Below are 72,089 nucleotides of genomic sequence, written 5' to 3'. Positions count from 1 at the left end.
CGTAATCTCTTCCACACGCGAAAACTCTCAATTACCTTTAATTTTCTCAATCCAAACGATCATCACTATCTGTAACCTACTCCTGTCAACAAAACCTCCCGCTGTCAGTAAAATACTGCATCCCGTCAACACTCTATTAGCTTCGGCAGCACCTACAACCCTCCCTTTCGACATAACCTCTTCCAGTCCCTACTTCACTATCAGTCTGAGAATACCCTACAATTGCCCCTATCTGTGTAATCCTCTAAGGTCCCTGCAGCACTCTCGATCTGACGATCCCAATCAAATGTTTGTAACTCTCTTGATCCAGTTCTTACAAGTCTCACTATCGAAAAAACATCCTCCTGTTGCTATCACTAACATAGTAAATGTAATATCCTCCAGTCTCTCCATCCATCTCCTCATCTCCATAATCTTCTCCAGCTCTTATACCCCTATCTGTGTAAACATCACCTCTTCTCCCAAAACCCTCCCTTCTGCAGGAACCTCCTCCAGTTTGTACAATGTTTCCTTATCTGTAAAACAGTCTCAACCAAAGCTGCTGTTCCTATCTCTGCTAAACTGTTCCATTCCACACCCTCCATATTTAAGTAACGTGCAGAACCTAAATAACTTGCATGAACCGTAAAAAAAACCACTACATTTGACAAACATCAACTAACCACAGAAATGCATGACGCAATCTCATGAGTTTCCTCACTACGGATGAAGAAGTACACCACTATAACTGGAAGAACACATCCATGCAAGGTCAAGGCAAATAGAGATACGCACAATAATTCCGGGAAGCATGGTATTCCAACCAAAACTCTATCAACACACACATTGACTTGAATCCCAATTACCACCCTCAGAGAAAACAATAACAGGAAATGACTCTCCATGGGGAATAACGTCATCAACCCAAGGAAACCTAAACACAGAAAATGAAAGCAGATCAATAAAACCAGTGCTTCACTGGAGTCTCATTGATGTTACCATGTATGACGACGAAACGTCTGAAAACGAACCTTCCAGCTCATCGAGTACAACCTACATCTTTTGTGTATAAGAGTTGGGCGGCCATGTTGCAGCTGTGCAGGACATTGGCTAGACCACTTTGGAATATGAAAATCTGATCTCATTCCTTTCGGAAGGATGTTGTGAAACTTGACAAGGTTCATAAAAGATGATTAAAGATGTTGCCAGGGTTGGAGGATTTGAGGTTTAGGGAGAGGTTGAATAGGCTGGAGGTGTGCCCTCTGGAGCGTCGGAGGCTGAAGGTGACCTTATAGAGGTTTATAATTTCATCATAGGCATGGATAGGATGAACAGACAACGTCGTTCCCTTGGGTTTGGGTGAGTCCAGAACTAGAGGGCATAGGCTCAGGTTGAGAGGGCAAAGATATTAAATGGACCTGAGGCACAATCTTTTCACACACAGGATGGTGAGAACAAAGAACAAAGAATATTCCAGCACAGAAACAGGCCCTTTATTCCTCCAAGCCTGGGCCAATCAAAATCCTCTGTATAAACCTGATGCCTATTTTCTAAGGATCTGTATACCTTTGCTCCCTGTCCATTCACGTATCTGTCTGCATACATTTTAAACAACACTATAGTTCCCATTCCACCCCCCTCCTCCGCTGGCAATGCGGGACAGGCACGCACCAGCCTCTGTGTGATGAACTTCCCAAGTATAACTCCACAAAACATTTCTTCTCTCACTTTGAAATCATAACCACGAGTAATTGAGTCTTCCACCCTGTCTCCGGCTTTCGTGATTTTCTGTGCCTCAATCAAGTCCCCCTCAATTGCCTTATTTCCAATGAAAATAATCCAAATTTACCGAACTTTGCACCCCGTCCATACCAGACAATATCCTAGAGAACCTTTTGTGCACCCTCTCCAAAACATCCATATTGTCACAAAGATCGTCCTTTTTACCTAAACGCTGTTCCTTTTCTCAAGGATATCGTGTCCTTGTTTTCTTTTCCAGAGGGGTTATGAACAGGCCGGGCTCCAAGATGGCTGAGTATGGGACAGAGATGAAAGGCTTTTTTGTTTGTACATGAACCGATAGACTTTAGGCCAAAGCATTTATGTTTTTCGAAGTTACCTGTATAAGTCAAGGTGGAGTGGCTAGCTCTCTAGCGGAACAGAGCAAACAGAATACAGGGCATTTTAAGGGCTTGAAATATCGGCCACAAGACATGACACAGAAACAGTGCTGAAGGGGAAACATAGAGCATGAAGTTCACGGGCTCAATCCCCACCCTCTTGTGGGAGGATTATTTTCAACTCTGCTGTACTGAGCCAGCATGAAACATCAAAGGGAGTGTCACAGTTATCAGTCCAGGCCTGTGCTCATCTGCGCCAGTGCCTTCAATTCCTCTAACTCTGAGAACAGTTCCTATCTCTGCAAACTCCTCCAGTTCCTACAATCCCCTATATATTTGAAACCTAGTCCAATTCTGACTACAGTCCCAACCTCTGTAAATTGCTCCAATATGGATGACATGGCCAATCTCAGCCATCTCCACCTTCAGTCAATGTCATGATGCTCATTTCTGCCATCTTGCAAAGTACTAAGAGTCCACCTTGTTTCTGTAACATCTTCCAGTCCTTACCAAACTCCCTATCTGCGTACCTTCTTTCACCCCCATCTCACATGATATCACTCTAACCTTCTCCTGACCCAAAACACTCCTGCCTTACGTCCTATAGCGCCAGACCACCTTTGTAACCATCTCATATCCCTATAGATGTCCCTATCTGGATGAACTACTGCAGTCACTATAGACATTATGGCATTTGTAATCTGCTCCAATCCTTACAGGCCTTCCTGTATAGAGCCGTCAGAAGCGACTTTAACCCTCCCCATGCCTTCAACCGCTTCCAGTGTCTGCAATCTCGTCTATCGCTGTGAACTTCTCCAATCACCACAATGATCCTTACCTCTACCTACTCACATCACTACTAACCTTACTATGTTTGTTACCACCTGAAGCCACTAAAACCATCCAAGTATCTAAAACGTCCTCTTTATTGCTGTATCCAATCCAATCTGTCACTTTCTGAAATATCCTTCAGTCTGAAGAACCATCCAGTGTCTACATCCCTCTGTATTACAACCTTTATCTAATCACGACAATCATCACCACAAACCTCACTATCGCAGTAACCTCTTCCAGCTCCTTCCTATCCCTGTATACCATCCTGTCCCTACTACACTCGTATTGCATCATTTTCTCTCGACAACCCTCACGAGTACAATGAGCATTTTTTCTATCTCTACAACCCAGACCACCCCTCGGTAAACTCTTCCTCTTTCTACTCCCCTCCTTGTGCAAGCAAACCTAAAGAGTCATTAGAAACGTTTGTGTATTACCTCCTCCAGAAACAAAGACGATTTTATTTCGACAACCAACAGCACCTCCTATAATTTTCCCTGTCACAATAATCTTCTCCAACCCATGTATATCTGTATCACCCTTTTAAGTCATTTATTTTAACGTCCAAATCCCGGCCTATTTCCATCATCTTCTCCAGACTGAATGATCTTCCCCAGGTCATTAATCTCGATCAGAATCCACGGGCCTCCTCCAATCAATACCACCCTCCCTAACAATGTCATCACCTCCGCTAAATCTAACCCTCGCTAACTAGGTTATCTGCCCCAGTTCTGACAATCTTTGTATGGGGGTGACAACAGGAGCAGGGCACCGAGTTAGATGGCCAACCATGATCATATTGAATCGTGGGGTAAGATGTTCGGGCTGAATGGCTTACACATGCCCTTGTTTCTATGTTACAATCCCTGTCTCAGTACCTTCTTCACTCACTACAACTCTCAATATCTATGTCACACTCCCTGGCTCACTACCTCCCTCAGGCCCTACTAGCCTGCCTATCTGTGTAGGACTCCCTATCTCCATATTTCCTCCATTCTCTACTACCCTCACTACCTGTGTAACACTCCCTGTCTCTCTACCTCCTTCAGGCCGCATAACCTCCTTATCTGTGCAACACTCCCTGTCTCCGTATCTCCTTCAGTCCCTAATAACCTCCCTATCTGTGCAAAACCCCCTCTCTCTGTATGTCCTTCAGTCCCGACTTTCCCAATCTTGTTACCCTGCCTGTCTCCGTATCTCTTTCAGTCCCTAACAGCCTCCCTATCTGGATAACACTCCCTGTCTCCGTATCTCCTTCAGTCCCCTACAACCTTCCCTATTGTGTAAACTTTTCTGTCTGAATATCTCCTCCAGTCGCCAATACCCTCACTAACTGTGTAACATTCCCTGTCTCCGAATCTCCATTAGTCTCTCCTCGCCTCCCAATCTGTGTAAAACTCATGTTCCCGTATCTCCTTCAATCCCTGCTACCCCCATCTGTGTAAACCTTTTTGTCTCCCTATCTCCGTATCTCACTCTGTTCCTACTACCCTCACTTTCTGTGTAACACTCCCTGTCTCTACATCTCCTTCGTTCCCTGCTGCCCTCCCTATCTATGTCATGCTCCCTGTCTCGGAATCACCTTCAGTCTTGACCTTCCCAATCTGTGTAACACTCCCTGTCTCCGTATCTCCTTCAGTTCCAACCACCCTCACTATCTGTGTAACTCTCCCTGTCTCTGTATCTCCGTCAGTCCCTGCTACCCTCCCTATGTGTGTAACTTTCCCTATCTCGGTATGTCCTTCAGTATCGACCTTCCCTCTCTGTGTTACACTCCCTGTCTCCGTATCTCCTTCAGTCTCTACTAGCGTCCCTACCTGTGTAATACTCCCTGTCTCCTTAGCTCCTTCAGTCCCTACAACCCTCCCCATCTGTGTACACTCACTGTCTCCGTATCTCCTTCAGTCCCTACAACCCTCCCCATCTGTGTACACTCACTGTCTCCGTATCTCCTTCAGTCCCTGCTACCCTCCCTATCTGTGTAACACTCCCTGTCTCCGTATCTACTTCGGTCCTGACCTTCCCTGTCTGTGTAACACTCGCTGTGTCTGTATCTCCTTCAGTACCTACTGCCCTCACTATCTGTGTAACACTCCCTGATCTCTGTATCTCCTTCAATTCATGCTACTCTCACTCTCTTTGTAACACTCAATGTCTCCGTATCGCCTTCAATCCCGACCTTCCCTATTTGCGTAACACTCCCTGTCTCCATATCTCCTTCAGTCCCGGTTCCCCTACTTACATGCTCCAGCAACTACAATGCTCACCTTTTGTCAGGCCTACTCTGTTATTGCTTCAGCAGCTTTAACACTCCCCATCTCTCAGGCCAACTCTTTAACTGCTCCAGCTTCTGTTTTACTCCCCATCTATCAGCCCGAATCCGTAACTGTTCCGACAGCTATATCACTCCCCTTCTAGCAGGCCTACTCTGTAACTGATGCAATAGCTATTCACGCCCCATCAATCTGGCCTTTTTTCCAACTGTTCCAGTAGCTACATCACTCTCCATCTGCCAGGCGTACTCGTAACTGCTCCAGCATGTGTAACACTCCCCTACTATCAGGCAGAATCAGTAACTATCCAGCCACTATATCACTTCCAATCCAGCAGACCGACTCTGCAACTGTTCCATCAACGATGCCATTCCCTGTCTGTCAGGCCTCCTCTGAAACTGTTCCGGCAGCTTTATCAGTTCCCATCTGCCATGCCACCTCTGTAACTGTTCGAGCTGCTACATCGCTCCCCATCTGTCAGGCCGACTCTGTATCTGCTGCAGCAGCAATATCACTCACCACTTGTCAGGCCAACTCTATAACTGCTCCATCAGTTGTATATGTGTTGCTGGAAAAGAATAGCAGGTGAGGCACCATCCAAGGAGCAGGATAATCGACGTTTCGGGCATAAACCCTTCTTCAGGAATGAGGAAGGTGTGCCAAGCAGGCTACGATAAAAGGTAGGGAGGAGGGACTTGGGGGAGGGGAAAGCGATAGGTGGAAGGAGGTGAATGTGAGGGTGATAGGCCAGAGACTGGGTGGGGTGGAGAGGTCGGGAAGAAGATTGCAGGTCAAGAGGCGGTGTTGAGTCCAAGGGTAGGGACTGAGATAAGGTGGGGGTAGGTAAAATGTGGAAGCTAGAGAAATCTGATTAATCCCTTGTGGTTGGAGGGTTCCTAGGCGGAAGATGAGGCGCTCATCCTCCAGGCGTCGTGTTGCCATGGTCTAGCGATGGAGGAGGTCAAGGACCTGCATGTGCTTGTCGGAGTGGGAGGGGGAGTTATAGTGTTCAGCCACGGGGCGGTTGGGTTGATTGGTTGGTGCGACTTTCTTAGAGGTGTTCTCTGAAACATTCCACAAGTAGGTGGCCTGTCTTCCCAATGTAGAGGAGGCCACATCGTGTGCAGCGGATGCAGTAAATGATGTGTGTGGAGGTTCAGGTGAATTTGAGATGGATATGGTTGAATCTCTTGGGGGCTTGGAGGGAAGTGAGGGGGGAGGTGTGGGCGCAAGTTTTGCATTGCTTGCGGTTGCAGGGGAAGGTGCCGGGAGTGTAGGTTGGGTTGGTGGGGATGTGGACCTGACGAGGGAGTCGTGGAGGGAGTGGTCTTTCCGGAAAGCTGATAGGAGTGGGGAGGGAAATATATCCTTGATGGTGTCTGTTTGGAGGTGGCGGAAATGACGAAGGATGATACGATGTATCTAGAGGTTGCTGGGGTAGTAGTGAGGACCAGTGGTGTTCTGTCCTGGTGGCGAATGGAGGGGCGTGGTTCAAGGGCGGAGGAGCGGGAAGTGGAGGAGATGCGGTGGAGAGCATCGTCAACCACTTCTGAGGGGATATTGCGGTCTTTGAAGAAGGAGGCCATCTGGGTTGTTCGGTATTGGAATTGGTCCACCTGGGAGCAGATTCGGCGGAAGCGAAGAAATCGGGAATATGGGATGGCGTTTTTGCAGGGGCAGGGTGGGAGGAGGTGTAATCTAGGTAGCTGTGGGAGTCGGTCGGTTTATAGTAAATGTCCTTGTTGAGTCGGTGGCCTTCCAACCACAAGGGATGAATGCAGCTCACTCATTCCCCCTCCCCCACCTTATCTCAGTCCCAAGCCTTGGACGCAGCACCGCCTTCTTGACCTGAAATTTTCTTCTTGAACTCTCCGCCCCACCGACTGTCCGGCCTAACACCCTCATCTTAATCTCCTTCCACCTATCGTATTCCCAACGCCCCTCTCCCAAGTCTCTCCTCCCTACGTTTTATCTTAGCCTGCTTGGCACACCTTCCTCAGTCCTGAAGAAGGGCTTATGCCCGAAACGTCGATTCTCCTGCTGCTTGTATGCTGCCTGACCTGCTACGCTTTTCCAGCAGCACATTTTTCAGCTCTGATCTCCAACATCTGCGGTCCTCACTTTCTCCTAGTTGCCTAGATCACACCCAGTCTAGCAGACCGACTCTGGAACTGTTCCATCACCTATATCATTCCCTGTCTGTCAGGACTACTCCGTAACTGCTCCAGCAGCTATATCACTCCCCAAATGTCAGGCCGACTCTGTAATATCACCAGCGGGTTTATCACTGTGCAAATGTCAGGCCTACTCTGTAAATCTTCCGGCGGGTTTGTCACTCCCCATTTGTCAGGCCTATTCTGTATCTGCTCCAACAACACTGTTACTCCCCAGCTGTCAGGCCTTCCCCGTAACTGTTCTCGAAGCTACATCACTCCCCATCCAACAGGCCAACTCTGCGATTGCTCCAGCAGCTGTATTTCTGTCCATCTCTCAGACCTACTATATAACTGCTCCACCAGCGATTTAACTCAACATCGGTCACGCCTACTCTGTAAATGCTCTGGCAGCTATATCACTCCAGATGTCTGTGGCCTACTTTGTAACTGCTCCAGCAGCTGTATACTCCCCGGTGGTCGGCATACTGTGCAACTGCTCCTGCAGCTACATCACTCCCCATCAGTCAGGTCTACTATCTAACTGTTCCTGCATGAGTATCACTCCCCATCTATCAGGCCTAATCTGTAACTGCTTCAGCATATATCCCTCTCCCCATCTCGCAGGCCTGCTCTCTAACTGTTCCAACATGTCTATACCCCCATCTGTCAGGCCTACTCTGTAACTGCTCCAGCAGCTCTACAACTCCCCATTTGTCATCCCTTCTCACTAACTGCTCCAGCAGCTAGATCACTCCACATCTGTCAGGCCGACAATGTAATTGCTCCAGCAGCTATATATCTCCCCATCTGTCAGATCTTTTGTGTAACTGCTCTCGCACTTTTCTCACTGCCCATCTGTCAGGCGTACTATGTAATTGCTCCAGCAGCGATATCACTCCCTATCTGGCAGGCCAACTCCGTAAATGCACCAGCAAATGTATCACTCCACAAATGTCAGGCCTACTCTGTAACTGCTCCAGCACATGCATCACTCCTCATTTGTCTGGCCTCCTCTGTAACTGCTCCAGCAGCTATATTAATCCCCATCTGCCAGGCCGACTGTGGAACCGCTCCAACAGGTAAATGAATCCCTATCTGTGGTGCCTATTCTGTGACTGCTCTACCAGATATTTCACTCCTCCTTTATATGTCCTACACTGTAACTGCTCCAGCAGTAATATCACTCCGCTTCTCCTCAGCATAGTAAATAAATGCCACTGCAGCAATATCACTCCCCATCAGTCAGGCCTACTCTGTAACTGCTCAAACAGCGATATCATTCCCCATCGCTCAGGCCTACTCTGTAGCATCTCCAGAAGCTCAGTCACTCCCCATCACTCAGGCCTTCTCTGTAAGTGCTTCAGCAGCTGTATCACACCCTCTCTGTCAGGCCTACTCTGGAAATACTCCAGCTGCTAGATCAATCCCATCTGTCAGGCCTATCATCCTAACACCCACAAACGAAGCTGCATCAAAACATTATATCAACGAGCCAACATACACTGCAATGCACAGCAACTACGCAGAGGAGAGGAAAATTACCTATACCATGGATTCAAAAAGAATGGGCACCCAATGAACACAGTCCCCCGATTGCTCAGCAACAAACCCAAACAAGCAGACAAATCACATCGAGAAACCCGAGCCACTCTCCCCAACATCAAAGACATCTCAGAAATGACTGCCAGACTACTCAGCCCTCTGGGCATCATGGTAGAACACAAACCCACTAATACACAAAAACAGCAGCTAATGAACTTGAAAGACCATATACGGAAAATAAGCAAAATGAACAAAATACCGTGTAAGGACTTGAACAAAAACTATATTGGACAAACAGGCAGAAAGCAAGCCACCAGGATACACGAACACCAATTATCCACAAAAATACATGACCTCACTAGTATCCTCACATACGGATGAAGAAGAAAACCACTTCGACTGGAACAATACATCCATCCGAGGACAAGCCAAACAAAGACATGCACGAGAATTCCTAAAAGCATGGCATTCCAACCAGAACTCTATCAACAAACACATCGAGTTAGACCCCCTCTACTTGACCGTGAGAAAAGGATCAGGACGTGACTTCACCACAGGAAATAACATCACTACCGGAAATGACGTCACCAACATAAAGAAACACAAGCATATAAATAAAAAGCAGGAATGTTCAGCATTGCTTCGCGTGAGGGCCACTGAAGATGTTACCTAGTAGGGTAACGAAACGTCCGTAAATTAACCTTTCAGCTCAGCGAGCAAATCTATAACAAAAACCTCAACCTGAGCGACACATCTTCTCAAAACCCGCTATCTGTAAGTGTATCAGCAGCTATATCACTTCCCAAATGTCCAGCCTACTCTGTAACTATTCCAGCAGCTATATCATTCCCCATCTATCAGGCATACTCTGCAACTGTTCAAGCAGCCATATCACTCCCCATCTCTCAGGCCTACTCTAAATGTTCCAACAGCTATATCAATCCACATCAGCCAGGTCTACTCAGTTACTGCTCCAGTAGCTAATACACTCCCCTTCTGTCAGACCTACTCTGTAACTGCTCCAGGGGCTATATCACTCCCCATCCCGCAATGCTACTCTGTGACTGCTCCAGCAGCTATATCACTCCCCATCCTGCAGGGCTACTCTGTGACTGCTCCAGCAGCGATATCACTCCCCATTTGTCAGGCCTGCTCTCTCCCTGCTGCAGCTGCTTTATCACTCACCATCTGTCAGGCCTCCTCCGTAACTGCTTCTGCAGCTTCAATACTCCCCATCTTTCAGGCCGATTCTGTGACTGCTCCAGCAGCAATATCACTCTCCGTCAATCAGGGGAATTCTGTTCCTCCTCCAGCAGTGATATCACTCTCCATATGTCCGGCCTTTTCTGTAACTGATCCAGCAGGTATATGACTCCCCATCTCTCATGCCTACACTATTGACACTCAACCGTCCGCATCACTCCCCATCTGTCAGGCCTACTGCTCCAGCAGCTATATCAGTCACGATCTGTCAGGCCATCTCTACCACTGCTTCAGCAGCTATAACACTCTCCATCTGTCAGACCTACTGCGTAATTGCTCCAGCAGCTATATCGCTCCCCTTCTGTATTACCTACCCTTTAACTACTCCTGCAGCGACATCACTTCCATCAGTGTAGCCTGCTCTGTAACTGGTTCAGCAGTTATATCATTCCCCATCTGTCAGGCCTAATTTTTAACTGCTCCAGAAGCGATATCACTCACCATCTGTGTGTCCTACCGTGTAACCAGTCCAGCAGGTGTATGATTCCCCATTTGTTAGGCCTACTCTGTAACTCCTCCCACAGCAATAGCTCTGCCCATCTGTCTTTCCTTCTCTGTATTTGCTCCAGCAGCCATATCACTCCGATTCTGTCACACCTACTCTGTAATTGCTCCAGCAGCTATATTACTCTCCATTTGTTTCTCCGACTCTGTAACTGCTATTGCAGCTAAATCACTGCCCATCAGACCGGCCTATTCTGTAACAGCTTTAGCAAATGTATCACGCCACATCTGTCGCGCCTATTCTGTAACAGCTCAGCGGCTAGATCACTCCCCATCTGTCAGACCTACTCTGTAACTGCTCCAGCAAATATATCAGTACACATCTGTCATGGTTACTCTCTAACTGCTCCAGCGGCGACATCACTCCCAATCTGTCAGGCTTACTCTGGAAATGCTCCAGCAGCTATATCACTTTACATTTGTCAGGCCTATTAACCTGCTCCAGCAGCTATGTCAAACCCCATACCTGACGTCTTCTCGATAACTGCTCCCACAGCTATATCACACCACATCTGTCAGGCCTACTGTTGAACTGCTCCAGCAGAGACATCACTCCCCAGCTGTCATGCCTTCTCTGTACCTGCTCCAGCAGCTCGATCATTACGCATCAGTCCGGCCTACACTGTAACTGCTCCGGCACATACATCACTCCACATTTGTCTGGCCGACTCTGTAACTGATCCATTAGCTACATCTATCCCCATCTGTTAGGCCTACTCTGGAATTGCTCCAGCAGGTATATGACTCCCCATCAGTGACGTCTACACTGTAATTGCTCCACTAGATATGCTACTCTCCCTTTTTTTGTCCTACACTGTAACTACTCCAGCAGCTATATCACTCCCCTACTCTTTGGCATAGCGTATAAATGCAACTGCAGCGATCTCACTCCCTATCTGTCACTCCTACTATGTAACTTCTCCAGCAGCTATGCCACTTCCCATCTGTCAGACTTTCTATGTAACTGCTCCTGCACCTATCTCACTCCCCATCTCTCAGTCCTAATATGTAACTGCTCCAGCAGCGATATCACTCCCCATCTGTCAGGCCTGCTCGGTTACTCTTCCTGCAGCGATATCGCTACCTATCTGGCAGGCCTAATCTGTAACTGCTCCAGACACTAGATCACTCCTCATCACTCATGCCTACTCTCTATGTAACTGCTTCATCAGCTATATCACTCGTTATCTCTCAGGCCTACTCTGTAACTGGTCCAGCAGTTAAATCACTCCCCATCTGTCAGGCCTACTCATCAACTGCTCCAGCATAGACTCCACTCTCAATCGGTCTAACCTACTTTGCAACTGCTCCAGCAACTATTACACTTCACATCTGTCAGGCCTACTGTGTAAATGCTCTAGCAGCAATATCACTCCCCTACTCACTGACTCCAGCAGCTATTACACTCCACATCTGTCGGGCCTACTGTGCAACTGGTCCAGCATCGACCTCACTCCCAATCTATCAGACCAACTCTGTAACTGTTCCAGCAGCACTATCACTCCCCATCTGTCCAACATAGTATGGGAATGCCCCTGCAGCGATACCACTCCTCATCAGTCAGGCCGACTCGTTAACTCCTCCAGCAGCTATATCAATCCCTGTCTATAAAGCCTACTCTGTAACAGATCCAGCAACGATATCACTCCCAATCTGTCAGGCCGACTCAGTAAATGCTCCAGGAGCGATATCACTCTCCATAAGACACGCTTACTCTGTAACTGTTCTAGCAGCTGTATCAATCCTCGTCTGTCACGCCTACGCTGTATCTGTTCCAGAAAATACATCATTCCCCATTTGTCATGCTGATTCTGTAACTACTCCGGTAGGTGTATTACTCCCCATTTATCACGGCTACACTGTAACAGCTCAGCAGATTTATCACTCCACTTCTAGCAGGCCGAATGTGTAAATGCTCCAGCATCGACATCACTCCCAATCTGTTAGATCGACTCTTTAACTGTTCCAGTAGCAATTTCACTCCCCATCTGTCCAGCATATTTTGTGAATACCACTGCAGCAATATCACTCCCCATCCGTCAGGCCTACTCGGTTACTCCTCTAGCAGCTGGATCAGTTCCCATCTGCCAGGCCTACTCTGTAACTGCTCCAGCAGCTGTATCACTCCCCATCTGTCACGCCTACTCTGTAACCGCTCCAGCAAATACATCATTTCCCATTTGTCATGCTGACTCTGTAACTACTACAGTACGTGTATCACTCTCCATCTGTCACGTTGACTCTGTAACAGCTCCAGCAGTGATATCACTCCCAATTTGTCTGGCCTAATCTGCAATTGCTCCAGCAGCGATATCATTCACCATCTGTCAGGCCATCCCTGCCACAGCTACAGCAGCGATATCACTCCCCATCCGTCACAGTGACCCTGTAACAGCTCCAGCAGTGGTATTTAATCGCATTTGTCAGGCCTACTCTGCAATTGCTCCAGCGCAGCTATCTCATTCCCCATCTGTCAGGCCTAGTATGTAACTGATCCAGCAACGATATCAATCCCTATCTGTCAGTTGTACTCTGGAACTGCCCCTGCAGCTATATCACTCCCCATCATTAAGGCCTACTCTTTAACTTCTCAGCAGCGACATCACAGTTACACAGTAGGACTGACAGATGGGGAATGATATAGCTGGAGGAGTTAACGAGTCAGACTGACTGATGAGGAGTGGTATCGCTGCAGGGGCATTCCCATGCTATGTTGGACAGATGGGGAGTGATAGTGCTGCTGGAACAGTTACAGAGTTGGTCTGATAGATTGGGAGTGATGTCGGTGCTGGACCAGTTGCACAGTAGGCCCGACAGATGTGTAGTGTAATAGCTGCTGGAGTCAGTAAGTAGGGGATTGATATTGCTGCTAGGGCATTTACACAGTAGGCCTGACAGATGTGAAGTGTAATAGTTGCTGGAGCAGTTGCAAAGTAGGTTAGACCGATTGAGAGTGGTGTCTTTGCTGGAGCAGTTGATGAGTAGGCCTGACAGATGGGGAGTGATTTAACTGCTGGAGCAGTTACAGATGAGCAATGAAATGCTGTTAGGTGGCTACAACTGTTCTGCTGCTTGTGTCCTTGGCAAGTAGTATGCAGAAGTTACATTCAGGCTGACTCTATTTCATGATGTGAGGTCAAAGGCTTTCTTGTTAATGCCTTTGTTACCCATTACTGTCAGCGTTACCCAACCCTGTTTTCCTATTCTGCCTTAGATGCCACAGGATTGTGTCCCATTGCATATTAATGTCCCACCTCTTTTTCGCCCTGTAACCATTTCTCTCTGGTGTCTAAACTCCATTTATGTCTGTATCACAAATCCAGTTACCTTACGGAGATACTTTGTCCATTCCAAAAAAAATACATAATTTAACTTTTCCCACATTTTCCGGTCACAAACCGATTCCCTGATGTCCAGTTTTAGTTAAACTCCGTTCATTCATGTTTCTTTCTGATTGTCTTCAGTCCCATTCCTGTGCTGTTCCAATGCTTCACCTTTTCTGTTTGGATTTGGAAAGCATCTTTCACCTGAACACTGTCCGTATATCCTCCATGTCAGCTTTAAACCCTGTCCTTAAACCTACTGACACGATTGGCCAAGGTACCGAACCAAACACCGTTCCATTAGTCCTAGTCCAACGGTATTATTATTATTTAATCATGGGTTGTGTGTGTCTCTGGCTGACCTGATTTCTTGCCCAGTCCTAGCTGCGCTTGAATGAGTGCCTTGCTCTGCCATCTGAGAGGGCAATTAAAAGGCAAACACTTTGCTGTTGACATGTCATGCAGACCACATGAGAATGGCAGATGTCTTTCTCTGAAGGACAAGTGTTTTATTGATGTACAAAGGACTTTTTTGTCCATCTGCAATGGTTTCGTACTTACTTATGGATTGTTGATTGCATTTTTTAAAATTATTGATTTCAAATTCCACCATTTCAAATCTGTCTCCCCTGAACATGAGCTGAGGTTTTGGATATATGGTCTCGCAGTGATACCATGAGGCCATCACCTCGCATGCTCTCAGGTTGCTCATTCCTGACCAGTTATACAAATGTAGCATGAAGCAAATCTCTCTCTCTCTCTCTCTCTCTCTCTCTCTCGCTGAAGCACAGAAACGGTTCCTTCGATCCAACTAGACCATGCTGACCAGAGTCCCTGAACAACTCGCATTCACCTGAATTTGATCCCATCTTTCTTCAAACCTTCTCCACTCCATGTACCTGCACAAATGTCTTTTTCATGTTGTTATTGTGCTTTTCTCAACCACTTCCCCGAGATGTTCATTCCATACATGCACTACACAAAATGTGAAAAATGTTCTCCTACAATCCCTTTTAAGTCTTTCCTCTCCCACCTCATATTCATGCCGTCTAGAACACAGAATATGACAGCGCAGTTCCGGCCCTTCTGCCATCAATGTTGCGCCAACCTATGGAAACAGCCTGAAGCCCATCTAATCAACACTATTCTTTTCTCGTCCATATGCTTATCCAATGATCACTTAAATGCCTATAAATTAGGCGAGTCCACTACTGTTGCAGGCAATCGATTCTACGCCCCTACAACCATGAGTAAAGAAACTACCTCTGCTATCTGTTCTATATCTATTACCCCTCAGGCACGGCATCGCTATCCGAAGGAAAAAGGTCTCACTGTAGAAATGATCTAAACCTTTGAACACCTTATTTGTCTCAATTAATTAGCCAGCTAACTTCCTGAACTATGGCGATATCACTCAATATCTCTCCATGAGGTATCCATCATTGCTTGGGTCTATTTGTTGCCTCTGTCTGCGCCTCTCGCTCTTGTAGCTACTCCACATCCTGAGCCAACAGAAATCTCTCCTCCAGAGAGACGAGGCAGTACACGGAAGGGATGGAGACTGGGATTTTCCAGATCTCTGTTGGACTCAGTGCAACTGTACATGAGTCATCCTCACTGCGTCAGTCCATTTTCCTATTCTGACTATTTCTCCATCTCCTGCAGGTAATCAGGATGTTCCTGACTCACCTGAATTCCTAACTCCTGTATCGTCCATAGCCACATCAGAGACAGTTGGTCACCCAGAGAGTGATGGAGATGGAAATCTGGAACCTTCAGTAAATCCTGCAACCCACGAAAGAAACATCACAGTAAACAGCATAGGGAGGATTTAGTTGACTTCAATATTCGTATCAGGAAGGTAAGATGTTGACACACTGCTGGGCAAGGAACAGCTACATTCTAGGAATCATTCCCACTATCTTGTCAGGGTCCTGCACTCACCTCTGCTGTACGCTCCATCCCGACATACCTCAGTCTCTTTGAAAAGCCCTTCTTATTCTTAAAACTCTCCCTAAGTATGTTACCTGATCCATACTCCAGAACTCCCCCTATCTCTGTAGGAACTAGACAGTCAAAGTGGCTCCAATAACTTCAAATCTTCGTGATCTTTCTAACTCCCTTCCGTTGTGAAACTGTCACCATCTCTGTAAAGTAATATCCTACAGGGTCGAAAGCCCTACCTATCTTGTATGCTCATCCAATCCCTACAACTGTCCTTATTTTTGCAACATTGTCCTGAGTCTTGAAACCTGTTTGTTAACTCTCTTCAGGCACTGCACTTTCTATGTTTCTGCTACTTTCCCCTGCTCTTAAATCTCCCTATCCCTATGATCCCCTGCAGTGTCTGCAGCCCTCCCTATCTCGAACTACCAACTGCCTCACAACCCTCCCTACATAATTCGCCTCTTCCAGCCCCTTCAGCACATTCTATATCTGCAAACTTCGCATTTTCCAAGCTACTCCAGCTCCCACAATGTTGGTCAGAATCTGAAGCTCATACTCTGTCTAATCTGCAGCTCTCTCTATAATCCGTGAACATCTGCAGCCACCACGACTGTCCCTGCCTTCTTTCGGTCATCCAGTCCCATTAAGCTTCTATGGAGCCCCTTTAATATTCCTTTGTTGGGTAATCCCTTGAAATACCTACCAATTTCCCGATCTTAGCAGCAACCCCAATCTTTGTGACTCTCCAGTTCCTATCAGACTCACATTCAATGCTAGCTCATGTAATCTCTAAATCCACTTGTTATCGCCGTATTCTTCTCTAATTCTTAGAAACTAACCTATTTCAAATTCACCCCCCTAACCTCCTCACAACAGGAAGCTCTCTCAATTTGTCCAACGCTCCCGTTTTTCGAACTGTCTCCAAACCAGCAACATGGCATCCTCCATTGCCTTTCTATCTAAACAGCCTCCAGAACCGAGAAGCCTTCTTGTATCAGTGAACATCTTCAGTCACTACAATCTTCCATATCTCAATGGTATGTACAATACTCTTCTCCCTGAAGCACCCCTGTATGTGCCACTTAGTTTGCCTGCCTCTCTCTATGTCCATCCCTATCCCTATGTTTAGAATTTAATCCAGCTCCCTCTACTTCTGTAAATTCCTCTAGTCCCCAAACTCCTTTGTCCACTGACATTCTTGACTAGATGTAAGTCTGCTAAATGATAGCGTCCTTGAGCCCCTGTAAGCCTCCCTATCCCTGTAACCTTTACCCACCGTTCATTTCCACTCCCCCAACTGAGGAATGACTCCCGACATTTGCCAAAAGATGGTTTTCTCATTCATATCAAGAAGCCATGAGGGTTCAGGCCATGAGACGTAGGGGTAGAATTACGCCATTTTGCCCATTGTGTATGCTCTGCCTTTCAATGGGATCCTGGCTGATCTGATGATCCTCAACTCTACATTCCTGCCTTTTCCACAAAACTATTGATCCGCTGATTTATTAAAATCTGACCATCTCTGCTGTAAATATTTTCAATGACCCTGCCTTGACAGCCGTCTGTCATAATGAATTCCTACATGGTAATTACCCTCTGAGTGAAGACAATCCTCCTCTTCTCCAACTTAACTCGGTGACCACTTGCTGGGATTTCATGTCCTCTGGTTACAGATTCTCCCAAACGTGAAATAAAAAGCAGTGACAAAGATAATTATTGCAGATGACATGAAAATTGGTGGAGTTTGGGTGAATGTGCAAGGATATCAAGGTTGCAGGAGGTTACAGATTAGTTGGAAAGATGTGCAGAGAAATGACGAATTGACTTTAATCTGGACATGTGTCAGATGATGGAGTTTAGGATGACAAATTCAAGAAAAGATAGGATACTGAGGGACATTGATGTACAGAATTATCTTGGTGCAAGTCAGTAATTCCTTGAAAATGGCAACAGAAGTGTTCCAGATGGGAAAGAAAGAAAATGGAACACTCCCCTTCGCCGGTCACAACTATGGGTATAGTGGTTTGCACTTGATGTTATAATTGTATAAAATGTTTGTTTGGGCACATTTGGGGTACTGTGTGCAGTTCTCATCTCCAAACAATAGGAAGGATGTCGAGTGTTGGAGAAGATGAAAAAAGGGGTTGATCAGCATTGTACGTATGTTCGGTTTTTTTAAGTGTATGTTAGGTGTAAGAGGATATTCAACAACGTTGGATTGCTTTGCAAGAGTATCAGAGGTTTAGAGGTGACCAGGTACAGGGATACAACATTAGGACATGGACAGGTATCGTGGATAGTCAGGATCTGTTTTCCATTGTGAATGCTTCAAATACTAGAGCATATCGTTTTAAGGTAAGAAAGAGAAATTTTAAACGAGATATGTGAGGCAAGTTTTTTTTTAACAGAGACAGTGAAATTTACTGAGAGAGGTCAGAGAAGCAGAAATGTGAGTAACGTTTTGAAGTGACATTCAGACAGAAACATGAGCAGGCAGAGAATAGAGGGATATGGATCATGTACAGGCAGATGGTATCAGTTGAGTCATGGTCATGGTCGGTACAGTCATAGTGAGCCAAAGGGCCGATTGCTGTGCTGTAGTGTTCGGTTTTCTAACTTCCCAGCATTTACCCTGAATCGTGGATGCTTCATTCAATTTCTCTCTCATTTTATCTAAAATTTAATGCGTTCAACCTCAATCTACACCACCTCTTCTCATTTAAAGAATCCCTCCATTCCCAGGATCAGCCGAATGAACCTTCTCTGGCCTATTTCCAATGCGACAATGTCTTTCCTGATGGTACTCATAAAGTTTATAACATTCTGGGTGTGGTCTGACTCGGACCTTGCACAGTTGTGGCAAGACCTCCTTCTGCTTGAATTCCATTCCATTTGTAATTATCTGCTGACTTTGAAAGCTACCTTTTTCAGATTGATAAACAAGAACTCCCACAAGCCTTTCTTCTGCAAGTCTGAAATCAAATAGTGTTAGCCTGACAGTAAGTCGGGAGCTGAAATGTGTTAGAAAGGATATGTCAATAAACAATAACTAGAAACTTAGGAAGACTTTTTTTTATAAACGAGAATTTGCTATTGAGCCTGTTGGATTTTGTTTGTTGGTGTGAGTATAAATGGCATAGTACATAAGGCTGAAGAGAGGTGTGGTGGTATGGGGCATATATTTTATTTGGATTTTCAGAAGCCTTTATTCATGTTTCAAGAATGCCTAAAGAGTAAATTGGTCAAGAATTGGTCGACTCCTTCATTATCAGTAATTTCCTCTATGCGTGGAAGCAGAGGAGGTGGGTGCGATATTAAACAAGAAAAGACATGGAAGCTCGGGAACTTGGGGAAATAAATAGTGATGTCTTGGAAAGAATTCTCGACATAAAAGAGAAAGCGCTGGAATCTTAAAACAAATAAAGGCAGATCAATCCTCCGGAACTCATTAGGTCTATCCTAGAATATTGTGGGAAGCTAGGGAAGAGATTGCAGTGTCCCTAACAAGAAATATTTATGCTATCAACAGACACAGTGAGGTGCCGGAGGACTGGAGGGCGGCTAATGATATTCCATCACTTAAGGGCTGCAGGGAAAAACCAGGAAATTACAGACCAACGAGACTGGTTCCAGGACCTCTGCTCTTTGCGATTTTTAGAAATGACCTGGATATAGGTGTGGAAGAGTGGGTTAGTAAGTTTGCAAATGAAAGAAGGTTGGTGGAGCGGTGGCCAGTGTGGAGATCCGTTGCAGTTTGCAACGGGATATTGACAGAATGCGGAACTGGGCTGAGAAGTGGCAGATGGAGTTCAAATTGGAAAAGTGTGATACGATTCATTATGGAATGTTGAACTTGAATTCAGAGTACAGTGTAGTGTAGCTTAACAGAGGGACCTTGGGGTCCATATCCATAGATACCTCAAATTTGCCACGCAAGCTGACATGGTTGTTGAGAAAGACTATGTTGTTCTGGCTTTCATTAGCTGGGAAATTGAGTTTTAAAGTCGTGAGGTCATGCTGCAACTCTATCGAGTTCTGGTTATACCACACCTAGATACTTTTTTCATTTCTGGTCCTCTCATTACAGGACGGATGTGGAAGCTTTAGATGGGGTACAGAGGAGATTTAGAGAGCTGCTGTGAAGAAAAGTTGTAGAGGCTAGGCTTTTCTGATTGGAGACAAGAAGGGTGAGGGGCGACTTGGTTGAGGTGAACAAGACAATGTGATGATTCGGAGATCATGTGAGGCATAGACAGAATGAATAGTGAGAGACTTTTTTTTTCCCATGACATAAATGGCTATTATGAGGGGGCACAATGTTAAGGTGATTGGACGATGGTTAAGGGGAGCTATCAGTGGTAGGTTCTTTACGCAGAGCGTGCCAGGTGCGTGCAATGCACTGTCAGTGGTGGTAGGAGATTCAAATACATGTGGGACATTTACTGCACTCTTGGATAGGCACATGGATGATAGTAAAATGAAGGAAATATCGATTAGTTTGATCGTACAGTCGGATGTGAGGGGCTGAAGGGTCTTGTGCTGTACTGTTCTGTGTTCTACGTTCCTAATGGTCAACTGGATAATGAGTTCTGATCAACATAAAAAGATATGGCATTCAGGTGGAGCGAGTGAACTGCATTCAAAATGCAACATGAGCTGAGGTTTTGGAAACATGCTCTGGCAATCCACCACTAGATCATCACTTCGCCTGCACACTGTTTGCTCATCCCCAAGCGCTGATATCAGTGCACCAAAAAGCAAAACCCGTTCTTCATACCCAATTGCTTGATTGTGAAATCATGCTGAAATCTGGTACTGTAACTCAGTATCTCTCCATGTGGTATCCCTCACTGTGAGGGTCTAATTGCCGCCTCTGTCAGCGCCTCTCGCTCTTGCAGCTACTCCAGATCCTGAGCCAACAGGATTCTCCACTCCAGAGAGATGAGGCAGCACAGGTTAGGGATGGGGACTGGGATTTTCTAGAACTCCGTCGAACACAGTACCATTATTCATGTGCAACTCTCACTTCATCAGACTAATTTGGCATTCTGTCTATTTCTCTGTCTCCTGTAGGTACTCAGGAAGTGCGTGACTGAATAAACTTCCAAACTGCTTGGTGTCTTGTACATCGCCAAATTGAAGATGTTTGGTCAGCCAGGGAGACAAATGGCAGGGGGATCTGGAGCCTTTAATAAATCCTGGAGCGAATTACGATCGCTCACATTGATCAGAGCAGAAAGCAATGAAAGGGTTCCAAACATCAGCTAACAAGATATGACTTAGATACAGTGCTGGAGGGGAAGCACAGTACAAACCCACCCGAGGGTAAATCACCACCACTACTGTAAGTTATTGCAGCACTGGGACACCATAGGGAGTGCCACACTTATCAATCCAAGCCTGTTCTGTCTTCGTGAACAGAGGGGAAAGCAGGCATCCCACGAGAGGGTTGGAATGCTGCCTCGGATCTTTCTGTTCCGTGTTCCCCCTTCAACACTGTGTCTATGGCATGTCTTGCAGACCAGTGTCTTCATTTTCTTTTAATTTCCTCTAACAGTTCCTGTCCCTGTAATGACCTTTATTCCCGTAGGGCCTCCACATCTTTTTAAAGAAAATCTTTACAGTGTGAAAACCGGCCCTTCAACCCAACTATTCCACATGACACTCGGAAGACTAACCCACCAAGACACATTCCGCCGAACTTATATTTACCCCTGAATAATGCACCTCACTTACATATCTTGTGCAACCTACCAATTCACAGCCAATTCATCGAACCTGAACATCTTTGGGCTGTGGGAGAAAACCGGAGCAATGCCACACAGACCCAGGGAGAAAATGCAAACTCTACAGAGGCAGTCACCCGAGGCTGGTATCAAACCCGGGTCCCTAGCACTGTTAGGCCACCGTGCCGCCCCCACGAAACGTACCGCAAACCAGATTACCATCTCTATTGCTGTAACTTGCTTCACTGTCTACACTCCTCCAATGAGTAACGACAGAGTCATACAGCACAGAAACAACGCATCCAACTTCTCCGTGCCAACCACTGTTCCTCAACTGAACGAGTCGCATTTGGCTGCATCTGGCCCGTATCCCTTAAACTTTCTCCTTTCCATGTGTCTGCCCTAATGTCTTTTACTGTTGGCACAGTAGCTTTCGCTACCAATTCCCCTGGCAGCTCATTAAGTACGTGCACCATTCTCTGTGTGGAAAATGTTCTCCTCCAATCCCTTTTACCAATCTCCTCGCTCACTTCATATTCATACCCACCAGCTATGGTCTCCCCAAATTGGGGTAAAGTCTTTGGTTGTTCACCTCACGCTTTCCCCTCATGGTATTATAAACCTTTATAAGGACAACCCTCGGCTATCTATGCCCAATGCAAATAGGAAGACAACCATATAAATATCTCTGCTCTGGTCCCCGCCACGACTTTGCCACAATGTTCTTTGATACACTTGTTCAATACCATGGGCTTTCTCTACCTTTGTGTTGTAAAACCTGCAGCGCCACCTCTTGCGTAATGGGGACCCTTTTTTAAGACATCGCTGTTTCTTCCCCTTTGTTTCCAATTCTTGGTCCACAGGACGTTCTGACATAAAATATTTATTTAGGCTTTCGCCCATCTCCTGTCGTTGCACACATGGATGGCGTCATTGATCGTCGAGGGGCCTGTTGTCTCTCTAGCTACTTGTTTGTACATGCATGCCGTAGAATCTCTTTGGATTTTTCTTAACCTTATCTGCCAAAGCTGTCTCATCCCCCCGTTTTGCTTTCCAGTTTTTTCCAGCCGCTCCTTGATAGTCACAACCTCCTGTATCAGTAACATCTTTGTCAATATTTGCTTCATTTACAGTTTCCGAAAAAAAGCTTCCTAATTCAGGATGATCGGAAGTCGACACAGTACTCCGAATTGAGACCCAACAATGTCTTGCACAGCCGTAGCATGATTTACCAACTCATGTACTCAAATGTCTGACCCGTGAGGGCAGGTGTACCAAATGCTTCATTCACCATCCTGTCCACTTCTGATGCCACTTCAAAGGAACAATATAACTGCACTCCTTGGTCTCTCTCTGTTCAACAACACTGCCCAGGGCCCAACCATTAACTGTGTTAGTCCTCCCTGGTTTGTCTTAACAAAATCCAAGAACTGAATTCAACTCCTTTATTCATTGCTTATCCCACTGGTCCCTCTCAATAACTGCATTCAATGGTCACTATAATACTAATTCTGTTATCCACAATATGATTAACAATGAATCATTTGTTTAAATGATACACAACAGTGGACATAGCACTGCTCCTTATGGCACACCGCTGGACACAGGCCTCCACAACCTGCTCTCACCAACCTCTGTCTCCTGTTCTCAAGCCAATTTTGTACACACTACTAACGATTCTACCCAACAACACCCTGTCAAAGGATTAGATGTAACCAGTATAGGCAACGTTTACTGCTCTGTCTTCATCAATCGTTTTGGTCATCACCTCAACAAAATCAGTCAAGTCAGAGAGATACCATTTTTACGCACAAAGTTGTGCTGACTCTCCCTGATCAATCGTTGCCTTTCCAAATGCAAGCAACTTCTGTACCTCAGAATCGCTTCCAACAACATTCACACCACTGAAATCAAGCTAACTGGTGTTTCTGTCGTCGCTTTCCCTCACAGCCTTTCTTAAATACTGGCACATTAGTCACCCTCCAGGCTTCCAGGTCACCTCCCGTGGCGTTAACTGATTCCCGAGCTTCAAACAATGTCCTTGAACACACTTGATAAGTTCCCAGGTGTTCGTCTATTTTGAATGCGTTTTAAAACATCCAGCACCTCCTGTCCTCCAATGTAAACTGCTTTGAATACATCACTGTTTATATACACTTTCACCAGTCTTTCGCCACAGTAAGTTCTGACGTGAAATATTCTTTTAGGATCTTACCCATTAATAGTCGTTCCCATTGGTCTTTCAGGGGTCACATTCGGTGCCAAGTTCATCTTCTGTTGTTCATATTCATGCAGAATCCCTTTGGATTTTGCTTAGGCTTATCTGCCAAAGCTCTCTCAGGTCCCCTTTGGGCCCTCCTGATTTCCGTGTATTACTACACCAGTAAAGATCTTCAAGGGATTGACTTAACCCAGCTGGCAATATATGACATTTGCCCCTTTTTTTCTTGGCCGGAGCCTCGATATCACTATTCATTCAGTGTTTCCTACTTGTTTCAGCATTGTCCTTATCACTAACAGGAATATGCTGGCCCTGAACTCTCATTTTATCTCTCTTCTGAAAGCATCCCACTTGCCAGGCGTCCTTTACCTGCTAATAGCCTCCATGAATCAATGTTTCAATGTCTTGTCTAATACCTTCTGGATTGAAGCAAGGCAAATTTTCATCTTTCACTTGTGGAACACACCAGTCCCTTTCCATAGCTATTTTCCCCACTAACACTTCAGACCCTTTCCCTACCTTGTTACTTGAATACGCTGAACAAATCCAACCCATCCAAGCTCTGAACACGCTGGCAGTGCCAGTGGAGGAATGGAAAGTTACAATCCCCGACCATTACAATCCTATCATACTTACACATATCTGAGATCTCAAGACATATTTGCTGCTCAATTTCCCGCTGACTGTTGCAGGCCTGTAGTACAGTCATATCAGAGTGATGACTCATGCTTATTTCTCCGTTTCATTAATATAGCTTCACTGGATGGTCCACAGGAATATCCCCTCGAAGTGCTGCAGTGATGTTTTCACTGATCAAAAACTCCACTCCAGCACCTCTCTTATCTTCTCTTCTTATCCTTCAGGTAGTAGATTTATTCCGGAACATTGAGCTGCTTGGCTGTCCCTACCTCAGCTGTAGTTCTGTAATTCCTTTGATATTCCAGTCCCATGTTCCCATCAATGTGGTGACTTCATCTGCCTGAATTGCAGGCATTTTACATCTAAGTAATTGCAGTTTAATTGATGAGTTTTCCTCGTTTTCTCCTGTGTTCTTGCCTGCCTTGTCTATTTAAATTATTCCCTTGAAGTTCTGTCCCAGCCTCAACAATCAGGCTATATCCTGACAGCATCCGCTTCACTGTGAACAACATCTCACTTTTTATGTCATCTGCAAACCTGCTAACGATACCTTGTGGTTAGCATCCAATTTATTAATGCATGTAATAAACAGCAATGGTTCCTGAATAGATGCCAGATGAACAGCAATTGGTGAAAGAATTTCAACACATAAACATCCCTCCACCAATTTTGGATCCAATTTACCAACTTGACTTGTATCCCATCCGCTCTTTCCTTTTGGACCAGCCTTCCAAGTGGGGCATTGTCAAAGGCCTTACTGGAGTCGCTGTCCTCGTCAATATTTTCAATTGTAATTTCAAAGACGTCTCAGCTGAATTTATCAGACAGGACCTTCCTCTGTCAAATTCATGCCGACTATCTCTAACCGACCCCTACCATTCCAAATGTTGATTCATCCTGCACCGCAGAATTGTTTATACTAATTTCCCTCCCACTGCTGTCAGACTATCTGCTGTGTAATTACCTGGCCTGTCCCTACTGCCTTTCTTGAACAAAACAACCACATTAGCTGTCATCCAGTAATTTGGCACTTCACCTGTGGCCAGCAAAGTATTAAATATACCCACCTTTGCCCCAGAAAAATCCTCCCTTTCGTCCCATAGCATTCCGGATGCATTTCATTGGGCACTGGGGATATTTCCAACTTTATGCCTGTGAAAACATTTAATACCACCTCCTTATTGATATTAACATGTTCTAGAACCTCACCATCCCGACTGAAATCCCGACTACAATGTCTTTCGCCTGTGTGAATACGGATAGGAAGTATTCATTGAGGATCTCACCTTCTTCCCCTGGCTCCATGCAGATTGTCCTTTTTGTTTCTAACAGGCCCCACCTTCATCTAGGCATCCTCCTCCTTTAATTATACTGATAAAATACGTTGTGGCATTTCTGCAATCGTGTCTGCAAAATGTATTTCATGGCCATTGTTTGCCCCGCATTTTCCACAGTCCCCTCGCACTCTCCATACTTGTGAAGGGCTTCACCTGTTTTTTACTGCACTCTAATGTATTCATCAAACTCGCGATATCGATTGATCAGTATTCACTGGACATGTTGCCTTTACGGTTCCTTTGTGCACCACAACCACCTGATGAAGATGCGCGCCCCAAAAGCTCGTGCCTCCAAATAAATCTGTTGGACTGTAACCTGGTGTCCATTAATTTTTAACTTTGCCGACTCCAGTCGAATACCAGCAACTCCGCATTATAAACTGTCATCGGTTGGCTGAATCATTTTGAAAGAAATGGAACTACTGGCAAATAGAAGACTTTTAAAGATGTAATATGACGAATCAAGGGCCAATACGTCCCTGTTAGCGTGAAGGGAAAAGCTGTCAAGTTGAGGAATTCCTGGCTGATGGAGGACGTTGAGGCTCTGTTCAGGAAAAAACAAAGCTTTAAGCTATCCATATCTATGTAAACTCTTCGACTCATAGACATGATCAATACGTGGAGTCCCTACAATCCACTCAGGTCTCTGTAACACTCGTGATCTGTCGACCTCACTCAAATACCTGGGACTCACTTGATCCAGTTCCGAAAAGACTCACTATCTGTGTAACATCCTCCCGTCACTAGCACCCCGCCGTCAACGTAATCTCCTCTAGTCACTCCATCTATTTACTCATCTCCATAACCTTTTCCAGCTCTGACACACCGATCTGTGTAAACGTCACCCTCCCCTGCAAACCTACCCACTTTGACCAAACTGGAGGAGGTTACTAATCTCCCTTATCTGTGAAACTGTGTCCAACCAAAATATTTGTACTTTTCTCCTGGGAAAAAAAAAACTGTTCAAGGCCACACCCTCTACATGTAAATAACTGGCAGAACTTAAACTTTCCTATGTCAATAAACATGTTCAGTCCAAACTACCCTCCACATGTTTGTTTGTTCTTCTAGTCTATACAAATCACATTATCTCTCTAATCTACTTCATTCCCTAAACACTCCCTGCCTGTGTAAACCAGCCCTGTCCTACCAAAACCCTTATCCCTGAAAAATTATCCATCCCTCCCAATCTCCCCATTTCCATGAACACCTGTGCGTCCTCCAGCTCGCCACATTTCTGTAACCTCCTGTGGCTCTGTGGTCCTCCATTCCTGTGAAACCACCTCCAGTCTCAACAACTCTCCCAGTCTGGGTCGTCTGCTCCAGATCAGCCCATTGCTGTCTCTGTTACCTCCGACAATCCGAGCAAGCCTTCCTAGTCGTGTGTCTTCATTCAGACCCAATTCTCTCCAGCTTTCCGAAACCTCTTCCTGTCATTGTGATTCTCCCTATTTCAAACATAGAACAATACAGCACGCAACCGGCCCTCCAGCCCTCCATATTGTGCTGACCTTTAATCCTACTCTAAGATTAAACTAACCTACAGACCATTAATTTCATTGTCATGCGTGTGCCGATCGAAGAGTTGATTGAATGCCCCCAATGTATTTGAATCTACTACCGCTGTCAGTGCATTCCACACACCTACCACTCTCTGTGTAAAGCAGCTACGTCTATCATCTAAGCTAAACTTTCAATTACCTTAAAATTATGTCCCCTTGCGACAGCCATTTCTGCCATTGGAAGAGGTCTCTGGCTGTCTACTCTCTCTATGCCTCTCATTACCCCTATCAAATTACTACTCTTCCTTCTTTGCTCCAATGGGAAAAGGCCTGGCATCATCAACAGTTCCTTCATAAGGCATGCCCTCCAGTCCAGGCAGCATCCTGGTAAAAGTCATCTGCACCCTCTCGAAAGTGTTCATATTTTCCTCACAATGTGGCAACCAGAACTGAACACAGTATTCCAAACGTGGTCTAACCAGTGTTCTATAGAGCTGTAGCATAACCTCGCAGCTCGTAACCACAATCCTCTTGTTAAGGAAAGTCAACCCTATAAGCTTGAGTGATCGATGGATGTGGACACCGAGATCTGCTTGTTCATCCACACTGCCAAGAATCCTGACTTTAACACTGTAAAGGTTTCTTGCAGAATCCTTCAATCTTAAACCCTCCCTATTTGGTAAATTCCTCCAGTCCCAAAACACTCATGAACTGGTCCCTCCTCAGGTCCCTACCTTCCTCCTTCCTCCTTTATTAGGAGCAACCCTCAAAATCATTGAAGTCTCTTTTGCCACTTCAATATTCTTAATACCTGCAAACTCCTTCCATTCTGATATCTCTCCCTATTTCTGTAGCCCCCAACACTCTCCAGTCCCCTTCTAGAGAATGTTGCAGGGGAAGGAAAAGTTGCAGAATGCGGACCATGTTATGGAGGTAAGAAGGGAGAATGATACAAATACTGGAAATGACGTGAATTCTCAGAAGGTTAAAGGTAACAGAATTCTTAGAACCTGCAAGGTGAGACAGGGCATAGGTTGTGGAACGTGAAGAATGTCACAATTTTAACAGAGATCTTTTTGGATCGGATCGTTCAGCCGATCTTGTTGTCCTAATTCTGGAGATCTTTACTGGAATGGGTGAGCACAGCTACAGATTCCAGGCTGGGATATGTGGGTTCAGATGTGAATCTATTTGCCCATTCTATCTGTGTACCTGATCCTAAAATGGTACTTTTATATGACTTCCAGATCTGCATGACTTACCAGAGCTCACCTCAAAAACCTTCAGTCGGAATGCTCTTTATTTTTTCATTATTTTTAATTGACAGTTTTGTGAGATGCAGGAATGGGGAGTTTCAGTTTTTGAGAGAATGAAACTTTTATCATTGACTCTGACACAAGCAGAGGAATTTCCTGGATTCTGCTGTTCGAGGAAGACTATCACACAGAGGAATATCCACGGAGTGCCGATGGTCTTTGGTTGGTAGAGTGAGAATTTACCAATTTATGTCGGCTAGGGCGCAGTATTTCTGGAGAACGTATAGGTGTGTAACTACCTACTGTGTAGTTAAGGGGTGAGTGCCCGGGCCGTGAGCACCAGGAGCTGGGAAATCTCATGCTGTTTGCACGTGGGGCTTGGGCACTAGACTGGGTGAGAGCAGCTCACTGAGTAAATGTCAGGTCAGAGATTGGAATCCTCCTGTTTTATTTGACCTTATGCCTTTTTGCTACCTCCCTCTCATGAATGAGCGTGTCATGTTCTCCACTCCTGACAGTGTCCACCTCCTGTAAACCCTTCCAGCTGTTGAACATCTCCCTTTCCTCTCACTCCCCCTTGGCTTTCCAACCTGGCCTTCGCCTCATATCTCCTACAGTCCCAAACGACCTTGCTCTTTGCTATCTCATTGTATTCCTTGGAACTGTGTGTGAACAAACCTGAAGTTGGTTTGAGCCACTGAAAACAAGATGACTTTTCTCCTCTCTATCTCTGTCAAATGGAGTCTTCTTGTTTGTCTCTCTCCCATAAGAGGAAGGAAACATCCCTTCAGCATCCACCTGGCCCATCACTCTGAGGGTCTGTACAGTTTAATGGGGACAAGTATCTTCCTGATGACCCTTATTGGCACAGCATCGGAGTGACATACTTGTGTTCCTCTATTTTCTGCAACCTTTTTCTGTTTCTCAGTGCCTCTCCCATTCTGAAACCTCCCCCAGTCTGGACAGTACTCCGAACCACTAATTACTGAGAATGCTCCAATTTCCCTACCTCTGTAAACTCCTCACATTCTTGCAATCCTCCTTGGTTGTGTACCCTCCCAGCATCTACAGTCCTTCCAATTTCTAGTATCTCCTACAGGCCCCACCATCTCTGTATTGTACAATTGTTATATTTCTCACTGCCTCTGTAAACGGCTCCAACCCCTTCAAACCTCCCTATCTCTGGCATGGTTTGCAGTTCCAATAAAAATCCCTCTAATCGGAACTTCCAACCACCACCCTCCATGTCTCCGTAATCCCCCACAGTTCTCTCTATTTCTGTTCCCATCTTCAGTCCCAACAAACGTACTTGTATGTACAACCTCATCAAGTCCCTATATCTCTCCCATCTGTGCAGTCTCCACCAGACCATACAACTCTCTCGCTGTCCCTGATGATTGCAGTGATTTCAAACCTCCCCAATTCTATAATATCTCATGTCTCTGTGTCCCTCCCTTTCATGGTGAGCTGCTCCAATTGCCACGACATTCCTGCCTGTGTACACCATCAAGTTGATACAACACTTCTCATTTCTGTAGCGTCTTGCTGCCCGTACAATCCTTTACATGTTTGTTAATTCTGCCTACCGCTAGTACTTTCTTTATTCGAGTAAATTCCTCCAGTCATTACAATCTCCTCTAGATTCTACAGCTATTGCTATCTATGAAACCTCATTCGTGCTCACATCATCCACTGTGCTGAATCCTGCATTGCCATTGCAGATCCCTCATTGCTTAACATTGTTCAGCCTCCAAAACAATCCCTATGAGTGTAATCTCCTCCAGTCCCTACATCACTCCCGATCTGTGTAACCTCCTCAAATCTCAACAATCCTCCCTATCTGTTTAAAAGTTCCTATATGCCTTACTATTGGATTAACTGTTTTGAGTCCATTATATCCTGACTAAATAACTGATGAGTATCAATGCTGTAATGGAATCCTGAACTGTATACGAGGTAGCTTAAGTAATACCATGTCAATGAGCCATTAAGGAAATGGACCATTCTATATCAAATTTTGTGTATTGAGAAATACCTAATAATCTAATTGAAAAGGAGCTCTGTTTAACGAGAAGCAGAATATTGTGCATTGTTTTTCGAGGTGAAACATGATTTAGATCACCCAGATGTGGGAGTGGAATTTGACGTTTTGGCCCAACAATTATATTTCACTATTCAACGAGATCATTGCTGATCAGGTAATCCCCAACTCTACTTTGCTGAATTTTCCAGGTAGCCCTTGTTTCCCTGATGAATTAAACTCTCACCATCGTTATTCTAAATATACTTAATGACCCAGCCTCACCAGCCTTCTGCAGTAAGAAATTCCCACAGATTCACTATTCTTTGAGGGAAAAAATTCCTCCTCACCTCTATCTTGAATAAGTGTACCCTTGCTGGGATTTTATGCCCTTTGGTTGCAGATCTTCATACAAGGAAAACCAAAGGAATTGGCAAAGATAATTATTGAGTGTAAGGCTATGGATAGTTCCTACATGGGCTTTACTAAACCTTATGCGACGGTAGTTTGGCCCGAAAGATCAAATCACAATCCATGGAATCCATGGTCGTTGGTAACTTTGATACAAAATTTTGTTGGTCATAATAGACAGCAGAACCTGGAAGGGTGTATTTCTGATTGGACCTCTGTGGCCAGAGGTGTTTCATAAAGTTCAGTACTGCGATTTCTGCTTGGAATTTATACCTGTGACTAAGATGAATTTCTCAGCAGTCAGATGAGCACTTTTGCAGAAGACATTTGAATAGGCATGTACTAATTATGGATAGTTGGTGAAATTGTGGGAAGTGAGGAAGTTTTTAAAGGATGCAGCAATGTGTAGATCAAATGGAACGTTGGATGTAGAAACAGAAAATTGAATTTCATCGTGACAATTGTGAGGTGATGTATTTTTTAAGTCAAATGCAGAGAAAATTACACTGTAAATGACCAGACCCTTGGGAACATTGATATGCAGAGGGATCTTGAAAGGAAATCCAAAGCTCCCTGAACATAACAGCACAACAGGATGTACTGATTAAGAAGGAGTGTGGCAGCATCGAGTAGACACATTGGCATGTCATGTTGGAATTGATAAAAAATCAGATTGGCCACGATTGGAATGTTGTGTATAGTTCTCTTCGCCACACAATAGGAAGCATATGGAGCTTTAGAAGGGGTGCAGTAGTGGTTTACCAGAATGTTGCCTTGATGAGAATGTGTTTAATATAAGGAGGTTGGACACAAGTCGATTGTTTTGCGACAATGTTGGAGGCTGTGGGGCAAACTAGGGCAGGTATATAGCATTAGGATTGGCGTGGATAGTGTGGATAGTCGTAACCTTTTTTTCCAATGTGGCAATGTCAAATACTCGGCCGCCTTGGTTTAAGTTTGCATGTGAAAAAAATTAAATGAGATGGATGAGGCAAGTTTTGTTTTCCATAGAGGGTGGAGGCTGCTCAGGACGTGGTAGAAGCTGAAATGTTTGCAAAGGTTTGAAGTGGCAGTCAGACAGACACATGAACAGGAAGAGAGTAAAGGGGTACGGACCATGTGCAGAAGATGCGATTAGTTTAGAATAGCATCAGAGTCAGCACAGCCATGTTGGTCTGAGGGCCTATTGCTGGACTGTACTGTTGTATTTTCGCACTTCCCAGCATCTACCCTGGCAAAGCCCCTTTGAATATTGCATGTTGCATAAAATTTCTCGCCCATTCTTCGAAATACTAATGGGTTCAAACTCAACTTACTCCGTCTCTTTTCATTAGAAATTGGCTCCATCTCCAAGATCAGACGAGTGAACCTTCTCTGAGCTCCATCCAATACAAGAATATCTTTCTTTAGGACACTCACACTCTTCAGAATATTGTCGGTGCGCTCTGACTCGTATTTTGCACAGTTTTAGCAAGACCTTCCTACTTTTAGACACCATTCCCTTTGTACTGAATTTCAGCATTTGGTTTATCTTCTCTATTACCTACTGAACCTGTAAGCTACCTTTTTCGCATTGATACACAAGGACTCCCAAAACCCTTTGTGCAGTTAGTCTGAAAGCAAACAGTGTTAGCCTGACAGTAAGTTGGGAACGTGCAGAGTATAATATAAAGGATATGACAATGAACAATAACTGGTCCCTTAGAAACAATGAGAGATTCATGATTTTATAACAGGGGAATATTTTTAAATCTGTTGGATTTTATATTTTAGTGTGACCTCCAATGTTAGAATAGATAAGGGTGGAGAAGGGAATGACAGAATGGGAATATTTGGAGATTCAGAAGCATGTTGGCAAGTTTCAACAAGAGCTAAAGGTTAGCTAGGGAGAGGATAGGGCCGCTGAAAGGTCAATGAGGCTATATATGTGGAATACTGTTTCATGGGCGAGATCCGAAACAAATGTTTTGCATTAGGTTTTACTGTGGAGAAAGACATCGGAACTCGGGAACTTGGGAAAATAGTGATGTCTTAAACACAATTCACTTTGCAAAACTGGAGGCGTTGAATATCTTTAAATGCTAAAAGGTAGCTAAAACATCGGGCCATGGTCAGATGTATCGCAGCACCTTGTGAGAAGCTAGGAAGGAAATTATAGGCCTCATTGTAAAGAAATTTGGATCATCGACGGCCACTACAGACCAGTAGGATCGGTAAGTTGTTGAAGGAGATCCTGAAAATTGATCTTCATACATTTGGACTGGCAAGGACAGAGTTGCGATAGTCAGCATGGCTTTGTGGGAAAAATATCTCTCAAACCTGATTGGGTTTTTGAGGTTGTAGCCAAATCATAGGTCAAGCCAGAACAGTAGTCGTTATGTACATTAACTTGAGCAAGACCTTTGACAAGGATTTGCAATGCAGACTGATTAACAAGTCTAGATCACGCATAACCAGGAAGCACTCACCACCTGGGTACAAAATTGGATTGACGGTAGGAGACAGGGCATGTTCATAGAGGGTTGATACCCAAACTGCAGGCCTGTGATAAACAGTGTGCCATGGGGTTCAGTGCTGGGCCCACTGTTGTGCATCATTCATATAAACGATTTGGATAAGAATACAGGTGTCGTGCTGATCACATTTGTGAGTGAAACTGAAACTGGTGGTAATGTGGGCAGTGAAGATGATTATCTAAGATTACGTGATCAACAGTACTCCTGGGCCAGTGAGTTTCGGAATAGCAGGTGGAGAAATGCATGTTTTGCATTCTGGTAAAACAACCCGGGGAGGGAGGGGGAGCTTGTCCAGTTAATGTTCGGTCCCTGGGTAATTTTGTCAAACAGAGAGACGGAGGGATGCAGGTACACATTTCTTTGAAAGTTATGTCACATGCGGACAGTCTGGTGAAGCAGGTGTTTGGATGCTTACGTTCATTGTTATGAGCATTGAGAATAAGACTTGGGACGTCATGTTGTGGCTGCACAGGGCATTGGTGAAGCCACCATAACAGCATTGTTCATTATCTGAAAAAAATCTAAGCTGGTTCACGTACGTCCCTTTGGAAGGGCATCTGACATTCTTACCTGGTCTGGTTCACATGTCACTCCAGACCCACAGAAATATGGCTGACTCTGAGCCACATCTGGGGTATTTTCTGTGGACAAAGAATCCTGTTCCAGCCAGTAGACACTTCAACCCATGAATGAACAAGTATAAATACGTATTTTCATTGCTGCCTCTTCAAATACTTGCAGCTGCAGCAATTCATAATGGCTTTGTGACACTGTTCTGGTCATTACCACTCTCTGTAACACACTCGCCACCTTCAGCATCTTTAACTCTCCTTGCTCCTTTCATCTCATTAAACCCCGAGAAAGTTTCTTCTTCCTACCACACTCCTCCTGAGAGGACACCCCTTGAAATCCGTTTAAGAAATATTTCCATGGTTCCTTCAGAATTGTTAGGTTATTTGTCTTCTAAACATTTCAACATTTCAGAAGCACAGGTGGGAATGTCCGGCTGAGATTTTGTCATTTTGTTTAATATTTAAATATTTAACTGTTAATATTTAACAGTTCCTTCAATTCTTTTCCACAGTTCATTTACAGCCAGTTATATCGATCTGTTTCCCCTGTTTAGCTTGGTCAGTTCCTCTCTCAAAGTTCAGGGGATTGGCATTGTTTCTGATCGTCGGGTGCGCTCAGCGGTCACTTAAAAATTCACAATCTCTTTGACTTCCACTGTATTGGAATTTCCCGTCGGTTCGCTGAATGTGACATCACTCCTTCACTCAGCTTCATCACCCAACGGTCGATCTGAAATAGTTATGCTCTTAGCTAGTTGCAGAAACCCTGATAAATAATATTCTTTGAACTCCTCCCCGAGGTTCGCTCTTGCCAGTGTGATTATCCTAGATTGTACAAAGTTCAATGTCTTTCCAAATTATCGTACTACCTTTATTTAAAATTCCAACCGATTCCTGTTTAATCCAGCGCTGAGAAATTAAATCCTGCACGGCACCATTAAAAAAAACTGTTCTCCTGCTTTTGGTTTTGACACGTAGTAGCCAGAATTCACACTGATTCTATTGCAAAATCTGAGGCCAAATATTATCTCTGTCATGCCTTTGTTACCCACTACTATCAGGTTAACCTTCCTGCTTTCCCATTTTGCCTGAGTTCCCGCTAGGTTGCGTACCATTGAATTGAAATGTTCAATTTTTTCTTCACTCTGTAACCGTATCTCTCTGGTGTCTAAATCTCTTTCATATCTGTACCACACGTCCATCTACCTTATTGCAGAGAATTTTTCCATTCAAAAAAAATATAATTTATATATTCCAAATCCTTCCTGTCACAAACCTATTCGCTGATGTACAGTGAGAGGTAGACTCTTCCTTCCTATTACTTTCTGCTTGTCTTCATTCACATCCTCTTGCTGTTCAGATGCTTGACATGTGTTTGAATTTGGAAAGCTTCTTTTACCTGAACACTGTCTCAGAATCCTCTCTGTGAGTTTAAGGCCCTGGCTATAATCCGACCGATACGATTGGCCAGGACTATGGCCCCAGCAGATTTAGGTTTTAATTCATACGTGGAATGCGAGCATTTATGGCAGGCCAGCATTTCATGCCAACCCATAGCTGTCCTTGAGCTGAGCAGCGTGCTCGATTATTTGAGAGTGCAGTTGAGATTCAACCCTTTAATCAGGACGTGGAGTCATATGTAGGCCAGACCAACTGACTATAACAGATTTCCATCTTTAAAGGATATTGAGCTTTCGGATGGGTATCCCTGACATTGGCAATAAGTTCTGGATGAACAGTCTAATGAGAGTAAGACGAGGCCATCGCCTATCCCACTGATAGCTGCCTCATTCCGGAGTACTGATCCCAGTGCACCATGAATCAAACCCCTCCTTCCTGACTATGGTTTGATCCTGTTACCTTCCTGCAAATGGATATATCAATCAATATCTCTCCATGTAGGATCCTTCATTGTGATGGTCTAATTGCTATCTCTATCTGCAGCTTTTTGCAGCTACTCCAGATTCTGAGCCAAGAGAATTGACGAGGCATCACAGGCCAGGGATGAAGACTGTGATTTTCCAGATCTCTGTGGGACTCAGTGCTGTTCTCCATGTGTAACCCTCACTGCCTCAGTCTAATTTCCCATTCTGTCTATTTCTCTGTCTACTGTCGTTACTAAGGAAGTTCCTGACACTAAATTTCTAATTCCTGTATTGCCCATCACCTCATTGAACGCAGTTTGTCAGCCAGAAGGCAAGGAGATATGGAGACTGCAATAAATCCTGCAGCGAGGTAAGATCACTCACATTCAACAGGGCAGAGCGCATTTATAGCGCTCGAAACATCTATCCACAAGACATGACGTAGACACAGTGCTGAAGGATGATATCAGAGCAGTAAGAACCCAGGCTCAACCTCGACCCACTTGTGAGAGGACGACGATCAGCTCTGCTGTACTGAGCCTTCCTGAGACAGCACATGGAGTTCCCACTTATTGATCGAGGCCTCTGCTCTCTTAATGAGGATCAGTGCAACAGAGCTGAAGGCAGTACTCTCATGACAGACTGGTAATGCTGCCTGGGATTTTCCTGTTTTGTATTCCCTCTCCAAGACTCTATCAATTTCATGACATATAATCATACAACAAGGAAACAGGCGAACACATCTGTTCCAGTGCCTTAAATCCTTCTAACTCCTAAAACTGTTCCTATCCCTTTAAATTCTTCTTTTTCCAGCTCTTCAATGTATCATCTCCCTGTAATCGCCTCAAATACTACCCCGCCCTGTCTTTGTAGTATTTTACAGCATTTGCCACCTTCTCGATTTCCGTATCCTCCTCCAGAACAGCACTCTACATCTCTGTGTAACTGATGGGAATGCTGCAAACCTGCCTTCACAGCCCTCACTAACTCTCTGAAATCCTGCTGCCCTACTATCCTCAGCATCTCTGGTAATCGAATTCCTCCAATTTTCCTTCATGGCTCTGTGAACTGATCAAGCTCCTTTAAACCTCCCTACCTCAGTAAACTCTTGTCCCTACAACTAACATGACAACGGTGTCATGTGCCCAGCCACTACACCCTCCCTATCTGTGTAAACTCGTTGGGAAGCTCAAATACCAACCCTATCAGTATAATCCCTGTTCTCTATAATTCCCCCGATCTCTGTAACTTCTTCAGGACTGATTCGCCTGTACCTGTCCCGACAACCTATCTGACCTGTAAACAACATCAGTGATCTCACAACATCTGAACTCTGTAGCATCCTCCAGTCTGTACAGTCCTGCTTTTCAGTGTTAGCTTCTCTCGTGCCTGCATTCCCCTTTATCTCTGGTTATAAACCTTTGCTCGGGAGAACAACATCTCATTATCCACCCTGTGAGAACACAAGAATCTTTGGTGTATCAGCACATTTGCCTTGTTTTCTCAATAAATTCTAACCAGTTCAAAGTACAATTTTCTCCGCCTCTTCTCATCAATATCCCTCCTTTTTGAGGATCAGTCTGGTGAATCTTGTCTGAACTGCCTCCAGCGCAAGAACATTTTCCCTTTAGATAGGGGACTAAATGTTGTCTGGTGTGAGCTGATTCCTGCCTTCTGTCGTTGTTGCATTCCTTCGCTATTATTATTTTCCATTCTCTTTGGAATCAATGCCAACATTACATTTGCCTTCTCTATGACCGGCTGATCCAGTATGCCACGTTTCTGAGATTTATACACAATGATTCCCAAGTTTTTTTCTGTTGTGGAGCTTTCTCCAATCGATCTGAAACCAAGAGGTGACAGTAATTTGAAGGAGCGTGTCGGAATTCATGATGAACATTATGTCCGAAATGATAATTCACACTTCAAACCTAATGGAATAAGGACAGTCCATAAGTCCATAAGATATAGGAGTAGAATGAGACCATTCGGACCATTGAATCTGCTCCACCATTCGATTATAGCTGAATTGTTTCCCAACCCCATTCTCTCTTCTAGTCCCTGTAAGCCTTGATCCACTTAGTCATCACGAACTAATCTATCTCTGAGTTAGATATGCAGAATTACTTACCTCCACAGCGCCGTGAGGCAGTGAGTTCCACAGATTGATCGTCCTCTAGCTGAATAAATTCCTCCATATCTGCATTCTAAAGGATCACTCCTTCGCACTGAACCTGTGTCCCTAGTCTCTCGTACTCGTGGAAACATCTCCATGTTCAGTCCATTCAGGCCCCTCACCTACATGCGGATGTAAGAACCTAAGAACGGAGGAGCAGGAGTAGGCTATCTGGTCCTAAGAGTCTGCTCTGCCATTCAATCAGATCATGGCTAATGTTTTCATTGACTCAGCTCCACTTGCCCACCCTCTCAACGTGTCCCTTAATTCTTTTCTTGTTTAAAAAGTAATCGATCTTCACTTCATACTTCTACCCAACTTTGAAACGCGTTCAACCTTCAACTTACCCATGTCTGTCACCTTCTCTGGTCGCCTTCAACCTCCAAGTTCTGTCACCTTATCCAGCCGGTTCAACCCTCCACATCTCTGTCACCTTCTCTAGCCCGTTCAACCCACCATATCTGTGTAACCTACTCCACCCCTTTCAACCCTTCCTATCTCTGTAAACTTCTCAAGATTCTTCAACCGTCCACATCACTGTAACCTTCTCCAGCCGCTTCAACTCTCCGTATCTCTGTAACCTTCAAAGGCCTCTCCAACCCTCCATATCTCTGTAAGCTTCTCCATCCCCTTCAAGCTTCCATATCTCTGTGTACTTCTTAAGACGCTTCAACTTTTCATTTCTCTGTAACATTCTCAGGCCCTACAACACTCCCTATGCCTGTCATTCTCTCCAGCCCCTTCGACCATCCATATGTCTGTCACCCTCTCCAGCCTCTTCAGCCCTCCCCATCTAGGTAACCTTCGCAAGCTTCTTCAACCTGACATCTCTCCTTATCACTGTTACATTCCCAGCACCTACACCCCTCTCTGTCCCTGTAACATTCTCCAGCACCTACACCCTCCATATCTCTGTAACATTCTCCAGCACCTGCAACTCCTTCCTATCTGTGTACCATTCTGCAGTGCCAACACTCCTCCCTATCCCTGTAATCTAATCCACCACCTATACCCCTCCCATTTCTTGTAACATTCTCCAGCACCTACACATTCTCCCTATGCCTGTAACACTCTTTAGGACCTAGGCCGTCCCTATCCCTGTAACATTGTCCAGAACCTACACCTCTCCCAATCCCTGTAACCTAATCCAGCACCTGCAACTATGCACTAACCCTGTAATGTTCACCAGAGCGTGCCCCCTTCTGAGCACTGCTACCTTATCCAACACCTCCCTCCCTGCCCGTGTATGCTTCTTCAGAACCTATAACTCTTCCGATCTCTGATACCTACCACAGCATATAAATGTCTCTTTATTCTCTGCAACCTCCTCCAAATACTAATATCTTCTGATCTATGTTGCCTTCTCCACACTTCACTCTGATCTCTCTTTGTAATCTCGTCAAGTCCGTATACTCCAAGTGGGTATTCAGAGGAATAGAGCAATGCGGCAGTTGTTGATAGCTTGATGTTTCGTCTGTGTGTATACAGGAAATACACTGATCGTTTCCCACATTGTCAGGTAGATGCCAGTGCTGTCGCCCGGCAGGAACAGCTTGAATGGAATGTAATCAGGGCACACACACTTCGCATTATCCAAAACCACCAGCCATTTGTTGATACTACACAAAATGAACCGAATTAGCTGAAGACTGACATCTAGAGGAAACTAAATTAGATCATCCCATCGACCCTTCTTTCTGTACATTGTTGGGAATGGTTCAACCTTATCTTCTCTTGTTATGCTGGGCTCATTCATTATTGAGAAGGCGACATTTATGGATCCTCCACCAGTAAGTTGTTTGATTGTCCACCAGCATTCACCCAGACTGCATTAGACAGGATTGCAGAGATTAGGTCTGATTTGTTGGTCCAATCTGTCTATCAGTTGCAGCTTACACTCTTTAGTGTGTAAGTGATCCTGTTTGTTAATGTTACCTCATTTTCAGAGATACCTTCGCAGGCCCTCCTGTGTTCCTCACTGCATAAGGGTTCATTCCCCCTGGCCTGATGGTCAATGTAACGTGGAGGATACGCCAGGCAGTGTCAGTGAAAATTGTGCTGGAGTACAATTCTGCTGCTGTTGGTAATGACCTGAATCACCTCCCCCAACCCAGTGCTTAGTTACTAGATCGATTCAAAGTCTCTTCCGTTTAGGTGAGTGACAGTGTGACACACACAGAGTGAAATCGCAACGTAAAAGTGAGCCTTTGTCACCAGAAATACTGTAGGCAGTATTCACTGTTATTAAAATGATCATCGATCAATGTGTCTGCAGCCTGTCGATTGGTGAGGTTGAGGTCAAGCATGTTTCCCCTCTCAGTCGTTCCCTCTCCACCCACTACAAACCCAGTCCAGCAGCCATGTCCTTTTGGAACCAACCATTTCGATTGGGAATCCTGCTGCTGAGCCCCTCTAGTTGTTGGTTTTGAAATGACCCACCCATTATATATTCTCCAGCATTGTCACTCTCTCACTGCTTCCTCCAAGTGTTGTTCAATGTAGAGGGCCACTGATACCTCAGCTGAGGGAGGGGATTCAGCATATTTCTGTGCCAGTGTTTGATCTGACCCAGGGAGGCTGACAGAGTGGGGTCAGCAGGAGTTTTCCGTGTCAGTGTTTGAACTGACACCGTGAGGTTGAGGGAGGGGAGTCAGCAGGAAGTTTCCGTGTCAGTGCTTGAACTGACACTGTGAGCTTCTAGTCAAGACGGGAGTGATGCTGTAAAAGAAAGGAGAACCAGGGTTCCAGATGAAGGGCTTTTTCCCAAAACCTCCATTTTCCTGCTCCTCTCATGCTGCCTGACTAGCTGTGTTATTCGAGCACCACTCTAATCTATAAGATTTAAAGCCTCAATTTCCCCTTCTGTAACATCTGCAGTCTTGTTTTCCTTTCTCTGTAAAATCTCCAGCCTTGCTTTCCTGTCTCTGAAAAATTTCCAGCCTTGCTTTCTTATCACTGAAAAAATTCCAGTCTTACTTTCCTTACTCTGTGACAAATCCAGCCGTGCTTTCCTATTTCTGTAACATCTCCTGTTTTGCTTTCCTATCTCTGTAACATACCCAGCCTTGAATTCCTATCTCAGAATCTCTCCAGCCTTGCTTTCATATCTCTGTAGCATCTCCAGCCTTGCTTTCCTATCTCTGTAACAGCTCCAGCCTTGCATTCCACTCTTTGTAACCACTCCAGACTTTCTTCCCTATCTCTGTAACATCTCAAGTCTTTCGTCCCTATCTCTGTAACCTCTCCAGCAATGCATTCCTATCACTATTAAACTTCTAGCCTTGCTTTCCGATCTCTGTAAAATTGCCAGCCTTTCGTTCTTATCACTGTAACATCTCTAGCCTTGCTTTCCTATCCCTGTAATATCTGCAGCCTTGCCTTTCAGTCTCTTTTAACGTCTCCAGCTTTGCTTTCCTGTTTCTGTAACATATACAGCCTGGCTTCCCTGTCTCTGTAAAGTTGACAGCCTTGTTCTCTAATACCAGTGACGCCTCCAGCACTGTATTCCTATCGCTGTAATACCTCCAGCCCTGCTTTCCGAACTCTGTAGCATCCACAGACTTACCTTCGTATCTCTGGATCATCTCCAGTTTTGTTTTCTTATTTCTCAAACCGAAGAGGTACAGTTAGTATACAGTTAGTAAGTTTGAAGATGACACCAAAATTGGAGTTATAATGGACAGCGAAGAGGGTTACCTCAGATTACAACAGGATCTGGACCAGATAGGCCAATGGGTTGAGAAGTGGCAGATGTAGTTTAATTCAGATAAATGTGTGGTGCTGCATTTTGGTCAAGCAAATCTTGGCAGGACTTATACACTTAATGGTAAGGTCCTAGGGAGTGCTGCTGGACAAAGAGACCTTGGAGTGCAGGTTCATAGCTCCTTGAAAGTGGTGACGCAGCTGGATGGGAGAGTGAAGAAGACGTTTGTTATGCTTTCTCTTCTTGGTCAGAGTATTGAGTACAGGAGTTGGTTTCTGAAATAGTGTTGCTGGAAAAGCGCAGCAGGTCAGGCAGCATCCAAGGAGCAGGAGAATCGACGTTTCGGGCATGAGCCCTACTTCATGAATGAGCCCTTCTTCGTGCTCATGCTCGAAACGTCGTTTCTTCTGTTCCTTGGATGCTGCCTGACCTGCTGCTCTTTTACAGCAACATATTTTCAACTCTGATCTCCAGCATCTGCAGTCCTCAATTTCTCCTACAGGGGTTGGGCGGACATGTTGCGGCCATGACATTGGTTAGGCCACTGTTGGAATATTGCATGCAATTCTGGTCTTCTTCCTATCTGAACGATGTTGTGAAACTTGAAAGGGTTCAGAAAAGTTCAACAAGGGTGTTGCCAGAGTTTGACGATCTGAGCTACAGGGAGAGGCTGAACAGGCTGGGGCTGTTTTTCTAGGAGCGTCGGAGACTGAGTGGTGACCTTATCGAGTTTTTAAAAAATTATGAGGTTCATGGATAGGATAAATAAACAAATATTTTCCCTGGTGTCGGGGAATCCAGAACTGGAGGCATAGGTTTAGCGTGAGAGGGGAAAGATATAAAAGAGACCTAAGGGGCAACGTTTTCACGCAGAGGGTGGTAGAATGAGCATGGAATGAGCTGCGAGAGGATGTGGTGAAGGCTGCAAGAAGTATTGCAACATTTAAGAGGCATTTGGATAGGTATATGAGCAGGAAGGTTTTGGAGGGATATGGGCCGGGTGCTGGCAAGTGCGACTAGATTGGGTTGGGATAACTGGTCGGCATGGACAGGTTGGATTGAAGGGTCTGTTTCTATGCTCTACATGTCTATGACTTTATGACTCTAACTTCAGCCTTGCTTTCCTATCTCTGTAATATATCCAGCCTTGTTTTCCGATCTCTGTAACATCTCTCGCCTTGCTTTCCTACCACTGTAATATCTGAAGCCTTGCTTTTCTCTCCCCTTTAACATTTCCAGCCTTGCTTTCCTGTTTCTGTCAAATCTCCAGACTTGCTTTCCTCTCTCTGTAACCACTCCAGCCTTGCTTCCACTATCTTTAATTTCTGCAGACTTGTTTCCCTATCTCTGTAACATCTCCAGGATTGCATTCCTATCACTATAACATCTCCAGCCTTGTTTTCCTATCTCTGTAAAATTTTAAGCCTTGATTTCTCATCTCTGAAACATCGCAAGACTTGCTTGTCTATCTCTGTAATAATTCCGACCTTGCTTCCCTTTCTCTGCAGTATATGGATAAAGAACTGATTGAGCGACAGGAGACCGAGAGTGGTAGCTGAACTGAGTTTCTAGAAACGGGGAAAGGTGACCAGTGGTGTTCCACAAGGATAAGTATTGGGGCCACTGTTGTTTGTAATATACATAAATGATCTACAAAGGGCGCTGTTGGTGTGATCACCAAGATTGCAAATGTCACAAAGTTTGGTGGAGTGGCAAAAAGCATAAGGGACTGTCAGGGAATACAGGACGATATACATAGACAGGAGATTTGGTCGGAAAAGTGGCAGATAGCTTTCAATCTAGGCAAATGTGAGGTGATTCATTTAGGCAAATCTAATTCTAAAGAGAATTATAGAATGATTGGAAGAGCCTTGGGAAAGGTTGATGGGCAGATAAATCTGGGAGCTCAGGTACATTGTATCCTGAAGGTTGCTGCACAAGTGGATAGTGTGGTCAAGAAGTTATATATTATGCTTGCCTTCATCGGACTGGATATTGAGTATACGAGATGGCAAGTCATGTTAACATTGTTCAAGACATTGGTTCGGTCGCATTTAGAATATTGTGAACAGTTCTGGACGCCACATTACGAAAAGGATGTGAACGCTTTGGAGAGAGTGCAGACAAGGTTTACGAGGATTTTGCATGGTTTGGAAGGTGCGAGCTATGAAGAGAGATTGAGTTGATTCGGTTTATTTTCATTAGGAAAAAGTAGATTGAGATGGAACTGATTGAGGTTTGCAAACTCTTGCAGGGTATAGACAAGGTGGATAGAGATAAGCTTTTTTCCCAGCTTGAAGGATTCAGTAGCGAGGGGTCATGCTTTCAAAGTGAGAGGTGGAAAGTTTAAGGGGGATACAGGTGGCAAGTACTTCACACAGAGGATGGTGGGCGTTTATAACGCGTTGCTAGCAGAAGTGGTAGAGGCAGGCACGGTAGATTCATTTAAGATGCGTCTGGACAGATCACTGAGTAGGTGGGGAGCAGAGAGACACAGATGCTTAGGAATTGACCGACAGGTTTAGTCAGTACATTTGGATCGGCTCAGGGGATCAAAGGGCTTGTTCTGGGGCTGTAAATTATCTTTGTTCTTTGTCCTTATATCTTGCATTATGTTCCTAACACTACAACTTTTCCAGACATGCTTTCCTCTCTCTGTAACATCTCCAGCCTTACTTTACCCGTTCTGATACATCTCCAGCCTTGCTTTCCTTTCTCTGTAACTTCTCCAGAAGTGCTTTCCTCTCGCTGTAGCATCTCTGGCCTATCTATCCTCTCACTGTAACATCTCCAACCTTGCTTTCCTTTTATTGTAACATCTCCAGGCTTTCTTTCCTCACTCTTTGACATCGCCATCATTGCGTTCCTATTACTGTAATGTTTCCATCCTTGCTTTCCTATCTCTATACAATTTACAGCTTTGATTTCCTACCTCGATAGACTGTCCAGCGAAGCCTCTTGTCTCTGTAACATGGCCAGCCTTGCCTCCCTATCTCTGTAACATATCCAGCATTGCACTCCTATCACAACAATATTTCCACCCTTTCTTTCCAGTTTCAGTAAAATTTTCAGCCTTGCTTTCTTATCTTTGCAACATCTCCAAATTCGCTTTGCTTTCTCTGTAACATCTCCAGCCTTGCGTTCTGGTCATGGTATCATCTCCAGCTTTGCTGATCTCTCTCTGTAACATCTCCAATCCTAATGTCTTACCTCTAAAACATCACCAGCCTTCCTGTCCTCTCTCTGTAACATCTCCAGACTTTCTTTCAGATCTGTGTATCATTCCAACCTTGCTGTCCTATCTCTGTGACATTTCTAGACGTACTTTCCTGTCCCTCGAGCTTTCCTATCTCTGTAACATGACCAGTCTTGTTTCTCTACCTCTAACATTTCGAGCCGTCCGTTCCTGTCACTATAACATCTCCAGCCTTGCATTCGTATCTCTGTAACATCTCCAGCCTTGCTTTCCAGTCTCAGTAATATCGCCAGCCTTGCTTTCCTATTCCTGTAATATCTGCAGCCTTGCTTTTCTTTCTCTTTTAACATCTCCAGTCTTCCTTTCCTGTTTCTGTAACATTTCCAGCCTAGCTTTACGATCTCTGTAACATTAGCAGCTTTGTTTTCCTATGTCTGGAACATCTCCAGCCTTGCTATCCATTCTCTGTACCCAGTCCAGGTTTGCTTTCGTTTCCCTTCATCATCTCTAGCTTTGCTTTCCTCTCGCTGTCACAACGCCTTGCATTCCTGTCTCTGTAACATCTCCAGCCTTGCTTCCCCTCCCTGTTACGTCTCCAGCCGTGCTTTCCGATCTCAAGTTCCTGTCCAGCCTTGCTTTCCTTCCTCTGCAACATGTCCAGACTTGCTTTCCTCTTTCTGTGCCACCTCCAGCCTTGTCTCCCTTTCTCTACTGCCTGTCCAGCCTTATTTTCCTATCTCTCTAACATGTCCAGCCACTTTCTTCGCTTGCTCTGTGACATCCCCAGCCTTTCTTTCCTATGTCTGTTTCATCTACAGCCTTGTTTTCCATTCTCTGTGCCCACTTCTGCTTTGCTATCATCTCCCTATAACATCTCCAGCCTTGCGTTCCTGTCTTTGTAACATCTCCAGCCTTGTTTTCCGCTCTCAGTTACATCTCCATCGGTGCTTTCCTATCTCAAGAGCCTGTCCAGCCTTGCTTTCCTTTCTCTGTAGCATGTCCAGCATGGCTTTCCCGTCGCTGCAACATCTCCAGCCTTGCATTCCACTCTCTGTAACATCTCCAGCCGTGCATCCCTATCTCTGCCACCTCTATAGGTTTGCATTCCTATCACTATAACATGTCCAGCCTTGCTTTTCTATCTCTGTAAGATTGCAAGCCTTGCTTTCCTATCTCTGTAACATCTCTACCCTTGCTTTCCTGACTCTGAAATATCTCCAGCCTTGCTTTCATGTCTCTGTATCATTCACAGCCTTGCCTACGTATCTATGCAACATCTTCGGCTTTGATTTCCAGTTTCTGTAACATCTCCAGCCCTGCGTTCCTCTCCTTGAAAAAATTCAAGCCTTTCTTTCCTATCTCTGTAACAACTCCAGCCTTGTTTTCTAATTTCTGTAACATCCCTTGAAGTGCTTTCCTGTCTCTGTGACATCCCCAGTCGTGCTTTCTTCTCTCTGTAACATTTCCAGCCGTTTGTTTATTTCTCTAACATTTCGATCCTCCTTTCTAATCGCTGTAACCACTCCAGCCTTGCTTTCCTATCTCTGTAACATCTACAGTCTTGCTTTTATGTCTCTGTACCATCTCCAGCTGTGCATCCCTATCTCCTTATCATCTACAGCATTGAGTTTCTATCAGTGTAACATTTCCAGCCTTGCTTTCCTATCTCTGTGAAATTGCCAACCTTGCTTTCTTATCTCTGTAGCATCTCTAGCCTTGCTTTTCTATCCCTGTAACATATCCAGCGTTGCTTTCCTGTGTCTGTAAAATTTGCAGACTTGCTTTCCACTATTTCTAACACCTCCAGTCTTGTATTCCTATTTCTATATCATCTCCAGCCTTGCTTTCCTTACTCTGTAACATCTCCAGCCTTGCTTTCATGTCTCTATAACATCGACAGCCTTACCTTCGCATCTCTGTAACATCTCCAGCCTTGTTTTCTTTTTTCTGCAACATCTGTTGAATTGCCTTCCTGTCTCTGTAACATTCCCAGTCGTGCCTTCCTCACTCTATAAAATCTCCAGCCTAGCTTTCTTATTTCTATAACATCGCCAGTCTTCCTTTCCGGTCGCTGTGACATCTCCAGCCGTGTTTTCCTATCTCCAGAGCCTGCCCAGCCTTGCTTTCCTTGTCTGTAACATGTCCAGGATTGCTTTCCTGTCTCTGCAACATCTCCAGCCTTGAATTCCAGTCTCTGTAACCACTCCAACCTTGCTTTCCTGTCTCTGTAACATCTGCAGCCTTCCTTTCATTTCTATGTAACATCTCCAGTCTTGTATTCCTATCTCTGTAATATCTCCAGCCTTGCAACCCTATCTGTGTAACATCTCCAGCCCTGCTTTCCTATCTCTATAAGATCTCCAGCCTTGCTTTCCTATCACTGTAATATTTGCATCCTTGCTTTTATCTCTCTTTTAACAGTTCCAGCCCTGTGTTCCTGTTTCTGTAACATCTCCAGTCTTACTTTCCCCTATCTGTGGACACTCCAGCTTTGCTATCCTATCTCTTCAACATTTGCAGCCTTGCTTTCCTACCTCTGTAATATCTTCAGCCTTGCATTCCCATCTCTAGTGCCTGTCAAGCCTTGCTTTCCTGACTCTGTAAAATGGTCAGCGTTGCTTTACTATCTCTGTGACATCTCTGGCTTTGCGTTCCTCTCACTACAACATTTCCAGCCTTTATATCTTATTTCTGTAAATTTTCCAGCCTTGCTTTCTTATCTTTGCAACATCTCCAATTTTGCTTTCCTTTCTCAGTAACATCTCCAGCCTTGCTTTATTTTCTCCGTGTGAGATATAGGCAAAGTAGTGTTACTTCTGAAATCATAATTACTTTTGCAAGGTAATGAACTCTCACCAGTGTATAATTGTTTCAATCATGAGCTGAGTCAACAAGAATGAAACCTATATGAAGGAAATATATAATTGTTTTGGCATTAGTTAAAATGTGCATACAAGAATGAAACGTGCCTGTGGACAATGATATATGTCACAGAGAAATAGATGAGGTGCTGTGAGGATGTAGATTAAGCCAGATATATTTGTACAAGCAGTAGTTATAAGCATCTGTTTCGCACTTCTACAAAAACAAAAAAAAAACAACAATTAAAAGGCCATAAGGATCAATACGGTTGGGGAAAGGGAGGAAATGTCACAAGTGGTGGAAATAGATAGTAGTGAAGGAGGATATACCTCACAATGGACCATAGCAGGATGTGGTGAAATGGCCAAGTAAAACTTGTAATTTCTTATGCACAAGGCCGGATCAGTCAAGAGATAAACAAGAGCAATGGGCACCAGGTTTGGAGTAGTGAATCCTATATAAGATATGTACTTGCTAAACTCTAGGTGTCTATTTCAGGAATCACGCTTGCAAGCGGATAATAAACACACTGATTACTTCGGATCTTGTCTCGGACTGAAATTATTGAAGTGAGTGGGCTTCGTTTCTCACAATTGTAGACCGTCCGGGATATTCTTCTATCGATGATGGGAGTGGCTGGCCCTGGACACTGGGAAGACGTGTTCCGTTCCCAGTTGAGCAGTCTCGTGTCCCGGTTTGGTCCGCTGCCTTAGGAGACTGGTACGAATCCCACAAGAGAGACATCTGAATCAGACAGTGAAAGAAGGTCATTAGAAAATACGGCAAAAAGGGGTCAGGCAACTCTGTGCACAGACCAAGGTAAGAAAACTGACTTTCAAGTATTGCCTTGGTGGCTGGAAAAAGGGGTATTAAATCGCTGTGGGACTGGCGAGAGCCCCGAGAAACGGGGGGTAGGCAGAGAAAGTCGAACTGTCACGGAGTAAAGGAGGGAAAAGTCGCTGGTAATATTCCTCCTGAAAGTTCGTTGGGGAGGATGTTGCGGGAATGGACAAGTTACACTAGTACAAGGGAAAAATATTAAAAGAAAATGATTAAATATTGTTTCGTATGGACAAAAGAACCAATCCTTCATCCGGCTGTCTTCTGGTCAAAGTATGGTTCGGACGAGGATAGGTATGTCAGTACTTAGATTTGTATATGAATGAGAAACAAACTTTTAGTCAAGAAGAGGCAGACTATTGGAAGGGCAGTTTGGGAATGATTGTAGTAAAGACAAAGGATTCCCCCTCTGCCCCACCCTGCCCCTGGGATCTTCTTGGCTGCTTCCCTCCATCCCCAACCCCCGCCGTACCATAAAATCAGATTAGGGGACAAAGAAATTGGGTTTGAAAGTGCCCCCCTCACCAGTGGGGACGTCAGAACATTTAAGAAGGAGATCAAGATCCTGTTTCAGCATCCGGTAGGGTTGTCTGCACAAATTGATCATTCTTGGGGCCCAGTCGGTATACGTTGACTGAGTTAAAGTCTATTTTGAATATACTATTTACTTTGGAAGAAAGGGGACTTATACGAGGAGCAGCCATTGAAATATGGAACAGGAAACATCCCAATGGAGATGGGGATGCTGGACAAAGAGAGAAGAAGTTTCTCCTCAGAGAGTCCCAGTGGGAAAATCAAAACCCGAAGCATAAAGAATAAATGAGGGAATTGAAAGTCTTGTTTCAAAAGGGAATAAGAGAAGCAGTTCCAAGTCGCAGAATTTGACTGAAGCCTTTGAAGTTAGACAGGAGAAAGGTGAGACTCCCCCAGCTTTCTTGCAACGCTTAAGAGACTCAATCTGGAAATACTCTGGAATGAACCCTGAGGACACAGTGGCACAGGGTCTTTTGAAAGTACATTTTGTGACAAAGACATGGCCAGACAGATGAATTGTTAAGAGAGGCACAGAAAGTATTTGTAAAGAGAGAGGATGAGAAACAAAAACAGAAAGCAAAAATGATGGTAAATATGGTTGTTGAGGTAGTTAACAAAAGAATGGAACCAATAGTGAGCAACTGGAGCGGTGAGTGGCAGCATGTAGGACAGAGAGGAAGAGGGAGCGGACAATGGGGGGCGTTTGATATCGGGTTCGGGCGACAGGGGCAGAGACGGAAGTCTCCACAGTCAGGATGCTATTATTGCAGAATGATAGGATATTTTTAGAGGGAAATTTCTTCCTACACAGGGAGGAAAGGGCAATTCCGCTAATGAATTTTGATAAATAAGTGGGATGTCAGGGGTTCCTGCCCCCGGGAACCCACCTGGAACCCTTGATAAACTTGAAGGTGTAACCTCTAGGAAAGAGGTATTCTTCCTAGCAGATACGGGGGCAGCACGGTCATCGCTGAATTTTAAACCAAAGCAAGCAGGAATGTCAACACGGTCAATTACTGTCCAATTTATGAACCTATGAAGATAGAATGTACTAAGGATTTGAGTCACAGAGGAACTGTTGTACATCCCTGATATAGGAAGTAACTTACTCGGGAGAGATTTAATTACCCTTTTAGGACTGGAGACTTGAATTTAGGAAAAAGAATAAGTTGTACAAATGTCAATATTGTGTGGGCTAGAGAAGGGAATCGTGGAAAAATACATATCCCTCCCCTAGAAATAAGTTTGAAAAGGAAAGGGAACGTTGTCTATGAGCTACAGTATCCCATTTCCATAGAAAAGGAGGAGTGCAGCCAGGCACTGCAGGACTAGAGATGGACTGTTGGAGACATGTATGTCTCCTTATAATATCTGAATTCTACCAGTGCGCAAATCCGATGGAACTTATCGTTTGGTGGAGGATTTGAGAACATTGAATCAAATAGAACAGGTCAGGCACTCAGTGGTGCCAAATCCCTATTATGTTATTAAGTAAGATCCCTCATGACCACAAATGGTTTTGTGTGATAGATTTAAAGGATGCCTTTTGGGCTTGTACCAAGGTGGAGGAAAGTAGGAATTTGTTTGTATTTGAATGGGAAGACTCCAAGACAGGACGGAAACAGCAGTACTGGTGGATCGTGCTCCCCCAGGGGTTTACGGAATCCCCGAATTTAATTGGACATTTGTTAGAACAAATATTGGAGAAATTTAGCAGCTTCAAGGGAACTACCCTGTTGCAGTATGTACACGACCTCTTAGTAACAGGAAAAAGAAGATAAAGAGTAGTAGAAGCCACTAACAAACTATTGTGTTTCCTGGGTCAGCAGGGACTGCGAGTATCTAAAAACAAACTACAATATGTGGAGCGAGGAGTGAAATACTTGGGACATTTAGTTAGTGAGGGAAAGCGAAAGATAAGCCCTGAACAGTCAGAGGAAATAGTGGGGATGCCGCTGCCCAGGACTAAACGGGAATTAAGTATTATTTTGGGTTTAACGGGATATTGCAGATTGTGGATTGATTCTTATGCTCAAAAGACGAATACATTATATCTCAAACTATTGGAGGAGGAACGAAAGTGTCTGATATGGAAAGATGAAGACAAAGAACTATTGAGGAATGCAAAAGGGATCTGATCCATGCCCCCGTGTTAGCTTTACCTTCTCTAGATAAACCTTTACACCTCTTTGCTACCGTAGATAAGGGAGCGTATCTGGGAGTATTAAACCAGAGGTGGGGAGGAATGAAACAGCCAGTAGCATATCCTTCAAAGCTATTGGATCCAGTATCCCGGAGGTGGCCTGAGTGTGTGCAGGCCCTGGCTGCCACTGCACTGTTGGTGGAGGAAAGCAGGAAGCTTACATTTGGGAGAGCCCTAATAGTAAGCACCCCACACCAAGTGAGAACGATCCGAAACCAAAAAGCTGGTTGATGGTTGGCAGACTCACGGATTCTGAAATATGAGGCAATATTAATAGAAAAGGATGATCTAGTGTTGGTCACGGACAATTGTTTAAATCCAGCTGCCTATCTTTGGAAAGGGGAAGGAGACTCTCCTCAGAATCCAGAGCACAACTGCCTTGACATTATAGAATACCAAACTAAGGTCCGCATGGACCTGAGAGATGTTCCACTTCATGCAGGAGCCTGAATTTTTATCGACGGATCATCCCATGTGACTGAAGGGAAAAGACATAATGGGTATGCAGTTGTAGACGGGACGAAATGTAGTGTGGTAGAGGCAGGAAGGTTGCCGAATGTTTGGTCAGCTCAGACCTGCGAACTTTAAGCATTGGGAAGAGCACTGAGGTCGTTAGAAAATAAAGAGGGAGCAGTATACATTAACTGTAAATATGCATTTGGTGTTGTGCACACTATTGGGAAGATATGGCAGGACAGAGGATTGTTCAATTGCCGGGGGAAGGAATTAGCACATGAGATGTTGATTAAAGGGTCTTGAGGTCCCTATTAGTGCCCTGAGAAATAGCGGTAGTGCATGTAAATGGTCATCAGAAAGGAAATGAACCGGAAGTTAGGGGTAATAGATTAGCCGATGAAGTGGCTAAGGAAGCAGGCCTGGACCCAAAAGGAGTGGTGATTCATTCCCTAATACCTACTGTCCCGATCCTCGCGAAGCACCTATATTTATTGAAAGAGAGAAAAAACAATTTAGGGGCTGCAAAGACAGCAGAAGGGCATTGGATGTTACCTGATGGAAGGGAAATGCTAAACAAAATGACGATGAGAGAAATTATGGCGCTTCTGCATCAAGGCAGCCTTTGGGGAGTACAAGCAATGTGTGATTTAGTTCTTAGGGAATATGGATGTAAAGGTCTTTATACAATTGCTAAACAAATATGTGAGGGATGTTTAATATGCACAAAGGTAAATAAGAATGTCATGTGAAAACAGACCCCGGGAGGAAGAGACCCGGTAGTGAGACCGTTCCAGAGTATACAAGTAGATTATACTGAACTACCCAGAGTAGGAAGAGTAAAATATATGCTGGTCATAGTAGATCATCTCTCTTGTTGGTTGAGGCATATCCCTTAGCTACCGCGGCTGCGAATGGGGTGTCTACAACAATATTAGAGCACATAATTCACCGATATAGCGTAGTGAACCGTATAGATTCCGACCAAGGAACTCATTTTACCTCTAAAGTGTTACAGGGGATAATGAAAGGGTTGGGACTTTCCTGGGCGTTCCACGCTCCATGGCACCCACCATCATTAGGAAGGTTTTGAGAATGAACCAAACACTCAAACGCCAGCTCTCGAAATTGATAATAGAAACCAGACTCCCTTGGACCAAATGCTTACCTATAGCTCTCTTGCGAGTACGAACAGCCCCAAGGAAAGATTTGGGACTATCCCTATATGAAATCTTATTTGGATTACCTTATCTGGGAATGAATGGATAATGGCAAATTCACGAAACTAAAGACTTGGTCTTAAAGAAGTATATACTGGGCTTGTCCTCCTATTGTCTTTCCTCAGGAAACACGGTTTATTGGCACAGACTCTGCCTCTTAAATTTGACATTCATCCCATCCGACAGGGAGATTGGGTCTTAGTAAAATCATGGACAGAGACTAAATTGCAGCCGGACTGAGAAGGGCCGTATCAGCCTTTTTTGATGACCGAAACGGCAAGAAGGACGGCGGAGAAAGGTTGGGATCAAAGGGCCAGTGGAATCTCCAGTCGAGGAAGAAGTCCGAACAGCCGAATCAATGCAATAACCGCTGAAACTCAGGCTAAATAGAGTTTGAGTAACTGATTATACATTTCCGACGCGGGCGCGGGATGATTTCTGTAGGATTGTGTATTAAGTCTTTTCGTGCTTCCGCACGATTTTTAGAATACTGGGAATGCTTAGAGGTATGATGCAAGCCCTGTTAGTTTTGGAATGTTGTCAAATATCATTTTCGTTATTAACGGTTCCTGAGTCTGATAATCCACAAGCAATAGACGCTGATACATGCAGCTCAGTAGATTGTGGGGATGTAGATAATCAGAGACAGTACTAAAGCTCAGAGATACATCTTAATTGCTATGGGGAGAGCCTTGGGGACGTTACTTCGTATAATGGTCTCGTCACAGTATTCGGAGCCCTCTTCAGACTAGCTCTCGATTGTCCCGATAAAAAGTGTAACCCAATATACCTAACGATGAAGAAAACCACATGGCATGGAGAAATTCTGCAGGGGAAGTGTGGTTGGACGTGGCGCAGGGGGTGGGTGCGGCACCTATCAGGTAAATTGAATGTAACATTTGCGATAGAAATAAAAACAAACGGGAATGATTTCTCGGGCTGTTGTTTTCGAATTAGCGTAGGAAAGGGAAAACAAGCAGAACTACTGGATAATAAGGTACAACCTTTCACCTCTCCCGATGACCTTAAAATAATAACAATTGTACAGGTAAAGGACTTAAAACAGACCATTGAAATAGAAACTGGGTATGGGGATGCAAATGCCTGTGTTGAATAGGTAAAGTATACTGTAAAAAGTCTGAAAAGAGCAATTGCTATGCATGTGCCTCCAGTAGGCCAGTGGCCCAGGTGATTCCCTTTCCACATGGGTGGAAGCGAGACAGGAAGGGCATGAAATGTATGATAGCCCTGTATCAGGATGAGACCGCATGGAATGATAGGAACTGTACCTCCCTATCTCTGATGTTCTTTCCCTTGGTGAAGAAAGATTCAAAGGCACCCCTAAGATTTCAGTCGCAGTCGGAAATCACACGTTGTGTTTGCATGGACGAGGTACAAATCGGTCTAGAGATTTGTGGGAGATGAAAGTACATACAGAGGTTAAGAATGTCACCAAAACGAACAAGGTAGGGAACTACTCAGCACTAAATATTCCCCGAGCGGATCTGTGGTGGTACTGTGGAGGTAAAATATTGAGATCCACCCGATCTCTGGATTGGAGAGGGATATTTGCAATTGTACAATTAGCAATTCCATTTACCCTGGCAGTTGTGAAGGAAAAGATAGTAGGGAAAAAGGGAAGGAGTAAGAGATCACTGTTGGATACCTCTTTTGATAACAAGATTTATCTCGATTCTGTCTGAGTCTGTAGGGAGGTACCTGACGAGTTCAAGGCTCGTAACCAGATTGCAGCAGGCTTTGAGTGAGCTCTCTTTTGGTGGGTAACAATTAATAAAAATGTAGATTTAATAAATTACGTTTTCTATCCTCAACTGCGATTTATGAATAATACAAAATATGTAGTTAAAGGAATATCCGAACAGCTTGATGCGACAAGTAGGATGGTATTGGAAAACAGATTGCCCCTTGAAATGATTTTAGCGGGAGAAGGGTATGTGTGCGTATGTAATGTAACGAGGAAGCTGTTGGATCTTTACTCCTAATACCACTGCGCCTGATGGTTCAATTACTCAGGCCTTAAGTGGATTAACTATGTTATCAGAGGAACGGGCTGAGAATTCAGGAGTAGACACATCTCTCACGGGATGGCTTGAATCATGGTTTGGAAAATGGAAGGGGGTGGTGGTTTCCATCCTTACTTCCCCAATAGCAGTAGCCGGGATATTGGTAGCCAATGGAAATTGTATCATACCCTGTATACGAAGATTCACCAAAATACTGATTGAGTGCGAGCAGCAGCTAAGGTAAGACTGTTTATTTTAAAAGTACTTACCGGTCGCGGGCAGCGGTGTTTTTTTCACTCTCTCTTCACAGAAAGAGCGGGAGCAGCAGGGGGAAGTGACGACGACCAGAGACGCAGCCGAGACCCGGAAGCAGGTAGAGCGTAAGCTTACCTGGGTAGGTTTGTTTCCCCTTTAAAAGCGCGCAGCTCAAGAAGCCGAGGCACTATGGAGGTAGTGCCTACCACCCGCCCTCCTCCTCTAACCTAATAATAAGATCCGTTGTGGTAAGTAGGTAAGTGCTGAATTTTGCTTGTTGTATTCTTTAGACCCAATTTTGTTCTAAAATAAAGGTTAGCTTTAGAGGGATGGCAGTGAAGGCAGTGCAATGTTCCTCCTGCAACCTGTATGAGGTGAGGGATGCCGTGGACGTCCCTGCTGATTACACTTGCAGGAAGTGCACCCATCTCCAGCTCCTCCAAGACCGTGTTAGGGAACTGGAGCTGGAGTTGGATGAACTTCGGATCATTCGGGAGGCAGAGGGGGTCATAGATCGGAGCGATAGGGAAGGAGTAACTCCAAAGATGGCAGATATTTGGGTGACAGTGAGGGGGACTGGGAGGAAGCAGCCAGTGCAGGGACCCCCTGCGGCAGTTCCCCTCAAGAACAATATACCGTTTTGGATACTTGTTGGGGGGACGACTTACCAGGGGTAAGTGTCGGGGCTCAGGCTTCTGGCACGGAGCCTGTCCCCGCTACTCAGAAGGGAAGGGTGGAGAAGAGCAGAGCAATAATAATTGGGGACTCGATAGTTCGGGGCACAGATAGGCGGTTTTGTGGGAACGAGAGAGACTCACGTTTGGTATGTTGCCTCCCAGGTGCAAGGGTACGTGATGTCTCTGATCGTGTTTTCCGGGTCCTTAAGGGGGAGGGGGAGCAGCCTGAAGTCGTGGTTCTCATTGGCACCAATGACATAGGTAGGAGGAGTGCTGAGGATGTTAGACAGGCTTTTAGGGAGCTAGGTTGGAAGCTCAGAGTTAGAACGAACAGAGTTGTTGTCTCTGGTTTGTTACCCGTGCCACGTGATAGAGAGTCGAGGAATAGGGAGAGAGAACAGTTAAATGCGTGGCTACAGGGATGGTGCAGGAGGAAGGGATTTCGGTACTTGGATAACTGGGGTTCTTTCTGGGGAAGGTGGGACCTCTATAAACAGGATGGTCTGCACCTGAACCTGAGGGGCACCAGTATCCTTGGGGGGAGGTTTGCTAGTGCTCTGGGGTGGGGGGGGGGGGGGTTAAACTAACTCTGCAGGGGCATTGAAACCCAGACCGTAGCTTTAGGGTGCAGGACCTGGAGTGTAGGGAGGTTAGGAATATGGCATCAATCTTAAAGGAGGGTGCCTGTAAACAGAAGAGTGGCTTGAAGTGTGTATACTTTAATGCCAGAAGTATACGAAATAAGGTAGGTGAACTTGCAGCGTGGGTTGGTACCTGGGACTTCGATGTTGTGGCTATTACGGAGACATGGCTAGATCAGGGACAGGATTGGCTGTTGCAGGTTCCAGGGTTTAAATGTTTTACTAGGGTCAGAGGTGGGGGTAAAAGAGGGGGGTGTGTGGCTTTGCTTGTCAAAGATAGTATTACCGCGGTGGAAAGGAAGATGGACGAAGATTTGCCATCTGAGGTAGGTTGGGTTGAGGTTAGGAATAGGAGAGGTGAGGTCACCCTGTTAGGAGTCTTTTACAGGCCTCCTAATAGTCGTAGAATCGTTGAAGAAAGGATTGCGAAGATTATCCAGGAGAAGAGTGACAGGAATAGGGTGGTTGTTATGGGGGACTTTAACTTTCCTGATATTGATTGGAAAAGCTATAGCTCAAGTTCATTAGATGGGTCAGTGTTTGTCCAATGTGTGCAGGAGAGTTTCCTGACACAATATGTAGATAAGCCAACAAGAGGTGAGGCCATACTGAATTTGGTTCTGGGTAACGAACCAGGCCAGGTATTAGAACTAGAGGTAGGTGAGCACTTTGGGGACAGTGACCACAATTCGGTGATTTTTACTCTAGTGATGGAGAGGGATAAGTGTGTACTACAGGGCAAGAGTTATAGCTGGGGGCAGGGAAATTATGATGCGGTGAGGCATGACTTAGGATGTGTGGATTGGAAAAGTAGATTCCAAGGCAAGAGCGTAATTGATATGTGGAACTTGTTCAAGGAGCATCTATTGAGTGTCCTTGATAAGTACGTACCTATCAGGCAGGGAGGAAAGGGTCGTGTGAGGGAGCCGTGGTTTAATAAGGAATTGGAATCCCTTGTTAAATGGAAGAGGGTGGCCTTTGTAAAGATGAGGCGTGAAGGTTCAATAGGGGCGATTGAGAGTTATAAGGTAGCCCGGAAGGACCTGAAGAGAGAGCTAAGAGCAGCAAGGAGGGGACATGAAAGGTCCTTAGTTGGTAGGATTATGGAAAACCCTAAGGCTTTCTATAGGTATGTTAGGAATAAAAGAATGACGAGGGTAGGAATAGGCCCAATCAAGGATAGTAATGGGAAGTTGCGTGTGGAGGCTGAAGAGATTGGGGAGGCACTGAATGAATACTTTTCGTCAGTATTCACTCAGGAACAGGACATTGTTGTCGATATGAATACTGAGGCACGAATAAGTAGAATGGATGGCTTTGAGATATGTAGAGAAGAGGTGTTGGAAATTCTGGCAAGGGTGAAAATAGGTAAGTACCCTGGGCCTGATGGCATTTATCCTAGGATTCTCTGGGAAGCAAGGGAGGAGATTGCAGAGCCATTGGCCTTTATTTTTGTGTCCTCTTTGTCTACAGGAGTAGTGCCAGAGGACTGGAGGCTAGCAAACGTGGTTCCCTTGTTCAAGAAGGGGAGTAGGGATAATCCTAGTAACTATAGGCCAGTGACTCTCACTTCTGTTGTGGGCAAAGTCTTAGAGAGAATTGTAAGGGATAGGATTTATGCACATCTGGATAAGAATAATGTGATCAAGGATAGCCAGCATGGTTTTGTGAAGGGCAGGTCGTGCCTCACAAACCTTATTGAATTATTTGAGAAGGTGACTAAGGAGGGAGATGAGGGGAAAGCGGTAGATGTGGTATATATGGATTTTAGTAAGGCGTTTGATAAGGTCCCGCAGGGTAGGCTACTGCAGAAAATACAGAGATATGGCATTGAGGGTGAGTTGGAGGTTTGGATTAGGGATTGGCTGGCTGGAAGAAGACAGAGGGTAGTAGTTGATGGCAAAGGTTCATCTTGGAGTGCTGACACTAGCGGTGTTCCGCAAGGATCTGTTTTGGGACCATTGCTGTTTGTCATTTTTATAAATGACCTGGAGGAAGGGTTAGAAGGTTGAGTGAGCACGTTTACGGATGATACGAAAGTCGGAGGAGTTGTAGACAGTGAGGAAGGATGTGGCAGGTTACAGCGGGATATAGAGAAGCTGCAGAGCTGGGCAGAAAGGTGGCAAATGGAGTTCAATGTAGCTAAGTGTGAGGTGATTCACTTTGGTAAGAGTAAGAAAAAGATGGGGTACTGGGGTAATGGTCGGATACTTGGTAGTGTGGAAGAGCAGAGGGATCTTGGTGTCCATGTACACAGATCTCTGAAAGTTGCCACCCAGGTAAATAGTGCAGTGAAGAAGGCATATGGCGTACTGGCTTTTATTGGTAGAGGAATTGAGTTCCGGAGTCCTGAGGTCATGCTGCAGTTGTCTAAGACTCTGGTGCGGCCGCATCTGGAATATTGTGTGCAGTTTTGGTCGCCATACTATAGGAAGGATGTGGAGGCACTGGAACGGGTGCAGAGGAAGTTTAGCAGGATGTTGCCTGGTATGGTAGGAAGATCCTATGAGGAAAGGCTGAGGCACTTGGGGTTGTTTTCATTGGAGAAAAGAAGGTAGACTTGATAGAGGTGTACAAGATGATTAGGGGGTTAGATAGGATTGACAGTGAGAACATTTTTCCACATATGGAGTCAGCTATTACAAGGGGGCATAGCTTTAAATTAAGGGGGGGTAGATATAGGACTGATGTTAGGGGTAGGTTCTTCACTCAGCGAGTCGTAAGTTCATGGAATGCCCTGCAAGTAGCAGTGGTGGACTCTCCCTCTTTATGGGTATTTAAGCGGGCATTGGATAGGTATATGGAGGATAGTGGGTTAGTGTAGGTTAGGTGGGCTTTGATCGGCGCAACATCGAGGGCCGAAGGGCCTGTACTGCGCTGTATTCTTCTATGTTCTATGTTCTATGTTCTATGAGACATGCTAAATGGAACAGCTGCCCCTAAAAGGGAATCAGGCGAAGGAACTTTATCGATTAAAAATGAGGGGATGAGTGAGACCAAGATGGATGAAATCTCCGGAATGATGCTTGCGAATTTTGGGGGCGATGCTTAAAAGAAAAATGCAGAAGAGAATAAATGGTAATTAAAGGAAAAGGGGGGAAATTGTGAGATATAAGCAAAGTAGTGTTACTTCTGCAATCATAATTACTTACGCAAGGTAAATGCATTCACACCAGTGTGTAATTGTTTCAACCAAGAGCTGAGTCAACAAGAATGAAAAATATGTGAAGGAAATATATAATTGTCTTTGTATTAGCTAAAATGTGCATACAAGAATGAAACGTGCCTGCAAACAATGGTAGATGTTACAGACAAGATAAGGTGCTGTGAGGATATAGGTTAAGCCAGATTTGCTTGTACAAGCAGTAGTTATAAGCATCTGTTTCCCACTTCTGCAAAAAACAAAAAACAAGCCCCAATTAAAAGGTCATAAGGATCAATATGGACGGGGAAAGGGAGGAAATGTCAAACGTGGGGGAAATAGATAGTAGTGAAGGAGGATATTCCTCACAATGGACCACAGTATGATGCGGTCAAATGGCCAAATAAAACGTGTACTTTGTTGTGCACAAGGCCGAATAAGGTAAGGGATAAACAATAGTAATGGGCACCGAGTTTAGAGTAGTGAATCCTATATAAGATACGTACCTGCTCAACTCTGGGTGTCTATTTCAGGCACCGTGCTTGCAAGTGGATAATAAACATACTGATTGCTTCAGTTCTTGTCTCGGACTGACATTATTGAAGTGGGTGAGCTTCGTTTCTCATATCTGTGACATCTCCAGCTTTGCTTAGCTCTCTCTAAAACATCTCCACTTTTGCTTTCTTATCTCTGAAACATCAACAGCCTTCCTGTCCTCTCTCTGGAACATCTCAAGCCTTGCTTTGCAATCTATGTATCATATTGAACCATGCTTTACACTCTCAGTGACATCTGTAGACGTTCTTTCCTATCCCAAGAGCCTGTCCAGCCTTGCTTTCATATCTCTGTAACATCTCCAGCATTGCGTTCTGATCACGATAACATTTCCAGCCTTTCTTTCTTATTTCTGTAAAATTTCCAGCCTTGCTTTCTTATCTTTGCAACATCAGCAGTCTTCATTTGTCTGTAACATCCCCAGCCACGCTTAACTCTCTCTGTATCATATCCAGCCTTGCATTCCTATCTCTGTAGCATCTCCAGCCTTGCTTTCCTATCTCTGTAACATGGCCAGCTTTGCTTTCCTATCTCTGCAGCATCTACAGCATTGCGTTCCGATCACTATAACTTTTCCAGCCTTTCTATCTTATTTCTGGAGAATTTTCAGCCTTGCTTTCTTATCTTTGCAACATCACCAACCTTCCTTTCGCATCTCTGTTGCATCGCCAGCATTGCATTACTATCCCGATAACATTTTCAGCCTGCTTTCCTATCTCTGTAACATCTCCAGCCTTGCATTCTTATCTTCGCAACGTCTCCAATATTGCTTTCTTTTCTCTGTAACATTTGCAGTCATGACTGCCTCTCTCTGTACCATCTCTAACCTTGTCTTACGTTATTTGTATCATCTCCATCATTGCTTTCTAATCTCTGTGACATCTCTAGACGTGCTTTCCTATGTCTAGAGACTGGTCAGCCGTGCTTTCCCATCTCTGTAGCATGTCCAGCTTTACTTCTCTATCTCTAACATCTCCAGCAGTGCGTTCCTATCACTGTAACATTTCCAGGCATTGCTTTCCTATCCCTGTAAAATTTACAGTCTTGCTTTCTAATCTCTGTAATATCTCCAGCCTTGCTTTCCTATCTCTGTAACCTCTCAAGCCTTGCTTTCCTATCTCTGTAGCATCTCCAGTCTTGCATTTCTATCTCTGTGTTATCTTCAGCCTTGTATTCCTATCTCTACAGCCTGTCCAGCCTTGCCTTCTTATGTCTGTAACGTGGGCAGCCTCCCATTCCTATCTCTGCAACATCTCCAGCCTTGCAACCGTTTCTCTGTCACATCTCGAGCATTGCATTCCTTTCACTATAACATTTCCAGCCTTGATTCCCCATCTCTGTAGAATTTCCAGCCTTGCTTTCTTATCTCTATAGCATCTCCAGCCTTGCTTTCCTGTCTCTGAAAAAATAAACAGATTGCTGACTAATCTCTGTAATATCTCCAGCTTCGCTTTCCTCTCCCTGTAACATCTCCAGTCTTGCATTCCTATCTCTTTACCATCTTCAGCCTTGCATCCCTATCTTTGTAACATCTCCAGCATTGCATTGCTATCACTATAACATTTTCAGCCTTGCTTTCCTGTTTCTGTAAATTTTCCAGCCTTGCTTCCTTGTCTCTGTAACATCTCCAGCCTTGCTTTCCTATCACTGCAACAACTCCAGACTTCCTTTGCTATCCCTGTCATATCAGGAGCCCTGCTTTTCTGTTTCTGAGACATCTCCAGCCTAGCCTTCCACTCTCTGGAACATCTCCAGCCTTGTTTACTTATTTTTCAAACATTAACATTTCAGTCATGCTTTCCTCTCTCTCTCTTACGTCTCCAGCCGTGCTTTCCTATCCCTGTAACATCTCTAGCCTTGCTTTCCTGTCTCTGTGATATCTCCAGCCTTGTATTCCTATCTCTACAGCCTGTCCAGCATTGCTTTCTTATCTCTGTAACATGGCCAGGCTTGCTTCCCTATCTCAGCAACATCTCCAGCAGTGCGTTCCTATCACTATAACATTTCCATCCTTTCATTCCTAATCCTGTAAAATTTCTAACCTTGCTTTCTTAACTTTGCAACATTTCCAATTTTGCTTTCCTTTCTCTGTAACATCCCCAGCCTTGCCTTCCTCTCTCTGGAACACCTCCAGCCTTGCTTACCTCCCTCTGTAACATCTCCAAACTTGTTTTCTTGTCTCTGCAACATCACCTGCCTACCAGTCCTCTCTCTGTAACATCTCCAGTCTTGCTTTCTTATATCTGCAAGGGGTCCAGCCTTTCTTTTCTCTCTCTCTGTAACATCTCCAGCCTTGCTTTCTTATCTCTGCAACATATCCAGCCTTCCTTTCTTCCGTCTGTATCATCACCAACACTGCGTTCATATCACCGGAGATGCCTTGCTTTCCTGTCTCTGTAACATCTCCAGCCTTGCTTTCCATTTTCTGTAGCCGCTGCAGCCTTGCTTTCCTCTCAGTGTAACAAATCCAGCCACGCTTTCCACTCCCTGTTGCATCTCCGGCCTTGAATTCCAATCTCTGTAATATTTCTAGCCTTATATCCCTATATGTCTAACATCTCCAGCATTGCATTTATATCACTATAACATTTCCAGCCTTGCTTTCCTCTCTCTGTAAGATTTCAAGTCTTTATTTCTTATATCTGCAACATCTTCGGCCTTGCGTTCCTATCACTTTAACAACGCCAGACTTGTTTCCCTATCCCTGTAATGTGTGCAGCCTTGTTATTCTGTCTCTTTTAACATCTCCAACCTGGGTTTCCTGTTCCTGTATCGTCTCCAAGCTTGATTTTCATTTTCTGTACCCGCTGCAGCCTTGCTTTCCTCTCGGTGTAACAAATCCAGCCTCGTTTTCCACTCCCTGTAGCATCTCCAGCCTGGCATTCCTATCTCTGTAACATTTCTAGACTTACATCCCGATCTATCTAACATCTCCAGCATTGTATTCATATCACTAAAACATTTCCAGCCTTGCTTTCCTCCCTCTGTAAGATTTCAAGCCTTTGTTTCTTATATCTGTAACATCTTCGGCCTTGCTTTCTTATCTCTTTAACAACGCCAAACTTGCTTTCCTATCTCTGTAATGTTTGCAGCCTTGCTATTCGGTCTCTTTCTAACGTCTCCAGCCTAGCTTTCCTCTCTCGGGAACAACTCCAGCCTTGTTTTCTTCTTTCTCTATCATCTCAGACTTTCATTCCTCTCTCTGTAATGTCTCTCTGCTTTCCTATTTCTGCAACATCTCCAGCCTTGCTTTCCTATCTCTGAAACATCGTCAGCCTTGCTTTCCTATCTCTGAGATATCTCCAGCCTTGTATTCCATTCTCTAGAACCTGTCCAGCATTGCTTTCCTATCACTGAAACTTGACCAGCCTTGTTTACCTATCTCAGCAACATCTCCAGCATTGTGTTCCTCACTGAAAAATTTACAGTCTTGCTTTCTTATCTCTGTAACATCTCCAACCTCACTTTCCTTTCTCTGTAACACCTCCAGCCTTGCATTTCTATCTGTGAAACATCCCCAGCCTTGTTTTCGCCTCTCTGTTACATCTCCACCCTTGCTTTCCTGTCCCTGCAGCATCCCCAGTCGTGCTTTTCTCTCGCTATAACATCTCCTGCCGAGTTTACGAACTCTATAACATCTCCAAACTTGCTTTCCTATCTCTGTGAAATCTCCAGCCTTGCTTTTATATCTCTGTATCACTTCCAGTTTGCTTACCTATCTCTGTAACATCTCCAGCATTGCGTTCAGATCACTACAACATTTCCAGCCTTTCTTTCTTATTTCTGTAAAATTTCCAGCCTTGTTTTCTTATCTTTGCAACATCACCAGCCTTCCTTTCGTATCTCGGTTATATCGCCAGCATTGCATTCCTATCCCAATAACATTTTCAGCCTTGCGTTCCTATCTCTGTAACATCTCCAGCCTTGCTTTCTTATCTTTGCAACGTCTCCAATTTTGCTTTCCTTTCTCTGTAACATCTTCAGACTTGCTTTCCTTTCTCTGTGTCATCCCCAGCCATGCTTACCTCACTCTGTAACATCTCTAACCTTGTTTTCCGATATCTGCACCATCTCCAACATTGATTTCCAAACTCTGTGACATCTCCAGACGTACTTTCCAATCCCTAGACCCTATCAAGCCGTGCCTGCCTATCTCTGTAACATGAACAGCCTTGTTTCTCTATCTCTAACATCTCTAGCAGTGCGTTCCTATCACTATAATATTTCCAGCGTTGCTTTCCTATCCCTGTATAATTTACCGCCTTGCTTTCTAATCTCTGTATTATCTCCAGCCTTGCTTTCCTATCTCTGTAACATCTCAAGCCTTGCTTTCCTATCTCTGTGTTATCTTCAGCCTTGTATTCCTATCTCTACAGCCTGGCCAGCCTTTCTTTCTTATCTCTGTAACGTCGCCAGCCTTTCTTTCCTATCTCTGTAACATCTCCAGCATTGCATTGCTATCACGGTAACATTTGCAGCCTTGCTTTCCTGTCTCTGTAAAATTTCCAGCCTTGCTTCCTTGTTTTTGTAACATCTCCAGCCTTGCTTTACTACCACCGCAACAACTCCAGACTTCCGTTGCTATCCCTGTCATATCTGAAGCCCTTCTTTTTCTGTTTCTGTAACATCTTCAGCCTTGCCTTCCTCTCTGTCTCGTCTCCAGCCTTGCTTTCCCATCCCTGCAACATCTCTAGCCTTGTTTTCCTGTCTCTGTGATATCTCCACCATTGTATTCCAATCTCTAGAGCCTGTCCAGCATTGCTTTCCTGTCTCTATAACATGGCCAGGCTTGCTTCCCTAGCTCAGCAACATCTCCAGCATTGCGTTCCTATCACTATAACGTTTCCATCCTTTCATTCCTAATTCTGAAAAATGTCTAATCTGCTTTCTTAACTTTGCAACATCTCAAATTTTGCTTTCCTTTCGCTGTAACATCTCCAGCCTCGCCTTCCTGTCTTTGCAATATCACCAGCCTTCCATTCCTCTCTCTGGAACATCTCCAGTCTTGATTTCTTATACCTGCAAGAGGTCCAGCCTAGCTTTCCTCTCTCTGTAACGTCACCAGCCTTGCACGTCTATCTCTGTAACATGTCCAGAATTGCATAACTCTCGCTATAACATCTCCAGCCTTGCATTCCTACCTCTGTAAGATTTACAGCCATGGTCTCTTATCTTTGTAACGTCTCAACCTTGCTTTCCTCTCTCTGTAACCTCTCCAGCCTTGCTTTCTTCTCTGTGTAACCTATCCAGCCTTGCTTTCCTATCTCTGTACCATCTACAGCATTGCGTTCTGATCACGATAACATTTCCAGCCTTTCATTCTTACTTCTGTAAAATTTCCAGCCTTGTTTTCTTATCTTTGCAACATCAGCAGCCTTTTTTCTCTGTAACATCTCCAGCCATGCTTACCTCTCTCTGTAACATCTCCAGCCTTGCTTTCCTATGTCTGTAACATTTCCAACCTTGTTTTCCAGTCACTGTAAACTCTCCAGCCTTGCTTTTCCATCTCTGTAACATCTCCAGCCTTGCTTTCCTATCTCAGTGTCATCTTCAGCCTTGTATTCCTATCTCTACAACCTGTCCAGCGTAGCTTTCCTATCTCTGTGACATGGCCAGGTTTGCTTTCCTATCTGTGTAACATCTCCAGCGTTGCGTTTTGATCACTATGATATTTCCAGCCTTTCTTTCTTATTTCTGTAGAATTTCGGGCCTTACCTTTTTGTCTTTGCAACATCACCAGCCTTCCTTTCCTATCTCTGTTAGATCGCCAGCATTCCATTAATATGCCGATAACATTTTCAGCCTTGCGTTCCTTTCTCTGTAACATCTCCAGCCTTGCGTTCTTATCTTTGCAACGCCTCCAATATTGCTTTCCTTTCTCTGTTAAATCTGCAGTCTTGCTTATCTCTCTCTGTATCATCTCTAACCTTGTTTTCCGATATCTCTATCATCTCCATCATTGATTTTCAGTCTCTTTGACTTCTCTAGATGTGCTTTCCTATCTCTCGAGCCTGTTCAGCCGTGCTTTCCCATCTCTGTAACATGTCCAGCTTTGTTTCTCTATCAATAACATCTCCAGCAGTGCGTTCCTATCACTATAACATTTACAGGCATTGCTTTCCTATCCCTGTAAAATTTACAGCCTTGCTTCCTAATCACTATAATATCTCCAGCCTTGCTTTCCTATCTCTGTAACCTCTCAAGCCTTGTTTTCCTATCTCTGTAACATCTCCAGTCTTGCATTCCTATCTCTATATTATCTTCAGCCTTGTATTCCTATCTCTACAGCCTGTCCAGCCTTGCTTTCTTATCTCTGTACCGTGGCCAGCCTTGCTTTCCTTTCTCTGTAACATATCCAGCCTTCCATTCCTATCTTTTACAACATCTCGAGCCTTGCATCCCTTTCTCTGTCACATCTCGAGCATTGCATTCCTATCACTATAACATTTCCAAAATTGATTCCCCCATCTCTGTCGAATTTCCCTGCTTTCCTTGCCTTGCATTCTTAATTCGGTAGCATCTCCAGCCTTGCTTTCCTACCTCTGAGAAAATTAACAGATTTCTGTCGATTCTCAGCAATATCTCCAGCTTCACTTTCCTCTCCCTGCAACATCTCCAGCCTTGCATTCCTATCGCTGTACCATCTTCAGCCTTGCATCCCTATCTTTTTAATATCTCCAGCATTGCATTGCTATCACTTTGACAGCCTTGCTTTCCTATCTATGTAACATTACCAGCCGTGTTTTCTTATTCTCTCACATCGCCAGCCTTGCTTTCCTATATCTGCAAGATCTGCAGGCTTACTTTCCATTCTGGAAAGCAAGTCTGGCGATGTTGCAGAGAGGACTGGAAAGCTGGAGATGTTGCAGAGATGAGAAAGTAAGGCTCGCGATATTACAGAGAGAGGAAAGCAAGGTTGGAGTGGTGACAGAGAGAGGAAGGCAAGGCTTCAGATGTTGCAGAGACTGCAAAGCAAGGCTGGAGATTTTCCGGTGGTAGCTTGGCTGGAGATGTTACATGGACAGGAATGCAAGACATGAGATGTTACTGACAAAAATGCAGACTGGAAATTTTACAGCGTAAGGAAAACCATGCTGGAGATATTACGCAGAAAGGAAAGCAAGACTGGCGATGTTACAGAGATACAAAACCAAGGCTGGAGAGATTAGTGAAATAAGAAAACAAGGCTGCAGACGTTACAGAGAGGAAAGCATGGCTGGGGATGTTGCAGAGTGTGGAAAGCAAGGCTGAAGATGTTACAGAGATAGGAAAGCAAGGCTGAAGATCTTCGTGAAATAATAAAACAAGGCTCGGGATGTTGCAGAGAGAGGAAAGCAAAGCTGGGGATGTTATAGGGAAGGGAAAGCAATGCTGGAAATCTTACACAGAAAAGAATGTAAGGCTGGTGATGTTACAGAGATAGGAAAGCAAGTCTGGGGATGTGGCAGCGACAGTAAAATCGAAACTGGAGATGTTACATCGAGATAAAAGCATGTTGCAAAGATGACAGAGGATAGCAAGGTTGGGAAGGGTACACAAAATGGAAAGCAAGGCTGGCGATGTTACAGAGAGGAATTCAAGGCTGGGGATTTTACAGAGAGGAATTCCAGGCTGGAGAGAATAGACAATAGACAATAGACAATAGATGCAGGAGTAGGCCATTCTGCCCTTCGAGCCTGCACCGCCATTCAATATGATCATTCCTAATCAGATGTTGCAGAGATAGGAAAGCAAGGCTGGAGTGGCATCAGAGAGTGGAATGCCAGGCTGGAAATGTTGCAGAGACTGGAAAGTAAGTCGGGACGTGTTACAGAGAGAGGAAAGCAAGGCTGGAGATGGTACAGAGATAGGAAAGCAAGGCTGGAAATGTTATTGTGATAGTAATGCAATGCTGGCGATGTAACAGAGATAGGAATGCATGGCTGGAGATAATACAGAATGTGAAAGCAAGGCTGGAGATATTACAGAGATAGGAATCCAAGGCTGGAGATGTTGCAGAGATTGGAAAGCAAGACTGGACGTGTAACAGAGAGAGGAAAGCAAAGCTGGAGATGCTACAGAGATGAGAAAGCAAGGCTGGAGATGGTACAGAGATAGGAAAGCAAGGCTGGAGATGGTACATAGACAGGAAAGCGAGTCTGGAAATATGACAGAAACAGCAAAGCAAGGCTGGAGATGATAAAAGAGACAGAAATGCAAGGCTGCCAACGTTACCAGGATAGTAAAGCAAGGCTGGAGTTGTTACAGACATAGGAAAGCAAGGTTGGAGATGTTACAGCGATAAGAAAGCAAGGCTGGAAATTTTACAGAAAAAGGAAAGCAAGGCTGGAAATGTTATCGTGATAGGAATGCAATGCTGGAGATGTAACAGAGATAGGAATGCACGGCTGGAGATGAGATACAGAGATATGAAAGCAAGGCTAGTAACGTCACTGTTAGGAAAGCATGTTTGGAGATATTATAGAGTTTGGAAAGCAAGGCTGGAGATGTTAGAGAGACAGCAATGCAAGGCTGGAGATGTTGCAGAGAGAGGAAACGAAGGCTGAGATGTTCCAAGATAAGAGAGCAAGGTTGGAAATTTGACAGAGGTAGGAAAGCAACACTGTAAATGTTATATTGATAGGAATGCATTTCTAGAGATGTTACAGAGATAGGGATGCAATGCTAACGATGTTACAGACTGAGGAAAGGAAGGCTGGATATGTTACACAGATATGAAAGCAATGCTGGAGATGAAACAGTGGTCGGAAAGCAAGGCTGGAGATTTTACAGACATCGCAATGCAAGGCTGGAGATGTTACAGAGAAAGGAAAGCGAGGCTGGAGATGTTACAGAAATAAGAAAGCAAGGCTATAAAATTTTCAAATTGGAACGCAATGCTGGAGATTTTGCTGAAATAGGTAGACAGGCTGGTCATGTTGCAGAGATAGGAAAGTAATTCTGAAGATATTACAGGGATAGAAAAGCAAGTCTGGTGTTGTTATAGATAGAAGAAAGGAAGACTGGAGAAGTTACAGATATAAGAAATCAAGGCTTGAAATCTTACAGAGAGAGGAAAGCAAGGCTGGAAATGTTATAGTGATAGGAATGCAATGCTGGAGATGTTACAGAGATAGAAATGTAAGACTGGAAATGTTACAGAGATAGGAATGCAAGGTTGGAGATTTTACAGCGATTGGAAAAAAAGGGTGGATTTGTTACACCGAGAGGAAAGCAAGGCTGTAGCGGGTACAGAAATTGGAAAGCAAGGCTGGAGATGTTACAGAGACAGGAAAGCAAGGCATCTCTAGTGATATGAACACAGTGCTGGTGATGCGATAGACAGAGGAAAGGATGGCTGGGTATATTGCAGAGATAAGAAAGCAAGACTGGAGATGTTACAGAGAGAGTAAAGCATGGCTAGACCCCTTGCAGATATAAGAAATCAAGAGTGGAGATGTTACAGAGTGATAATTGGAAGGCTGGAGTTGTTGCAGAGACAAGAAAGCAAGGTTGGAGATGTTACAGAGAGAGGTAAGCAAGGCTAGAGGTATTACAGAGAGAGGAAGACGAGGCTGGAGATGTTACAGAAAAAGGAAAGCTAAATTGGAGATGTTGCAAAGTTAAGAAAGCAAGTTTAGAAATTTTACAGAATTTGGAATGAAAGGATAGAAATGTAATAGTGATAGAAAAGCAATGCTGGAGATGTTGCTGAGATAGGGAAGCAAGCCTGGCCATGTTACAGAGTTAGGAAAGCAATGCTGGACAGGCTCACGATATAGCAATACAAGGCTGGAGATATCACAGAGACAGGAAAACAAGGCGAGAGATGTTGCAGGGATAGACAGGAAAGCAAGGCTGGACATGTGTCAGCGAGAGGACGGCAAGGCTGAAATGTCAGAAAAATAAGAAAACAAGGCTGGAGATGTTCCTGAGAGTGGAAGGATAAGCTGGAGATGATACAGAAACAGAAAAGCAGGACTACAAATATGACAGGGATAGGAAAGGGAGTTGCAGTGATAGAAAAGCAAGGCTGGAAAGATTACAGAGACAAGGAAGCAAGGCTGGAAATTTTACAGAGACAGGAAAGCAAGGCTGCACATGTTATAGTGATAGCAATGCATTGCTGGAGAAGTTACAAAGATAGGGATACAAGTCTGAAGATGGTACAGAGACAGGGATGCAAGGCTGGAGATGTTACAGGGACAGGAAAGCGAGGCTGGAAATGTTACTGAGATTAGACAGCAAACTGTTTCTTTTTGCAGAGAGTGGAAAGCAAGGCTGGAGATGTTACAGAGACAAGAAAGCAAGGCTGGAAATTCTACAGAGATGGAGTCAAGGCTGGAAATGTTATAGTGATAGGAATGCAATGCTGGCGAAATTACTGATAAACGAAAGCAAGGCTGGCCACGTTAAAGAGATAGGAAGGCAAGGCAGGAGATATTACAGAGATTCAAAAGCAAGGCTGTATATTTTACAGGGATAGGAAAGCAATGCTGAAAATGTTATAGTGAGTGGAATGCAATTCTGGCAATGTTACAGATATAGGAAAGCAAGGCTTCAGTGGTTACAGAGAGATTCTGGATTAGTGATGCTGGAGGAGCACAGCAGTTCAGAGAGCATCCAAGTAGCTTCGAAATCGATGTTTCTGGGCAAAAGCCCTTCATCAGGAATAAAGGCAGTGAGTCTGAAGCGTGGAGAGATAAGCTAGAGGAGGGTGGTGGTAGGGAGAAAGTAGCATAGAGTACAATGGGTGAGTGGGGGAGGGGAGGAAGGTAATAGGTCAGGAAGGAGAGGGTGGAGTGGATAGGTGGAAAAGGAGATAGGCAGGTAGGACAAGTCCGGACAAGTCATGGGGACAGTGCTGAGCTGGAAGTTTGGAACTCGGGTGAGGTGGGGGGAAGGGGAAATGAGGAAGCTGTTGAAGTCCACATTGATGCCCTGGGGTTGAAGTGTTCCGAGGCGGAAGATGAGACGTTCTTCCTCCAGGCGTGTGGATGTGAGGGAGCGGCGGTGAAGGAGGCCCAGGACCTCCATGTCCTCGGCAGAATGGGAGGGGGAGTTGAAATGTTGGGCCACGGGGCTGTGTGGTTGATTGGTGCGGGTGTCCCGGAGATGTTCCCTAAAGCGCTCGGCTAGGAGGCGCGCAGTCTCCCCGATGCAGAGGAGACCGCATCCAGAACAACGGATACAATAAATGATATTCCTGGATGTGCAAGTAAAACTTTGACGGATGTGGAAGGCTCCTTTAGGGCCTTGGATAGAGGTGAGGGAGGAGGTGTGGGCGCAGCTTTTACAGTTCCTGCGGTGGCAGTGGAAAGTGCCAGGATGGGAGGGTGGGTTGTAGGGGGACGTGGATCTGACCAGGTAGTCATGGAGGGAACGGTCTTTGCGGAAGGTGGGAGGGAAATATATCCCTGGTGGTGGGGTCTGTTTGGAGGTGGCGGAAATGTCGGATGATTTGGTTTATGCGAAGGTTGGTAGACTGGAAGGTGAGCACCAGGGTGGTTCTTTCCTTGTTACGGTTGGAGGGATGGGGTCTGAGGGCGGAGGTGCGGGATGTTGACGAGATGCGTTGGACGGCATCTTTAACCACGTGCGAAGGGAAATTGCGGTCTCTAAA

The sequence above is a fragment of the Chiloscyllium punctatum genome, chromosome 16 (assembly GCF_047496795.1).
Source record: "Chiloscyllium punctatum isolate Juve2018m chromosome 16, sChiPun1.3, whole genome shotgun sequence".
In the NCBI taxonomy this organism is placed as follows: Eukaryota; Metazoa; Chordata; class Chondrichthyes; order Orectolobiformes; family Hemiscylliidae; genus Chiloscyllium; species Chiloscyllium punctatum.
Note: the sequence above shows the minus strand (reverse complement) of the source record.